General features: G+C 41.0%; 2 protein-coding genes across 2 annotated transcripts; one reads left to right on the top strand and one right to left on the bottom strand.

Moving 5' to 3' along the window:
* Window positions 1-818: 818 nt before the first annotated feature.
* RAB22A (RAB22A, member RAS oncogene family) lies at window positions 819-16,567 on the bottom strand. The gene is made up of 7 exons (XM_009903174.2): window positions 16,456-16,567; window positions 14,601-14,680; window positions 10,511-10,592; window positions 5,876-5,947; window positions 5,659-5,765; window positions 3,774-3,883; window positions 819-2,382 (listed from the first exon to the last, which is right to left on the bottom strand). The coding sequence occupies exons 1-7, from the start codon at window positions 16,489-16,491 to the stop codon at window positions 2,285-2,287; spliced, it is 585 nt and encodes a 194-aa protein (XP_009901476.1). The 5' UTR covers window positions 16,492-16,567; the 3' UTR covers window positions 819-2,284.
* A 243-nt stretch (window positions 16,568-16,810) lies between these two features.
* LOC104302644 (serine/threonine-protein phosphatase 4 regulatory subunit 1) lies at window positions 16,811-39,604 on the top strand. The gene is made up of 20 exons (XM_009903175.2): window positions 16,811-16,898; window positions 17,024-17,068; window positions 24,191-24,323; window positions 25,521-25,627; window positions 26,071-26,213; window positions 26,696-26,842; window positions 28,286-28,393; window positions 29,490-29,555; window positions 30,130-30,288; window positions 30,789-30,982; window positions 31,304-31,740; window positions 32,338-32,570; window positions 33,552-33,644; window positions 34,151-34,336; window positions 34,596-34,757; window positions 35,338-35,438; window positions 36,596-36,716; window positions 37,371-37,505; window positions 38,229-38,370; window positions 39,298-39,604. Exons 1-20 carry the CDS (start codon window positions 16,892-16,894, stop codon window positions 39,450-39,452), a joined length of 2,874 nt encoding a protein of 957 aa, XP_009901477.2. The 5' UTR covers window positions 16,811-16,891; the 3' UTR covers window positions 39,453-39,604.
* Window positions 39,605-60,948: the final 21,344 nt, after the last annotated feature.

Genomic DNA, 60,948 nt, shown 5'->3' with positions numbered 1-60,948 from the left:
AAGGCAGTATTTTCTGCATCATAGTTAAGATACTAAAGCACCTGGTATAGAACAGGCTTCTGAAACACTGAACACAAAATGTTTTAAAAACCTAGTTGGATTAGACAACTACACAATTCATCTTTCAAAAATTTGCTAGGAGTAAGACTTGAGATACTTCAAAGAAGCTGGAATTTCCATGACTGGCACTGTGAAAGTTCTACATTTATTGCTGACCTTTTTGTTTTAAGTAATTAAAGATACACCCAAGAGCAAGCTTACTCTATTCTTTCTTTACTAATTATATAGCACTGCTATAAAATACTTGATGGAAATATGTTTCTGTTTGCAGTCTATTTGCTTTGAGTGACAGGGAAAAAAAATAGTTAAAAACAGTCATACTTCAGGCTGAACACCAAACACAAGTCCACCTCTACTACGTGATGCCTTCCTAAGGACCAGTGTTACAAAGGGACTTCAAACAGCCTTTGTTTGATGAAGATAAAATTCTTGGACACACAAGCACACAGCCTGTACAGCTGTGACAAAGAAGGCATAACTGACAGTGTGGGGTTAAGTAAAAAGCCTGATAAAAATGTAGTCACCAAGTTTCATTAAAACATAGGGACCCTTTCAAAATCTCACTATAACAGTTCACCTGTTTTGCTCCTGAATAGCCTACAAGACTTTTCACTAATAGAGACTGATCTGAAGTACATGTCCTTCCATTTCTTACAAACTTTTCTACATTTCTTTCAGAGAAAATACTTGAGATGATAGAAAAAACATATTACAAGCAAAGAATAAGCATCATCGACATGAGCTCATTTCGGTACTACAACTAAACAGTATATTTTAGTACACACCCAAGTCTAAAAAGCTTTTTTTCTTCAGAAGTATAAAGTTTCTCACTAGTGCTGGTAGGAAACAAAAAGAAAAAATAAATAAAATAGCACAAGTGGGTACGGTCAACCTATAGTTTAATTGAGAGCTTACTAAATCAAATACAGAATAAGCTAAACAATGATTTGGTAAAAACCCTCACAGATGAAAAAGCCCAGGAAGCAGGAGGTAATGATCTACATTACCCCATCTCTTAAAGTTACTTCCTATTTGGATTTTTGTGCCCAAACCAGGAAAAGCTGGGTGCACCAAAGGTGAAAACTTGTTCAACAGAGAGACCTCACGCTGCGCCAACAGCATTCCCTCTTGCCCTTTCAAATGTGATTAAAAGAAAGAATTTCAGTCTGCCTCTAGATGAACTCACAGTGAAAACAGCTAAAATGCAGGAAAGAAAAACCCAATGGAAATTCCCCAGGAGTTTATCCATAGGTGTGGAATGGAAGGAGTGTGTAAGATTGCATTTTTTTAACTGTTTTTACATAATTTATAATACTTTAAACACTGGTCTCATAAATATAATATGAACACTTTACACATGCCAAGCAATTAAAAGCTTTCCCCAAAAACTTTTAGATATTAATCAGAACCACTGGCAGCATCTGTTTACAGCATCTGGTTTTAGTCAGTAACCATTTAAAACACTTTTCTTTGACCATCTGAATATTAAAAAAACTCCAACTTGCAGGAACATAAAGATGCCTATGAGCACATCAGTTTGCCTTAAAGTGATTGAAGTCAGCACGAAAGATTGTCAATGGTTTAAGATCTGTTGCTTGTGTCCCCATCCCTGGTGCATACCATCTTTAAATAAAAAGTGCAAATGGGATCTGGGGACTGGATGGACTCGTTTGCCTATTACTTGTCTTCAGTTGCTTATTCTGTAGCCATCTCACATCAACTGTGCCATCACACTTTGGATTAGCTACAATTACACTTACAATAAGGCTCACTGAAGAAAAGGAAGAACTAACATCTACCTTCCAGACTCCTCCCACCCCTAAAGTCCCACAAAAGTGCTCATTTCCCTTTTTAAAAGAAGCAAAACCAAACAAACCCACAAAACCAACAACCAACCCTCGAATCTGGATTACAAAGCTATTAAACATTTCAGTTCTATCATCCATATAGTCACCTTCCCTTCAAGCAAGGCCAAAAAAGTGATGATGGATTCCCTTTGAATGCAAGAGATACTAGACTTTCTGCAAGTAAACAGGCTGATGTTACGAATGCAGTCTTTTCTGCGAGTGTACAGATGTCAGAAGAGCTGGTCCATTTTTGTGGGACCTCGGGTGTATGAACACCAGCAGATAAAGATCTAAGACTGATAATATAAACCCAATGCAAATTATTAACTTCCAAGACCACCTACTGTATAAACAAGTCTGATTTTCTAAGGGGTCAGTCAACAGCAGCTGCGCTTTGTCACCGATGGCTGTCTTCTAAGTTTGAAGCCCTTACCACTAGACGGAGGGTTGGTGTCAGTTGATGGAATTCTGCGACCTAAAGGAAGGCAGAAGAAAAGTTCGTAGCAAACATTATCCTTTGAACTAACTCTAAGCCTTCAGTGTATGTTTTGTATACAAAAACGAGTCTTCACTTAGTCATAAGTCATTAATGATGACATTGCTTCATAACAGAATGGCAGACAACAGTCCTTATTGTGTCTGTATGAGTTCCACAAAAGAGCAGCGGAGGCAGTTTTAAGGTAGTTTTGCAGCATTTTCCTTTCTAATCTAGACTTGGGAGAGTTAAGCTGTAAGAACACCCAGAGAGTATAATCTGCAGGATGCAATACTATCTGGAATATCTTCATTGAGAACTACCATCTTGACCTGCATTTCTATAGATCACCTGCATTTCCATAGATCACCTGCATTTCCATAGATCACCTGCATCAGGCTTAGCAGAGAAGTGCTTGTAAAGATAGCTCCTTTAGTCATCTAATCAGTCTTTAAAATTGACTACTCCTGGATGAGTATTCTTTTCAGAGAAGGATTTATGATTTTTTTTCCCCATCATTTATTCAAGATCAATTTTAGAGAGTCAGTAAATCAGGAAGCTAATCTACAGCACATACTTCTTACATCAACTTCAATCTATTCCACTGCTTCCAAGGACCCTATTTTTTTCCCCCTCAAGTCTAATGTTTGTAGTTAGTCAAAGCTAAACTGCAGTGCACACGTGGACAAATGGATTGCTGTTTCTCCTCTTTTCACAACCAGGCCTGCACATTGGTGCTGCTGCTTGAAAAAATTCTGCAAATATTGCATGGAATTCACTTTGGAATACTGCCTTTCATTCACACACACACAAAAAAAAGGTCATTGTCATCCCCACCATGAATCAGACATAAGGGATTTGCAATTTAATGAAAAAAAATGCCAAGCTACCACAAATATACTTGTGGAAAAACCTACACACAATGCTTGCTATTTCCCATGCAGTAATTTGGCATTTGTAAGTTCTTATTCTTTTGAGAGTACACTGTTTTAGTCTAAGTACAAACACTAAGAGCAAGAACTTAATTCCTTTTCTCAGCTGTATAAAGTTTGGATTTTTCCATGCCACTTCCTTTCCATAACCTTGGAAGTACAGATTAAAATATTCAGTAACAGATATGGTAAGACAACACTGACTTCTGACACAAGCCCTCCTTGCTATTTATCCAGCAGCATCACAGTAGGCTTATGTCTAGAAGGACTATTTAGAGGTCATTAGATGACCAAAACTTCATACATCTCACTTTGCAGTGTGTATTCATGTCTGATTGGAACAAATTTAAGTCAGTATACTCTGACCTCCATAATTTCACCTCAATAGCACAATACAGCAACCAAATTTCTACTTGAACTGCTCACAGAAGAAAGCACATTAACTGTTTAAATACTTACTGATTTCTATAAAGAGTTCATTAATGTTTATTGCATTTTTTGCACTTGTCTCTACAAATATTGCATGGATGGAATCTGCATAGTCTTTAGCGTCTTTTTCCATGACTTCTCTGGAAAAACAAAGCAAAGAAAAAAATGTGAATACAAACCCCTCATTATTCAAAATCTTGAGGAACTGATTAAGATTTAAAGTGTCTCATGAAATGATTATTTTGCATTTTACCTGTTTGGCATCAGAGTGCTCCCTTATGCTGAAGCTTATGCTCAGCCTCTATTTTGTACTGTCTCCCTACCTTGAGGTAAAAAACCACCAGAATCATGAACTAAACAAGGCCTTAATCCATCTGACAACATTACAGTGGAGTTTGTTTCTTGAGTGCTTCAAATGTAGGTCACAATGATTGAGTGGATGGTGCTTTCTTCACACACACAACAGTTTTAGATACACTGAACAGATCCTAAAGCATTAGTTCCACTAATCCAGTGGATTTCCTACAGCCATTTACAGAGCCAAGCACCCAGAACATTGCACAGACATTAGCAGACCTTTTACTTTACACAAAGTATGAAGATGTAGTTATGAGCAAGAAAGTATTTCGACTGAGTGCACAGAGCCATGAAGTGAGAAAGTTATTTTGCATCCCTAGTAGGCAAGTTACTAATGATGTACGTTTCCTCAACCAGCATGAAAACCAAACCCAAACAGGTAGAAAGGAATGAGTCACTTTACACACAGCTTCTAGAAACTGTAGGCTACTTTCAGTAACAAGGACTCAAGACTATCAAAAGCAGAGAGTTTGGATCAGAGTTAAATACAGTCTCTGACTAAAGAACAAGGAATCTCACCCATTAGCTTGAACAGCAACATTTACATAACTTATGATGCCATCTAATCACTGAAAGATAAGTGTATTTGCCTTCTAAGTAATTTCATGCTGAATTTCGAGAGATGCTACTTCTAACAGAAGTTATTAGAACTAGATAACTGTTAGACATTAACAATTTGTAAAAGTATACTAAGAACCAACTTTGCAGTGGTTCTTAAAACACAACCACCTGCCTCCTTTGAGACACCAGCTGTGGTACCTTTTCCAATGAAATCTAAACCTAAGAAGCTTGCATACACCTCCTTTCTGAGTTTTGGCTTATTTAACCAGGATATCAATAAAAAAGGACTTCTTTTGTTTTTAGTACACGCCTTTTTCAAAGTTTGGCTGTTCATAAAGTTTCTCAAGAACTTTTCCTGCTCCGTGCAAATATTTCAGCCACAGCCAATTCCACCCTGATCTTTAAGCAGAGAGGGAAGGCACCTGAACAAGCAAGTAAGGAAAACTTACACAATACTTTCAAACAGGTTTGATGTTTTTCCTAAAAAAAAAAAAATGAGGTGGCAGTGACTGACAGGGGTACTTCTTATAAAGTGAGGTAAATAGCTTGTATTACACTGTAGTTTTACAGGCAGTTCAGGCTTGTGTAACTTGGCATTGCCACTAGAAAAGGTAATCCTGTCTCCCTGTAAACTGCTCATTCCTTACTCTGCTATCCCACCTCTGCTGTGCCAGCAAGTGTTCATGGTGTGAGAAAGATAAATACATTTGGATCATTTTTCCCTATTTTAAATGTTTAGTTTTAATCAGGATCCATTTTACTGCCTGATTTACTGCCCAGTAACACATGTACTCACACCAGCACTGGGGAGGAAGTGGACAAGACTGTCCAAGGGTGGATTAACCAAATCTGACAGTAGAAACAGCTCAGACCCTTTGTGAAACTACAACGCTAGTGAAGAACAGCTTAAATTACCCTATCACATGCTTTAAAAATCTTAAAGTACTGAGCACTAGGAGCTGAAGTGAAAACCTCTGAACTGTCAACAGTTATTTACCTTACATCATTAAGATCACACTTATTTCCTGCAATAGCTACAACGATGTTTGGAGGCCCATGCTGCCGAAGCTCTTTAACCCAGTTTTTTAATGTTGAGAAAGTTTCCTGATGTGGAAGAAAACAAAACAAAGCAAAAGCAATTAAGAGTCAGAACTAGCACATGACAGCATTACAATTTCTGTGGTTTTTTTCTGAGTCAGGAACAAATTCCTTACCTCTTTTGTGATGTCGTAGACTATAATGGCTGCTGCTGACCCTCTGTAATACATCGGGGCTAAAGCACGAAACTGAAAGACAGACAGCATACCTATGAAGCTGATCTTCCAATTACCTCCATGACTTCATTATTATTGAAGAAAGTGAAAACTAGTTTTAAAGTCCACATTAGTGGCAAAATTCCTTTACCATTACAGAGAGGCAGTGCAACCGAATAGATAAACTTCCATGAAATGAATGTCTTCAGAGAGGTGGGCCCATGACAACCTCATGAGGTTCAACAAGACCAAATGCAAGGTCCTGCATCTGGATCAGGGCAACCCCAAGCACTGATATAGGCTGGGCAGCAACCGGCTTGAGAGCAGCCCTGAAGAAAAGGACCTGGGGGTGCTGGTCAATGAGAAGCTTGACACGAGCCACCAATATCCACTTGCAGCCAGAAAGCCAATCCCATCCTGGGCTGCATCCAGAGGTGGCTAGCCAGCAGGCCAAGGAAGGTGATTCTGCCCCTCTACTCCACTCTGGTAAGACCCCACCTGGAGTACTGCATCCAGTTCTGGAGCCCCTATTACAAGAAGGATCTGGATGTGCTAAAACATGTCCAGGGAAGGGCCATGAGGATGAGCAGAGGGCTGGTGCACCTCTCCTATGAGGACAGACTGAGAGAGTTGGGACTATTCAGTCTGGATAAGAGAAGGCACTGAGGAGACCTTATTGTGGCCTTGCAGTATCTTAAGGGGGCCTACAAGAAAGCTGGGGAGGGACATTTTAGGGTGTCAGGTAATGATAGGACTAGGGGGAATGGAACAAAAATAGAAATGGGTAGGTTCACATGGGACGTTAGGAAGCAATTCTTCCCCATGATGGTGGTGAGACACTACAACAGGTTGCCCAGGGAAGTGGTAGAAGCCTCATCCCTGGAGGTTTCTAAGGCCAGGCTAGATGTGGCTCTGGGCAACCTTATCTAATGTGAGATGTCCCTGCCCATGGCAGGGTGGTTGCAACTGGATGATCCTTGAGGTCCCTTCCAACCCTAACAATTCTACAATTCTATGATTCTAAATGCCAACCAATAAATAATTCAAGAATCATCAGCACACCTACTGAAAAAAGCAGGAAGCCAAACTTGACCTTATTCTGACCAGATTAGAATCTCTCAATTCAAAGCGTGTAGATTACTCACAGGTATGAACCCACAGGATATGTGCTCAACTTCAGACATCAAGCAAGGGGAAAACTGTCAAAACTGAACTGGCTTCTTCTTTGAGACACTCATGCTTTTGGACAAAGAGCAATCTCAAGACGACTAACATGTATTACTGATGACCTGAAATGTTTAGAAGCCTCTAGCATCACAAATCAGACACTTATCAGGAAACCAGCAGTTTTAGCATTAATCTAATTTATGGCTATAGGGATTTTGCTTCAGTTTTTCTGTAGAAGTATGTTTACAACTAAAACCAGCAAAAGCCCTCAACTACAAGACCTATTGCAAAAAGAGCTGTAAAGAAACCCATGAGATAGTAAAAAGCTACAGTAGTTTAATTGCAATTTTCAGAATTAAATCTGTATCAGGCATATTCAGTTGGTGCCACATTTGCAGGGTATAAACCAGGCCTCTACCTTTGCACAGACAGTGTTTTATGAATCCAGAACTGAAGAAAGTGAGAGCACATGATTATTGCATCAAAAATATCAGTCAAGCATTCTTAGAAGCAGTGTGATATCCTGCCAATTTAAAAAGAACCAAACAAGCAATCTAGCAACCAAAGCTCTCAGTCAAAGCACAGTGCAAACTCTGCAGGTACTGCTTTGATGGGAGCGTGTGTGATTTAGAACTTTTCTGCATCTTATTACTCAGGGTAAAAAAAAACAACAACAAACCCAAAACCCCCCAAAAAATCACACACAGAATGCAGTTTTTCATAAAGGCTTGTTTAGTTCTAATAAAATACCAATTTCCTTTTGCTTAGTACAGTTCGACTAAGAGCAATATTGTAAATCAAAAATCTTACTATAAAGCAGACTTCCAGACCATCTACATTTGTCTCTCAAATTCTGTTTTGAAAACATGATTTTGAACACAAAAATCAGGATATAAAAATATTTATTAGTGGCAAAGGAAAGCATGGGCAGGCATGTTGGGACATAATCCCTCTCATCCTCTTAAGTACTGAAATGTAAAGGGAAATATATTTGGTGAACCACCACTTGGACTGGTTGTGACCTGGCTTTTTGATTATTTGACTATTTACATTGGGAATAAACCAACTTTCAGTTGCTCATTCTGTATTACTCTCATTTCCTGCCTGCTAACACTTAGATACTTTTTTCCACCCAAGAGCAGTCGGCAGATAAAATACATTAACAAAACAGATGTTACCAGAAACACTGAATTTTCCTTTTGCTATTTTTCCAAAGACTCCAGTTTGCCTGCCAGCCTCCAGTTTGTGTTTTGACAGAATTATTAAGATGACAATGTAATAATCCAGAGAAGCTGTCAAAAGTGTTAGGTAAGAAGGCAAAAATTGTAATTGCTGTAAGTAATTTCCTATCAGCTTTATTCAGGGTAGAAGAAGTGAGAGGAGAAATAAGGCTTGTGTGTGTAGGGAAATGTGCTGTGTGAAGGGAATTAGCGCACATTTCCACCTTTGGAGCTAAGCTGGCCAGCCACTACCTGAAGCCACTTAGAAGAAAGGGGCTGCCCAGTATAGTAGAAGTATTTGCTGCTGGGCTTTGAAGTGGAAAATAGCAAATGCTCCTCAGGAAGCCAGGATTACTAATTCTGGGCATTACACATCATAGCTCAGCAGAAACATTTTAGTTCCAAGAATGGCGTGGATAATTCTGGTATTCCAGATCACCACAGAGGGGATCCCTTCCACAGTTCTTGGCCAGATGTGTTGTACAACCAGAAAACTGTGCTATAGACTTCAGGGTAAGGCAGGTACACAGGCTATTTGTGCCTTGCAGTAAATGATAGTGCTGTTCTGGCTTGAAGAGGGAAACATGTATGAAGGTATTGGCAGCATTTCAAAGTAAATATCCTTGCTCCCATTTTACTGGTTTCCTGGCATGTATTGGGACTTCACAGTGACTTCTCTCGTGTGGAACAGAAGTGTCACATGTATCACAGCTCTTGGGTCAAACCTCTGGTGAGACATCTTTCCTTTTTTGATTTCAGTAAAAGATTATCACACAACTGAATGGAAGAAAAGTAATCAAAGTATCAAAGTCTAACCAAAAAGAAAAGAAGACAAAGAACATGCCAATCATATACAGACATGCTTCCTCAGATTGCAGTGCGCTGAATCCAAATCACAGCATTCTCCTATTGCTCACAAACACAGTTAAAATTAACAGGATGGAATGCTAATGTAATGGATGTTTCCTGCCAAGTTGTAGCAGGCATGTTTATAAAGCTTTCTGTTTAAGAGTACCAGCCTCTCAAAAGATTCACATTCCAGCATTAACATCCTAGCACGGGCTAGGATGTTCACTTAAACCAAACTATTAACAGCAAATGCTTACTGGCTAACTGCTAGAAATGGAAGGGCTTGGTATTTCTGATAACATAAATACTGTTGGATATATCCCTGTGGCACATTCCTGGCAATGTTAAATTTGCTTTAAATAGGGCTGCTGGAAGGAAGTAAATTGTCTTTCAAAATCTAGAGCACTGAAATGCAATACTTGAGTTACTTCCTAGCCATTCAGACTCTTATCAAGCTAAAAACCTAGCAAGTTAATTCCACCAGGACTTCACAATTTCAAGAGATGACTGAGCCTTTACAAGGGTTGTGTTTATTTGGTTTTGTTTGGCTGGGATTCTTTTTGCCAGGGCTCTGTTTCTTGAACCAATCCTGCATTTGCCTGAAGTAATAACCCAACCTGATAAAGCTAACTCTCACTGGGGACAGCTCTGGTATCTACCTTTGCTGCAGTTGCCTCACATCCTCACAAATAAAAACACTCATGAGTAATTGACAGTTGACAGTAGTTAACAGCCAAGAAACTGCAAGAATAAGCACAGTTACTGTAATTTCCACTACTGTTACAAATACTCCATGAACAAGCAAGTTAACTAGCAAAGTCTTCCTGAAAAAGTTTAAGTTAAAATCATGCAAATTAACTGATTTGGCTACTCATTTTCTTGAAAGCTTGTTGCCTCCCCTCAGAACTCCACACACTGAAGAGATCAAACCCCCAAACTACCTGTATTTTTGCAGCACCAGGGCCTTACCTGTACTATGCAATGCAATCATACATTTCACTTCGATTCCCATGTTACCAGCTGGTGGAAATGGTACTAGAGACAGCTGCTGGCTCCTTCCCACCCCCTGGTCTTGTTTTCTTTTCAAATGGTATTCTCTTCAGTGAATCTAAATCCAGTCTTTTGTTTTATAAGCTACTCTTCTTAAGCAATCATCCTGAAATTTGTACTTCAACCATGACAACAAAGAGTAACAAAAACATATTTACGGTACCCATATCTTGATAGAAATCTGCATAGATACAAACTTTCAAATACATACAGATCATAAAACCAGAACATATTGTGGCTGTCAGGGGCAGGGTTGAAAAGAACCCAAACTCTGTGGACAGCTATCACTACAGATACTGCCTCTACTCACCCGCTCCTGTCCAGCTGTATCCCAGATTAAGAATTTATGCAGCTCATTCTGATACTGTACAGTCTTGGTCATAAATGAAGCTCTGGAAAAAAAGGATAGTTTAAGCTTTTAATAACATAAATATGTTGTCAGAACATTACCACCATGAGCTTTAAAAAAATTTACATGCCAATAAAAGTGCTTTGCCCTCACCCCCCCAAAAAGATGGGAATTTTCATACATAAAGGCTGAACCTGAGCTTGGAGGATGAAATTTCCTTTCAGAAAATGAAATTCAATTTATCCAAACAGAAGGAATACTATCCATATTATAAGCTTTTATTGTTCATAAGCTTTTTATAAAAATAAAGGTTGAGCAAAAGTCAGAAAAGTCAGGCTTTTTAGCAACATTCTTCCTAAACAGAAGAATCACAGCAAATCACTTCAGTGTACACTGGAGATTCCTGGGAGAAAGAGATCAAATCCTTTGTAGCGGCTTTTTCTATGTCTGTATTAAGATAAAGGCTGCTAAATCCATGCTTGGGAATAAATTATGGGAGATTCATATCACTATTGGTAGGTGTTAGAAGGATAGAGAAATCAATAGTGAGTAACTTGCTTTTTTTCTGTACTCTGTACAGCTCCCAAATCTCTCTATCATATATTACTTCAGTCTGCAGAGGCTCTCGCACTTCCAGAAGAAGAGCAAATAAAAATCTCTTCCTATACCCTGGCTGCCTCCCACCAACTTCTAGATGCATTACAGTAAAATATTGTGAGGGACTTGTGTTTGATCTGCATTACATGAATCAGTATTTCCAACAAGAACAGGAACTTGGAGACCTAATATTTTAGAAGGGAGAGTTCTTTGCTGTATTTATTACCTGTAAGCACATTTTTAAATAGAACAGCCACACGCTGAATTCAAGTTCTTGTAGAATAGGAACTGTAGAGGCCATAATTATTTTAAGCATATGAGATCCTATGTTATAATTGTGAACACCTTTTGTATGCTTAATACCCATCAACTGAAAACACTGCAGATCTCCAAACTTTTTCTCTTGCTAGTTTTGGGCAAGATGCAGGATAGGAAGATGCTGGAGGTGGCCTGTACTGGAGTTTCTTACAGTACACTAAGCTGCCTGCATATTGAGAGTCAGAGAGCAAGAATTTAAATACCTGAAATCAAGACTACAGTTTATCTTGGATCTTAAGTACTATGAGATTTTAATAATGTCCATGGCCCTTTTGTCATAACTTTTGGACATGCTTCAATGTTATAGGAGGACAAAATAGCTATCTACATCTTAAAAAAACAGAAAAAAAGAAGAAAAAGGAATGACACAATGCTTTCAATTGTTAAGAGGTAACCTCATTCCTTAAGCTCAGATGACTTGCCAAATAGTATGCCAATCTCCAAAGCTGATCATTCTCTTAAGAAGCCAGCGTTCTTAAAAAGAAATGGTCTAACTGCAATGTATTTGAACTGTTAGCTAGATAATGTATTCTAGCAATGGCTAACAGAAAATAAAGTGATATTAATATCTGTAGCCTCCCAACATCTGTAAGACTATTGCAAATTATGCATCAGTTCTAAAATCACTGCCCAACATGGAAACAATTTGCTAACTCTGATTCTCACTGAAAATTTATCTTATTTGGTTCTGTAAACCAAAATATTCCTTTACTATCAAGTTGCACTGAACAGCTGTGCAGCTGTAATTCACATCTCAACTAAACATTCCAAATGGTAGCTGATAATAGAGGCTGAATGCTTCTTGAAATTCCTTGACAAGTGGAAGCTCTCATTCTGACAGATGTCAATAAAAAACCCCCAACCAACCAAACCCCCAGACAAAACCCAAACAGTTCAAAGACAAATCACTTTTGGGTGAAAAGGTTCAAAAGCAGGGTTGTCCTCAAGGACTTCTAGTAAGAAAAATGCATAATCTCTATTAAATTTCACTATCTGCCTCTCCCAGCTAAGTAAGCGCTGTAACCATGCAAACAAGATGCACCTGAAAGTAGTTCCATACTCATTCACGATTCCTTCTCAGTGCTATAATGAAAGATTAGATGTTCTGCAGTACCCGAAGTTAGATACATGCTGGTCAAGGAAGGCAGAATGAGTTCTCAGCATCCTGAGAGGACATTCTGACAGTTTCTACAGCTGCCCAAATTTGAACCTGAATGACAAACATTCATGACGACAAACTACAATTGCTGAGATAGTTTTAAGATGAATGGAAACAGGACAGGAAACATACGACTATCTCGCGAGCTCAAAACCCCAGGAGCAAATGAAGACATATTCTCAGCTTTAGCTTTGCAAGATCCTTAAAACTTCTCTCAAATCCTTACTTTGTTCTTCCTACTTCCTAGTCAGAATTAGAAACAAAACCCAAGATTTAGGAAAAAAAAAAAAAAAAAAGCTTAAAATGTTGTGACTGTATCTTACTGGAACTTCAGACACAACTTTTGGGCAGGTTTTGATTAATTTATACTACTATAGCCACCTACCATGATACCAAGTCCTCTGGCCATTTTTTGTGAGACCATGATTTTGTAATGACTGCTGAAAGCTAGATTTTTATTGTGTCAGTTCAAGAAAGTGCACTAATCCCAGTACTGTCATTGAGGCCATGAAGACAAATTCTGTCCTGTTAGCCTCATCCCCACAATGGCTAGCCTCTTCTAAAAGCACCTTAAATTACTACATGCATTACAGACATTCCTCTGTGAAGGCACATGCAGGTGATCTCTTTGGTTTCCTGCCTTCAAATAAGTAGGTGTTGCATCAAGCAAAGAAGACAAAAAAAAAAAGAAAAGATCAAGCTACACACCACACAGCCAGAAAACTATCAGATTAACAGAAAATGGCTTTGGAAGAATGAAAAAGATTCACAAAACCTAAGTCTCGAGTTACCATACCTGGTCACCTACTAGTTAAGCACTTACCTTTCCACCTCCACCTCCCAGGAACTGCATGTGTGAACACAATGGCTGAATTTGGGCCACTGTAGATACCACCCATATTAGCTGAACAATTAGCAAACTGTTGTTAAAGTATCTGGAGGATCAGGCATGATGATGGATAATCGATTTCTCAAACACCTCAGGTAATAAGAAAACCAACTGGATCTTTCAATAGTGTCCATCTCAAGTTTTTCTCACAGTTAATATCACCATGGGCAGCGGGTCTGAACTTTAATACACAGCTGGAACTTATACATTTAAGACAGCCTGCTCCCCTACTTAAGTGAATAACAACTACTATCCACATAGCAGTTTCGTGGTCCTCCAAAAAAGAACCTGTAGCTAGCTTGACATTAACTAAACATGTACAGCCCTTCAAGATCCAAGAAAACTATTTTGCAATCTATTTCAAAGGCCACCTTTCTTAAGTATTTACACCAAAAGAGAGAGGTGGGAGGTGGGGAGAAAGAGAGGTATCACATAGGAACCCCATTTTTTTAGGGCATGATGAGACACAGCTGATCTTTATCAGCACACTCTTTTTTGGTCAAAGCTGTAGTGAAGCCTGTGTGACAGCTGAGAGAGGAAGTTGCTTTGACATCCCCCCCACATACATGCTTTTCAGCAGCAAGGGAAGTCATGATCTCTTGTAAGTAAAGAATTGATTCTGAGCAAAGAAGCTCCTAAGACACTTACAAAATATAAAAGGCAGAAAAAAAATGTTAAAAAATTCAACCACTACAAGAATTCCTGATTCTTGCCCTCCCTTCTGTCCAGTTGAAGATTTGAGCTCAGTAATATTGCTACTATGAGGCTCAGCTTCCAAATAATCTTACCCATGAAACCGATCACATTAATTATGTGTGTAGTTCTAGTGTGTACTTCTAATGTTGTATATCTATATGCAACAATCTATGAAGAGAACTACAGCCTGAATTATTAGATTAACTACCTTCAAAAACCTGTGAGACTTTTTAGTGTACTTGACTCTTAAAAAAACCAAACCTTAGAAAAACCAACATGTAGATGCATAGTAATTACACTTTGAAATTGGAGAGTGGTGCGTGAGAAAAGGGTATTTTTCCCTTAATGGAAGCATCTATGGCATAATTTATTCATACAATTTAGCTTCTTACCCTATTGTTGGGTTGATGTTGGGATCAAAGCTATCTTCTACAAATCTCCACACAATACTTGATTTGCCCACACCAGTGTCCTAAAGAAAGAATAAAAACAGTTGAAAGAGGCATTAGTTATAAACAGACGATGCTTTTTGTTCTCAAGTCTTGCAGTGCGCTGTGCATAAATAGCAAGTTCCTGCAGAAGATCTGACACAAGTTAGACTGTGAAATACTTCAGGCATTAGAATCATTTTGTAGAAAAGTGAAAAGCCTCTGATAAGTTACAGTATTCTAAACAAAATTCTAAAATTCTGCAGTCATGATTATTATCAGTTCTTCCAACTTGTTTTTTTTTTCCCCTCCCAAAGCTACGACCTGCATTTGAACAGGAAGAGGGAAGGACCAGCTATCACTTCTGGTAAAGTAGACAGCAATTGTGTGTGGTACTCCATATTTGCAAGCCAATGGTGCACAGCAAATTACACAAGTGTGACACACGCATTTCAAACTCTGACTAATGCCATCCCACCCTGCTTAATGAAAGACTTGAAGATTCTTCTGTGACACACCTGAAACATGTTTCTAATGCAACTCCACAGAGCTATACATGGTAAAAGAGGAAATGTAACATGACAATTCCGGGTCATGTATGTCTTCACACCACTGACTGCATAGTTACAAAAAAAGGAGAAAGATATATAGAAGGCCTGTTTAAGAATGAAACAACAAACTATTAGCCATAAACTGTTCTCAGTAGCAGCTGGACATTTTAAATGATCATTTAAGACAGACAGGCGATGACAGACTTTTTGCTTTACATCTCTAGGGTCATAAAATTTTAAGGAAAAAAAAAAAACCACTGAGAAATTGCTTTATTGAAAATGAAGTTTTACTCCCCTCATGCTTTTTATTGGATCTTCTGAATAATGTAGCAAGTTTGGGTACAGCATGTATGCTTGTATTTTTATTTGTCTAGTGGTTTTCCTCTCAAGGAAAAAATGTTATCTCAGTTCTGTATTTTATCATGCTTGCAGCTTCAATAAGGAGAGCAAATGTTGAAAACAGAAACACAGACATAGTTCCTGGCTCTGAGAGCTCAAGGACCAACAAAAGGTTTCTCAGGTCAGGTAAACACAGTTACCCCAAATACCTTCATAATGCAAAGAGCATAAAAGCACATAATTTTTCCCTCTGAAGGACAACGTGGCCATTTAGATGCAGAAAACTGTGCCTGTCACACTCTGTACAACATAGGATTTAGACACAGGTGGAGAAAACACCAACTCAACACGAGGCTCTCCAGTGAAGCCCTCACACCACACCAAGTCAAACCAACACACAGCTTTATAGCCTTAGTTCCTAATGAAGTTCTACATTACTTCGCTTGATAGCTCATTCCACCACACTTAGAACGCTTTGAAAGCCTACTATGTTACAAAAAGTTCAGGCCCCTCCCCTGCGAGTTTGAGTTCAGGTGCTTTTATTTATTTATTTAGTCAACTCAAGCCCGACACCGCTTGCGAGAAAGAGGAAAACATACACCCCTGCTTCCTCTCTTCTTTTTTAAGGAGAATACCGACAAGAGGTGCGATACTCCCCCTGGAAAACGCCTCCCCCAGCGGAGGGGAAGGCCCTTCCGGCTGCCAGGTCTCCTCCGGGCTGGACAGCCGGGGCGGACCGGCAGCTCCTCCGGGGTGAGGCCCACCCTTCACCCAGACAGAGAACCCTCACACCCAGACCTTCTCCAGGGTTTAGGCAGCGTCTCTCCACCCCTAGAGAGAACCTTTCAGGCTTGCCCCTTAGCAGGCTCCCTCCCATCGTCCCAGGCCCACGCCAGGGCCCCGCGGAGAGCTGGCCGCGGAGCACTTACCCCCAGAAGGCAAACTTTCAGCTCCCTCAGAGCCATGGCCGGGCAGACTGCGCTTTTAACGAGCGCCTGAGACGCCGCGCAGAACGATCATAGCCCTTGCTGAGGCACACGTAGAGCCGAGGCCTGCGGGGGTAGCCCCCCACCTCCCCTATACCGTGGTTACCAGTAAACCTTGCTCCTCAGGCTCCGCGGCCGCGACGCCATCTTGGGCGGCCCGCCGGAGTCACCTGACTGCACCCCCCGCCCGCCGCGGTTCTCTTCCCTCTCCGGAGACGACGGCGGGTGCTGAAGGGACGATTTGTCCCCCGGTAGTGGCTGTTTATTAAACCGGTCGCGTTTCGGCTGTGCGGGGACTGACCCGGGGGCAGGAAGTACAGACGGCTCCTCCCTTTGCCCTCCCGCTTCCCTCCTCCTCCTCGCTCATGTCCATTCCAAGATGGCCGGTAAGTGGGGCCGGCAGGCAGGCGGGAGGGGGGCGCTGGGGCGGCTCACCCGGGGCTGCTGCTGTCCTTGCCGTAGTCTTCCGTAAACCAACCCCCCGGTATCTCTCTTCTGTTTTTGTTTGTAGGGATCCCTTTGTATTTTGTGGATTTGCAGGATGACTTAGATGATTGTGAGTAACTGTTTTTTATTTTTCTGTTCCCCGTTTAGGCCCTCCCCCAGTCTCCCACCCCGGGGTCATTCTTGCGTTCTCTTTCCCCGGTGTTTTTCTAGGTTAGGGTGAGGGGAGGATTTCCCGGCTGTTAGTTTTGTAGGTGCAAGCTATTAGGGCGTTAGGGCTGCCGAGTTAAGAGCTATTTGTGTGTCTGCTGGAGCGCGGTGCTGACAGGGGAAGGGGCTCGCTCCCTCTCTCAGCTGCGGGCCTTCGCCTCACCTGGTCTCTTTCACAAGCCTGTAAGCGCTGGCTGTGAGGGGTCGAGCCGCCGGGCAGCTTCTGGCCGCTGTCCGGCCAGAGAAGGAGGACCCCCGGGTTTGGGGCAGGCCAGGGGTGGTCATCTGGAGACCGGCCTTCCCGGAGACCGTCCTCGGTGTTTCAAATGGCCGCTGACCTGCTGGAGTTAGTGTAAACAGCATCTCCAGCAGTGGGCCGCGATGAATCTCTCGGAAAGGAAAACGGCTCCTGCCGGCGGTGGTTTAGGGGATTAGCTCGGCTGTTGGTGGTGGTGAAATTAGCCTGGAGTAGCCGAGGGATTTCCTAGCTGCCGTAGCTCAAACGGGTGAGAGTTGTAAATACTGTAGAGGCTGCTAAGCATGCCGCGTTTGGCTGTGCCTCCCTCCGGTGGCACAGGCTCTCGGCAGGCCGTTGCTGTGGTGGGTGTGTGTTCCTCGGAAGTCGGAATAAAAGAAAACCTGCTGTTGTAGATACTATGGTTGGCTAACTCGGACTCGTGGTTTAGGTTAAGTGCCGTGTCCGTGAGTCATAGACCGGGCAACAGCAACACCTCTACCGCTGTCTGAACACCTATCAGCCAGCTTGGTAAGAGCTGCTACTTTAAGGACACAATTTTTTTGACTGTCATAATGATATGACATTGTATTACTTTAGGAAGCAGTAGTTTATGTGGGGTCGTTTATTCGGCACTTTAGATGCTGCATTGACTGTTCGATGGAAAACAAAAAAGAAAACCGATGCTTGAATTTGTTTCACGTGAGAGATTCTGTTTACCACAAGACCATTATTGTTTAATGGTACTTGCAAACCTGTAACAGATGGCATCTCCTCTTCCCCAGTCTAGCATGAATAACCTAATTGAGGGAGAAGGTGATCTTCAGGAACATCAAGGGAAATGTTATAATACAACTGAGACCTAAAGTATTCCGTTGTGTGGTTCAAAGTTAATGCTGGGAGGGAAACTTCAACCCACCACACGTTGAAAAGATGCTCTTGCAGGTGCTTTGATAGTTGCTGCTCTTAAATGTTGTTGCTCTCCGAGGTTCCTGCATTTCACTAGTAGATAGCACACCGAAAAGATGTGCTGTTTGCATTTTGATCATGTTCTAGGAAGAAAAGTGGGGGATCTTCTGTGATGTGATGTATAAATGGTGAGATTTTTCATGTTGGAGTTCTTAATTCATACTGTGTTTGGGTTTCTTGCGTACTATTTGCTATTTCTCTCACACAGATAAGTTGTAATGCTGTGAGTTTCTTACTGCAATTTCCTATTTGAAAAGCTGGAAATCGAAAAAAGTATAATTATAGATAATAGCACTTAAAATGTGCATATTTAGTATATAGGGATTTTAAAGGTTGGTAACATTGTAAGAAGTTGCTTAAAAAACAGTATTAAAGGTTATTGCTTGCTTCAGTAAGTAGATAGGAAGGATGTTGACTTGCTGGAACAAGTCCAGAGAAGAGCAACAAAGTTGGTGAGGGGTTTGGAACACAAGCCCTACGAGGAGAGGCTGAGGGAGCTGGGGTTGCTTAGCCTGGAGAAGAGGAGACTCAGGGGTGACCTTATTACTCTCTACAACTACCTGAAGGGAGGTTGTAGACAGACGGATGTTGGTCTCTTCTCCCAGGCAGCCAGTACCAGAACAAGAGGACACAGTCTCAGGCTGCGCCAGGGGAGGTTCAGGCTAGATGTTAGGAAAAGGTTCTATACAGAAAGAGTGATTGCACATTGGAATGGGCTGCCTGGGGAGGTGGTGGAGTCGCCATCCCTGGAGGTTTTCAGGAGGAGACTTGATGGGGTGCTTGGTGCCATGGGTTAGTTGTTTGGGTGGTGTTTGATTGGTTGATGGGTTGGACGCGGTGATCTTGAAGGTCTCTTCCAACCTGGTTTATTCTATGTATGTATTCTATATAAGACATTTGTGTAAAATGTCTTAGATGACAAAAACAAAAGCATGTGTTGAACAAAATTTAAGAGAAACATTAACTGTGAGGCACTTTAATCTGCTTGTGCTGATTTAAAGACTTTTGTGTGAAGTTCTGTCAGACAAGCTCCAACAGTTGTTGCTGTAGTGCCTCATTTAAAAGCTGAAATCAAATTTCTCTTCTACCCTAATTAAAAAAAAACAAACAACCAAACAGAAAAACCAAACCCAAACAAAATCCAACAACAAACACAAAGCAACAAAACCACAACCCTCCAAATGAAACTCTTGATACTGCTAATGAATGCTTAGCTACATGAATTTATTGGGTCTTTCTGAATTGCCCTCAGCTCCCTTTCAAATTATCTTCTCTCAGTGGTGGGGAAAAAACAACCAAAATAACAAATCACAAACCAAACTAGGGTGTCATTTGTGTTCTGACTGTGTATGGTGTAAGCAATGGAAATAAACGTGAGCTTCCTGCAGCCTGTGGTCTTCTGTTATGGGTCTTGGCCTTGAACCAGGCACGACCATGACTAGGAGTAAGGTGTTTGTTCTCCATTAGCGTTCAGTCTCTGGCTGTTCTGTTGAGACTGGGGAGTTGATTAAGAAGTTTGATGCTTGTGGGCAAAACTCTGGTTTGAGTCATGAAGTTCATAAAAATGCTCAGAAAGAGGGTTTTGCTGTAAGCAGTAATTATTAAGCTTTTTATATAGGTCACTTGATTGGTAAAAAACAGTGTCAGGATAAGCATATAAATGAATGTGCATTTTAGAGCATTATTGAAATCTTACTTTCTTATTTTAAAATATTCTCTGATGCACTTAGCATTCTGGCATTGAAGTCTTTTCTTTGTGTTACAGCAGAATACAGATGTCCTGCTTAGCCTGAGATACTGTTGTGCTAATCCAGTGACTAGCCTAGCAAAGAGTTGATAATGCATTTTAGGGAAATCTTGGTGAAATGATCACTGGAACTGGATTTTCACTTCTGTAGCTAAATTGGTGAAATAGTGCTATGCATGTTGAAGATCAGTTCTGGTTTGAAACAAATGAAGAGTCTGGGGCATTCATCTGAATATAGGAAAAAGCTGTATTAAAATCTACCAAAAGTCATTGAGTACAGTGTGAAATATGTTAAATGAGTTATTGGATCAGCTGAAAAATAATTACCTTCATTAAGCTAATTGGGCCCTTTGTACAAAAAAGAAAATTATTTTTCCTTCTGAAAACAGTGGGAGAGAAAATTATCTCCTTGAGCTCATGAAATCATTGCACTATTCACTGTTTTGTAGTTGTAAGAGCGAATATTGGTACTAGCTAGTGATGTTGAGTTGCACAGTCAAATCCTGTGAGCCTACAGGTGTTCCTTGTGGGCTTTAAGCAGCTTTTGAGTCTTAAGTCAAACTAAGGCATGGTGAAGTCAAGTTCAGCTGTGAGTAGTGTTATATTTATTCTTGTTTATAGATGAACAGGTTTCAAGCTTACTTGTTTGATATTATTAGGGGGAAAACACTGAATGCTTGACTCTCCTTTGAAAGAATATTAGATAAGAAATGCTCATTCTTTCACAGTATCACCAAGGTTGGAAGAGACCTCAAAGATCATCAAGTCCAACCCATCACCACAGACCTCATGACCAGACCATGGCAGCAAGTGCCACATCCAATCCCCTCTTGAACACTTTATTGTTCTGTAATGTATTCTGAACCTTTTAAGTGCCTATGGGTTCTTATTTTATGGAAAAAGGAAGATTAAAGTTCTTGAGAGAAGAAAAAGTGGATTCTGCCACAAGTATTACTTATGTGTATTGAGAATGTGTGGAAAAAATTTGAGGTATTTAACTTTCATGATCCTGAGCATTAGTAGTTTGCTCTGTCTTCTCTCTAGTCCTAGAAAAACTGGTATGAGCTTAGCTAGTTTAAATGAATAACAGAACTACTCCAAGTAGTAAAATTAAGCATGTTCATCATATTTACAAAATTAGTCCCAGGTGTAGTATTATAGTCAAACTTAGAATTGAGATTTACTTAACTGTCATTTGAATTGGTAGGAATTCAGAAGTATTTGAAGTGAACCAATAAAAGCCTTCAGTTTTAAGTCATATCTTAATTCAAAAACATGTAGGCTCTACATAAAGTTGATAGCAAATACACTGATTTTTATTTCTTAAGCCTAAATAAATCTTTCTTTGTATACAAAAGTGCTAGCCTCAAAAATTAGGTAGTGAGAGTGTCTAACCTGTGTGGATTTCAAATGTGTATATATTAAAATTGCATGGAGATAAGGGTGGTCAGAGTTGGCTGCTCGTGGAGAGTCTTTTAAAACATCAGGAAAGAAATCCACAATCCTACATGTGAGCTTTCAGGGATAGAGCAGGTTGCTTTTGAAGCAATAAATACTGCATGCTGCCTCTTCAGATACTAGCCTTGTTGAGAAAGCTGGCCTGGGGCATGTGGATGGATCAAACCTGGACAGATCTGTGCCGTGTCAGTTATGGACACTTGTGCAGATAAACGTTTTGAACCTGACAGAACTTGCAGACACGTTGTGAGCAGCCACTAGAAATAATGACCAGTTGAATGGAAACAAGGGTGTTGGTATAATGTGTAGTCATAAAAAGCCAGGAATAATGACCATATGTTTCTGGTCATGTAGCTGTTGATTCACTTGTAGTATTTGTCTATACATTTGAAATGTGAGTGTTTATTCTAATCCCACAGTTTTCTTCTGTTTGAATCCCACTGGACTTGTTGGTCAGTGAATTGTCTGCAAGAGAAGCAGAATTCAGGCTCTAGTCTTTTAATTTAGCTGACTTCCTCAGAGGCTTGCATTCTTAAAACAATGTACTCTTTTTTTTAATTCTCTCTCCTGAAGATCCAGGTATGACTTTTGCACCAAATATATTCAGACCATTTCTACTTTAAATAAGCTGTGTTTCTGAGGATGTTTTAGCACATAGCTGAAAAGTGGAGTTCTGGTAACAGAGGAGTTTATGTAGATATATATATAAACATGCATATGTTTGTGTATGTATATGTGAAGTGATTTATAATGGGTATTAATGTAGTTTAAAGCTGGGTGTGCCAGGTCTCAGATAAAGAATTCTTTAGGGAAATAGTGTTGATAATATAAAATGAGTAAAATAAGAGTGAAGGTAGAGCTGAAGCTTAGTTATCCTGATTAAGTTACGGCCATTTCAACCTCAAAAATAGCATTATATCAGATCATGGAATTACAAAGGGCCATAATTTAGCACACTGGCTCTTTCAGAGTGCATTATGAAATAATACAGACTAGCCTTTAGGATGTGCAAGAGCTTTGTACTGGTTGGGATGGTGCATTGGGAAGGACTGTTTTATCTCAGATGTTGAAGATGGGGATTATATAGTACTTGAGGTACACATTTCTTAACCTTCAGTGTGTGTCAATGGGAGAGAGTATTGCTGTTCTTCACATTGCACATGTGGGAAAGTGGTGCTATAAAAGAAACTACTCCTGGTTTGCTTTTAGTTATTTAGCCAAAGCTCTTCTGATCTTTAACATGGAGGCACTATGTAAGTTTGACTGCTAGAATACAGGAGGTCTTTACCTGTAGAGGCATCACCGAGATGGCCTATATTACAGTCTCAGAGGCACAATTTCAAATACAGTATATTTGGCTTGTCAATGTGCTTTCAAGTTCAGTTTTGTGCTTTCTTTGCTGATTTAAATATCTTAATACTGTATCCTGCCAAGTCAGAAATTGGCTTGTTGTGTTCAGTGGTTGTCACTCTCAGCACATATGCTAGTTTGAGAGACTACTTCTTGCACAGGAGAAGCCATATTGGAATAATTTGCATGTACTTAACTATGATCACAGTTGCTATATTTATGTGAATGAAGTGTATGTAATTCTTGGAGTGCTTGGTAGGGAAAGTTGTAAACCCAGTGCAGGAATATCAGCTACTCTAGTGCAACTCTTTCTGTAGATTTGTTTGCTGTATGTGTTCCTCTATCTGTTGCTGAAATGAGAGAATTTGTATGAAAGGTTTCTGTTGCAGGCATGTTATTTCACTGTCTCTGAAGGATTAAAAAAACCCCACAATTTGCAGCAAAGTTATTCTGTTTCCTTATCACCTCATAGTCTTACTTTTTATCTGTAATCAAGTGCACATTACTGGATTATGTGACTGCAAGATTTGGTGATGGAAACTTCAACAGTTGGTCTGATAATAGGTGGTTAAATATCTGAAGCTGCAAATACATAACATTTGAGTAAAGTGTAGGCTTACATGGCAAAGTCTGTAGCTGAAAGGCCTGTACCTGAAAGATCTGTGGTAGAAAGCTCCCAGTATGTTTGCAAGTAAGGTAAAGTTGATTTTTTTTTCCCTCAAAGCTGCCAGTCTGACTTTGATGTATTGGACCCAGTGACTACAGTGAGAAAAATGTGTGCTAACTTTGAAACAGACCGAGAATTTGCTGTTCTAAGACAGTATAATTTGGGATTTCCCATCACAGTTGACATTTCAGTTTCTTTTAATGGAACTTAGTTTCCTTTTGAATGTGTTGGTAAGTTTCTAGCATGCAATTTTGTTAGCTGAGCCCCCTTAACACATAGTCCACGAGGTTAGTCCATTCATATTGCAAAACAAAATATGCTTAAAGCCAAGGATTTTCTGTCAGCTAAAATTAAATTTCAAAGCTTGAATTTACAGATTTGTATGCAATTTCTGCTTATGACTTCATTAAGTATAACTCCAAATTATTATTTTTGCTGTAAGCTATTTCCAGTGGTGTACAGATACCATTCCTTTGAAGACTAGCTCTTAAAAGCAATAGTTATTACTACAGTGTACTTTACATTGTAACATCTCTTGTTGACTCATGGATTTTTAATTTTTATTTACTTATTTGGGTTATTCTTCTTGTCTTTCAAGTTGGTTTTGAAGATTATGGACCAGACTGTGATAGCATGAGGATAACGGCGTTCTTGGATATTCCTGGACAGGATAACTTAACTCCCCTGGCTCGCCTAGAAAAATATGCCTTCAGTGATAACATATTTAACAGGTAAGAAAACAACAGCCACACTTGATGATAACTGAATATGATAGCATTGTGGATAGTAAGGCATCACCACTTCTGTTGCTATTCTTCTAAGTGCATGCCTAATATTATTTCTGTTGGTGTAACTTTATAATATTTCCATAAAAAGGTGTTTTGAGTCTTCATTATCCAAATAAGGTCTCTCAAGTCCATCTTTGTTGGCATGTTGAGTGCACCCTCAGCAAGTTTGCTGATGACACCAAGCTGTGTGTGGCAGCAGACATGCTGGAGGGAAGGGATGCCATCTGTAGGGACCTTGACAGGCTGGAGAGGTGAGGTTCAACATGACTGGGTTCGGGGCAATCCCAGTCATGGATATAGGCTGGGCAGGGACTGGCTTGAGAGCAGCCCTGAAGAAAAGGACCTGGGGGTGCTGGTTGATGAGAAGCTTGACACGAGCCACTGATGTGCACTTGCAGCCCAGGATGTGATTGGCTTTCCGGGCTGCATCCAGAGAAGCATAGCCAGCAGGTTGAGGGGGATGATTCTGCCCCTCTACTCTGCTCTAGTAAGACCCCACCTGGAGTACTGTGTCCAGTCCTGGAGCCCCTATTACAAGAAGGATCTGGACGTGCTGGAACATGTCCAGAAAAGGGCCACAAGTATGGAACACCTCTCCTATGATGCCAGACCAAGAGAGTTGGGACTATGCAGTCTGGAGAAGAGAAGGCACCAAGGAGACCTTATTGTGGCTTTCCAGTATCTTAAGGGGGCCTACAAGGAAGCTGGTGAAGGACTTTTTAGGGTGTCAGGTAATGATAGTGGGAATAGAACAAAAATAGAAGTGGGTAGATTCAGATTGGATGTTAGGAAGAAGCTCTTCCCCATGAGGGTGGTGAGACACTGGAACAGATTGCCCAGGAAGGTGGTAGAAGCCCCATCCCTGAAGGTATCTAAAGCCAGGGCAACCTGATCTAGTGTGAGGTGTCCCTGCCCATGGCAGGAGTGTTGGAACTGGATGATCCTTGAGGTCCCTTCCAACCCTAACAATTCTACGATTCTATGTGGAGAAACTGCATACCTGATATGGCTGAATATGCTGAGAAAAGCTTAAGCTTTTTTTAAGGTGCTCTTTAACACTTGATAAGATTTTCCCTTTACATCTCATCTACATGTTGTTGGCAGGATATTAAGGCAATTAATATGTTGTTTACTCCACAGGCAAATTATTGCCAGAGGTCTTTTGGATGTCTTTCGGGATTTCAGTAATAATGAGGAAGACTTTCTGACTGTAATGGAAATAGTGGTCAGGCTCTCTGAAGATGCAGGTTTGGATTTTTTTTGTTTTGGAGGGAAAAGACTCAACACACTATTTTGTGTGAAAGGTGTATAGATGAAAGGCTTTTCGAACAGTAGCTGAAGTAGTATTTGTTTCAAGGAATTCAGTGTATCTGAACATGTGTGTGTGACAGAACTGTTGGTTTTTTTAATATCTCATGTACTCATGGTGATTGAGATTTCTAGCTTGTGCTCTCACCTGATTTATTTAGGAACTGTTGCCAAGTTGCTGGACTATGATGGTATATGCAAGGCTGATGTATTTTATTCAGCTTCCTTTCAGAACAGGCAATCTCAGTGGTGATGTTTCTTCGTTTCGAATATTTGCATTTTCCTCTGTTATGAAAACAGTAAACAAAAAATAGTAGCTAATTTCTCAAGATACTTGCTCTCACTTTTACTGATGTAGCTTTGACTTTCTGTTCGTTACCAGAACCAACCGTGCGCACTGAACTGATGGAACAAATACCTCCTATTGCCATTTTTCTGCAAGAAAGTCGACCAAAATTCCCAACAGCATTCTTTGAATACCTTATGCCCATAGTAGTGAGATACCTCACAGATGTTAACAATCAGGTAGGAAAACCAGACAATGTGAGTTGAATCGTTGGAAAATCCTGTGTGCTCCTGTGAATTTCAGCTATGAGGAAGAGATAATAGGAAATTCCACGATGACTGATACCCAGCTTTTAGGTAGTGTTTTGTGCTTGTTGCTTTCAGCTGTTTTGTTGGGGAAGTAGATAAGAAAAACTTAACAGGATTTCCTTAGTGCCTAATGACAGAGTCTGTTACAGGAGTCACAACTTACCTGTCTTCTGCTGCATCTTTTGTCTTCTCAGAAGTTGATGAAATGTCATCACACAATGATACTATATTTTAGTATTTATTACTACTTTCTTATGAAGTCAAAAATGAGTGGGTTTTTCTGGGTTGTTTATTTTATTGGTTGGTTCAGTTTTTCTAACTTGTGTTCATCAAAAGCATGCCTTTTGTGGTACACTTACCTTTAAATGTTGGTGCTTTAGTGATAGGCTTTTCTTTGGTTGGTTTGTTTATAGGTTAGAAAGGCAGGTCAAGAAGCACTGCTTATACTGCTAGAACAAGATCTCGTTTCACAGAGTGACATTGAAAATAAGGTGTGTCCAATTCTGTTGGATCTCTCTGCTCCAGACAGTGACGATGAATACAAGGTGGAAGCTGTGAATGTAAGTCAATTAGGAAGAAACCTTACACTTTTTCACTTCCCCCCCCCCCCCTTTTTTTTTAATACCTCTTGTTCTTTTAGCAGTACTACTATAAAGGTCTTCTGGAGTGCACACAGAGCTGTTACAATTCTCATGGGCATAGCCCCTACATTTTGTACATTTACTCTACCAGGTTTCACAGTGATATTATAAAAGTATGAATGATGACCTGATCTTAATTCTTCAGTGCTTTGCAAAAACATTCCCTGCTCACTTTCAAGAAACCAGTTGACTCCACAGAAAAGTGCTGGTGTGTAATTACATTTCAGCATGGATATGTGACACTTGACCTGTAAAATAGTTTTACCAGCTAGATTTTCCTCTTTGTTGTTTGCGAGTTTGGTGTTGCTTAGGCAATTTTCCAGGCTGACATCTGATCACCAGATGCCTTTTAAGAGTTAGAAAATTTGTAGGAAAGGCCTTGAATTGTCGTCTTAGTTCTTGTATAGCATTCTATCAAACATTTATACAAATAAAGCTTATTTTTGTGGAGGTAGAAAGCTTCAATAACTTTGGAAAAATAGAAACAGCTAGGTGAGTACTTTGACAACATTCATGTAAGCATTAAACTCCTAGTGCTGCAGGCAGAGAAGTCAACTAGAAAGGGAGGTGGGAGCCCCTTCATTTTTAATGTTGCAAACATAAGAATTATAGCAGGCTATCCTCCAAAGTCGAATCTGAAAGAAAACGTACAATCCTAAGAACTTTGTTTTCACAGCAGAAGCATGGTTTGCAATGGTGGTTGAAATATCTGTTTTCTCAGAGAAAGCTAGATTAAAGAGCATGTTGCTAAATTTCTTTAATTAGGCTGTGATGTTAACTCAGTTTCTGAGGATTTCTGCAGTGTGTGCAATTTGCTCACATACAACTAGTTTCTCTCTTTTCTGTTGCACAGTATGTTGGCTGGGCCTATAAAGAGCTGAGGCTGTTCCTGTTAAGTATCTGAACAGCCCTATTGAAATCAAGGGGCTTATTTGCATGGTTCAGCTTGAAATAGTTCTAATATGCTTAAAGACTGTGATTTTTGTGTGCTGGTGAGTGCAATAAAACTTCCACCTTCTCTATACAGAGAGTCAGTGTATGCCACGCTAAAACACGTTGCAAATTTGTCAACTACATTAACAAATATATAACCATATATAATATATTAATAACATTTAACTGGATAAAATAGCCCAAGCAATTATGTGCAGAAATGTTATGTTCAGGCACAGTGGCAAAGAATGATGTTAAATACAAACTGTAGTTGTTTCACATAGAACAGGCGAGTGAGAAGACAATGGGTAGCTGTTAAAGCTATTTGATAGTAGTTGCTCTTTTGCTCTTGGAGAATAGAAGGAATATTTGTGCTTACAAGCTTTATAATTTTCTTTTCTTTACACATATCCCCTTCCTGATTTTTAGATAATCTGTAAAATGGCTTCAATGTTGAGCAGAGCAACAGTTGAACACATGCTACTTCCTCGTTTCTGTGAGCTGTGCAGTGATGGGAAATTATTTCAAGTCCGAAAGGTTGGTGTGTTTTCAACCCTAAACCACTCAAAAGTGAATTTACACAGTGCTGTTTGAATGCTTTCCTGAGCTAATGAACTCTGAAAGAGTATGGAAAAGTGGTGTTAATTTATTGATGGTTATAGTTTCTGTAGATGAAGCTATTGTGTTAGCGAATAGCTTTGCTGTAGAAGTTAAACAGATCTTGCTTGTTTACTTGTTTTGCACAGCCTTTTACTAAAACACTGTGCTTGGCTATAGGATGCAAAAAGTTACCTGATTTCTGCCACTTTATTTCAAAACCAATAGATATTTGAGACAGCCTTTGGTTTTAAAAATAAAAACTTCTGGTATTCTTGAGAGGGTAAATCCTGAAAATGTAACACTTATTTTAATTCATCTTTGAGTGCAAAGGCAACCTTGCAACATAAGAAGTCATGAAATATTTGAGTAGACTAAATGATCATGGAGAGCTTTAGTTTGCATAATGTAAGGTGCACCTGTTGGAATTTGAGCTGCATTGTAGCCTTATAAGTAAGCAGAATGAAAATACACAGAGTGAATACATCTTACATTAACATGGTCTTACTTAATAGTCCAAAATCCATGATGTCATTCCAACACAAGGGAAGGACCCTTTGCCTTAACTACAGCATTTGTTGTGTATTGTAAATGGTACTGAGTTGAGACCTTGATTAAACTTTACTTCAGTGAAGTACTTAAGCCAGTCTCGGCCTTAGCAAAGACAGTTCTGTCAGTACACCTAAGTCCTGAGCCTGGTATCATATTTTAGTCTGCTTCAGTTTTGACAGCTGCTGTTCAGAGTAATTTAAACTTTCAAGTAGGCTTATTGGTCCCTTTTAATGATTGCTGAAGTAGGTGGTACTCTTCATGCAGAAACATTTATTACTATTGATTTCAGTGGCATGTGGAAGCTTGCTCTAATGAGTCTTTGTTCAGAATGAGTTAGTGTTGCAGGATGTAGTTACATGGCTGAAATTTGAATAGTCAAACATGCAGTTGTTAGATGGGCTAAATAATGCATGGTTAATTGACAATAAAACTAATGCACTTTAGAGAGCCAGAACATTATTCATGACTTTTTTGTATTTCTTAGATTTGTGCAGCTAATTTTGGGGACATTTGTAATGCAGTTGGGCAAGAAGCCACAGAAAGACTGCTGGTATGTAAAAATCAAAATCCATTCACAAGACTTGTATTTCTCAGTTCAAAAGGTTTAGTAATGAGTTCTTTCATTGTATTCTCTGTAAGTTAATCAGTGTGCATGCTTTATTAAAACTGATTTGGCTAAGGCTTTGTTGCAATTGTATGACAAAACTGGGAATAAACAGAAATGGGAAGTTGTTGGCTTGCAAAACACTTTCAGTGAATGCAGTTAAAAGACAGATATATGGACACACACACACTTTAGAACTCTAGAATTACTCACTGGTTGGTATTTTTCTTTTTTTTTTTTTTTTCCCTCTGAACTAGATGATCAGGAGAAAAAAGGCCATTATTAATTCTATTTTTTCCTAGTTCATGCAGTTAAACTTAAAATCCTAAGGAAGTAAATGGCAGAAAGTTTCTTTTTTTCCAACTTATTCAATTAATACATGGTTTTAACCTGTCTCTATTTTATTCTTCACTCTGTCTCTTGAGTTGTTGTCTCCAGTTTCCAAACAAATACCTTAATACTAAGTGCTGAAGTCTTTGTTTAGTCTTTAATTAGTCTTGGTGTTGCTTATTTCTGGCAGATTCCCAAGTTCTTTGAACTTTGTTCCGATAGTGTTTGGGGAATGAGAAAAGCTTGTGCTGAGTGCTTTATGGCAGTGTCTTACACCACATCCCCGGAAGTTCGCAGAAGCAAACTGTCCCCACTGTTTATAAGTCTTATTAGTGACACTTGCAGATGGGTAAGTAACACTGTAATTAATGCCTCTTCCCATGCAGATCATGCACTAATAATGGGCAAATCACAAGTGTGTGGAAAAGGTTCTCTAAATTTGCAGGGATTAGTCTAGTCTACTAAAGTATATTGTTAAGATAGTATCTTATTTTTCCTCTCTCTTGATACTTAAAAAGTACTTGATAGAAGCATAAACATTCTTCTGAGAATAGGTTGCTTGTGCTGAAAGTATTAGTTGAAGTAGACAGTCATGTCCTTCAAATCTGGAACTTCTGACAAATGTCCTGACTAGGACTGTAAATAAATGTTTAATACTCTTAACACCCTTTGCTTAGGTGTTGCTTATTTTGCAACTGACAACTGATTACCTTTGGTATTAAATGAAGCTGGTATAGTGAGAATAAATGGGTTCTAACTGGGGGAAAAAAAATGGACTGAGACTTATTTTTCAGCATTAGCTCTGCAGGAGGTGCCTGAATCCTGCTGTTTGTTTTTATCCCATTATAGGTTCGTCAGGCTGCTTTTCAGTCTCTTGGCCCATTTATTTCTACCTTTGCAAACCCTTCGAGCGCTGGTCTTTACATTCAAGAGGATGGGACACTGAGTATCCGGCCATCAATGCAAGATGTGAATTCCAATTCCTGTCAGCCAAGCAACAATATAACTTTAATCTCCTCCAGTACAAATGCTACATTGTCCTGGTAAAATCATAGGAAAGATCTGATGTAATTCTTTGAATTGCTGTTTAGGGATAAAAATCCCTCTCTGAGACTACAGTTCCAGTAAAGGCCTGAAGAGTGAGGTCACACCTATGTCTGACTGCAGCCACATTACTGGAAAATTCACTTTGATGGTTCCGCAGGAGGGTAGAGGGGAAACTGGTGAAGTAAACATAGATCGTCTTTCTGCAGAGAAAAATAAGCTTCTGTAGTTGATGCTGTCTTTTCTGAAGTATTTAATTGGAAAGTATTGTTACAGAGTACTTTAAGTTTTATTTGGATGATATGTCTGTCTGTTTCCAGTTCAGAACAACCAATGGGAATCAAACCAGAGTCATCAACTGAGGAAACTTCAGCTGAAGTTAATGCAAACCTGTTAGTTGAGAACCTAAATAAAGATAGAGGGGAAGAAAGTACAGATTGCTGTATCAGTCCTGGAGAAGATACATCTCAGTTGTCTCAGGGTGACAAAGTTGCTGCTGGTGTCACAGAACTCCCTAAGGACAGCAGTTTTTCTGGAACAAACTCAAGGCTACAGCCTGCAGAGGACTTATTTAATACTTTTCTGTACTGGCGCCCTCCTCTGCCTGACATAAGTCAGGATCTGGAGTTGCTTCAGTTCAAGACTGAAAAGCACAAAGACGGCTGCTCTGTGCCATGCACTAACTGCGTTGCCAGTAGTGAAATAAAAAAAGTTCTAGAAAGCTTACAAGAGCACATAGATGATCCAGATGTTCAAGGTGAGACTGTAACAGTAAAATCCTGGTTTTTCTGAGCAGGTTTTCTCCTGGCCTTTACAAAACCCTTGAGTGTGTTTTAAGTGACTTGGTGTTCATAAGGAGATGAAACTTCCTTGAGTAATAAATTATACTGTAAAGTTATTCACCAGCCTTGTTCAGATGATCTGAATTATTTCTAGAACAGCTGGGGAAGTGTCCTAGCTCCTGTTTGCATGAGAAATAAATGAGATCTGACTACAAGGGGGAAAGAGCTTGCTGAAATTTAAAACTGTCTTTAATTATAGGTAAATGTGAAGTATTTTTTATGACAGTTACCCGTTTTCAGTTAAGTTCATCTAATATTCAGCTGAGTGAGAATGACCATTATTTCAAGTCATCTTTCCTTAGCCTCCACATATTGGTAGAATGCTTCTGCTGAGAATGTTAATATATCTGGTTTGTTGTTCTAGTTTTGTGGGAGAATAGTAGAAAGTCTCTGTAGCTCAGGACTGAAAAAAGCCCTGGGCTGCTTTTCATCTCCGTAGGTGAACTACTACCAAGTTTAATGCTTTCCAAGTGCAGAAAAGAGACTTAAATAGTCTTTTTTGCTTTATGCAGCTCAGGTCCAAGTGTTGTCTGCTGCTCTCAGAGCTGCTCAGTTTGATTCTGTTGGTGACTGTGGGACTAAAAAGCTGGAAGAAAGCAGTGGCAAACTTCAGAATGAAACTACTTCAGATGAAGGAGCTGTGTCAGATGCTACTTGCGAACAGGTAGAGGATGAAAATCATTCGTCCCCTGCATCCCAGGATAACATCAGTGACCAGTCTACCACCAGTACACAGAAAAGCACAGTAAGTATGCATTGTGCTTCATGCCTTAAGTGAATTCTTGCCACTTGAGTACTGTGTGTTCACGTAGTCCCTGGCATAATTGACCCACTATTGATCTAAAGCCTTTGGACATCACTGCACTGTAACTATCATATGCTACTTGCTTTAATTTAGAAAGAAAAGCTGTGAAGGTTATTATTTCTGCTTGCACGTTAATTATCTAAGAGTTAACATTTTGCAGTCATCTTTTAGTTTTTTTGAGATGAAGTGTACCACCTCTTCCTGTAGCAAATCTAATTTTAGTCTTTTATCTCCAGACAGGAGGCTGAATTGGGTGGTGACACATGCACAGTTCCTGGTTACTATTTCTTGATTGCAATGTGCAGATAAGAGTAAAAGAATTACTTGCATGATATTTAATGTTGCTGGAACGAACTGAAACATAAAGAAAAGCTCTCTTTGTCTGTGAACACCAATTGCATGTGAAACCTGATCAAAACTGTAAAATACTGTGAGCTTTTGAATGTGTGTCTTTGGTATTTTAAATCCTTTCACATTTTTTTAAGTCTTCTGTTGGTATTTGGGTAGAGATGTGGGCTTGGGAGTTCCCAGCAGTATGTTCTAAAATGAATAAAGGTTCTTGTCATGGTAGTGACTGACTGGGAGCAACTGCCAAACTGTCTTATTAAATACTTAAATTCCTGCCAAGGAAAAAAAACCATATAGGAGTATAGTAAAAGTAACACTAAAATCTATAGGAATGTTTGGGTTATTGTGTTAAATTGCCTTTTTTAAAGAAGTAAATCCACCTACTGTTCCTTTTCTTTCTACTGAGGTCTTAATAATGTTTGTCTCAGCATACAACTCTGTCTTTTTGTCCTTGTGTAAACGCTCTGAATAAGGCATTGCCTGCACAAGGCTATTTTGTGTCTGAATTGCATTGTTCTGCAGTGTGATAATGAAATGAGTTAGACTTTAATTAGCTACTGTTTCCTTCTGCAGGACTCGGAGGAGCCACACAGAGGAACCAATGTGTTTTTAAAGAAGGAACAAGAAAATAATCCATCATTTGAAGATGACAAGTCAAAATTACAGGTTATTACAGTAGCACTTGACTGCTTCAGTGGAGTACTGGATCCAGTTCATCTTATCCTTAATACAGGGATAGCTTTTGCAATTATCAGTTGCAGAATTTGAAGAAATGCTATGGGCAATGTGAGAAGAAATCTGTTAGAAAGCTAGAAAAATTCTCTCACTCTTGGTGCCTTAGAGGCAATCTGTACAACCAAAGCAAGCACTGTCAATACTGTTTTGTCACTGGATTTACTGTGTGCCTTCAAAGAAGAAACTTTTGCGTAATGTAACATCTTGATAACATAATAATTACTGTTCACTGACTGCTCTGTCCTGATGAGAGGTCAAATAACTGGGGGGGGGGAGGTCATTGACCTTTTTTAAAGCTAGCCCATAAAAGGGATGCCTTGCCACTGTGTACTCTTAGCTGCCAGATGGTTTGTAGCAAGAGGATACTGTAGCACAACAGGTGTTTTCTTTCTGATATTGAAGTGTGTGTTGCTTATGTACTGTCTCTCTTGCTGTAGGATATCATACCCCAGCCTTTATTAGACCAGTACCTGTCAATGACCGACCCAGCTCGAGCCCAGACTGTGGACACTGAAATAGCCAAGCACTGTGCCTACAGTCTCCCTGGGGTGGCCCTCACACTGGGCAGGCAGAACTGGCACTGCCTGAAAGACACGTATGAGACACTGGCCTCAGATGTACAGGTGAAAAAAGTCCATTTTTTTAAATGATAAAATATACTTCCTTATAATGATAAATCAAAACATACTTCCTTATAAGGGACTAAATATGTGCTAAATAGTAATCTTATTTACGATTTGAATCTTGACTTGGATACATGCCTCTGCTATTTAACTAGCCCTGTTTGTTCTGCTCTCTCAATCCTCACACAGGTGTAGTCCAAAAGCTGCTTTTTTTGTAGTTGTGGTGCCTAACCTAGTTCCCTTCTTAAACTGTTTGCAGTGGAAGGTACGTCGGACACTGGCTTTCTCCATACATGAGCTAGCTGTTATTCTGGGGGATCAGCTAACAGCTGCTGATCTGGTGCCCATTTTCAATGGATTCTTGAAAGATCTGGATGAAGTGCGTATTGGTGTCCTTAAGCATCTGTATGACTTTCTCAAGGTAGGAAAGTAGAATCGAATTTCTCAAGATAATTCTTTCTGACTCCATTTTAGTAAGAGATTTTCCATTTATTTTAATGAGGAATGCAGTATCTAATTACGTGTCTAGTTTTGTGCAGTGCTGCCATTGTGTGTCTGTGTCTTTAAGGTCCCTCACTTCTGTCTCTTATCCCATTTGTAAGTAGCTTTAAATGCTCCTAATTGTTGTGTTGTAATCAGTATTTTGTATAGTTCAGCTGGAAAGTTGGGCTGTGAGCAATATGTGGTTAGGGCTGGGAGAGAAGAGGGCAGATCCTGGAGGGCTCCTGCATAATAAACACTAATTCATAGTTTTTGGTTGCTCAGACTTAGGTCTAGAGATGGTGCTTTGGCAGGTGTCTCTGCAGAGGTGATAACTTCAATGTACTTTTTTGGATGTCAGTCTTGTGGGTCCAGGCACCAGCTGATCTGTGCAAGTTTTAGTAAGCATCTTGGGAGTGATCATGTGGGAAAATGCACATAGCTGTGAATATACTAATAGACCAGAGAACTGCAAGTAGTGAGTTTTATCACTTTTATGCTAATGACATTATTCCTTTTAGTTACTTCATGCAGACAAAAGGCGGGAATATCTTTACCAGCTTCAAGAATTTGTGGTGACTGATAACAGCAGGAACTGGAGGTTTCGTTACGAGCTGGCAGAGTATGTAGCTTTGTGCACTTCTGATTTTTAATCTGTATTACTCACTTGGAAATACATAATTGCATTCAGAAGTTAGCTCATGCTAATAGGAGCTAAAAGATTACAACCATCCTTTGCTGAGGAACTGAACTTCAAAATCACTGGCTGTTGGGATATTTGTGTGGGTTTTTAGTTGGGGAGTGTGTGTGTGTATAGAGGGGTTGGTTTAGTTTTTTGTTTAGTGTTTTGTTTTTGGGGGGTTTTGTAGTTGTCTTGGGTCTTTTGGTAAGTTGTAATCAAAGGTGACTGAAACCTAAATGTCTGTGATTACACCAAACTGGAGATCTGGTTCACTTTTACCTTATGACAATCTGATAGGTGCTATTCAGTGAAGTTTCAGATGTTACTTGGTTCTAGACTGCCTTACATGAACATCAATGAAATACACATACAAGGTCATTTTTGTAATCTGTGAAATTGACCTTCTTAAGAATTAGTTTGTTTTCTATTTGTATATGATTTGATGCATAATGGAGAAAGGGTAACACCTCACAATTATTTTTCCACATCCTCTGACATTTGAAGCACCCAAAGAATGCTAGTAGGCATAGTTTACAGCCAAAACATGACCTTTGTGTTTCTCTTATGGGCTATTGAGGATTTATTCTTCCTTTGTAGTTTAACACAACAAATTCAATCTTGCTGCAGTGCAAGAATGTTGTACAGCAGTTTCCTGACATCTAGTGGAGAGTTGTCGCTTTGGTGTTGCTTTGGTTTCTCATAACATAATGGCAGTGGTGTGGCTGAAATGAGTTCTTTGCAGTTCCAAAATACAAACCATCCTATGAAATGTAGCTTTTCACACCAAAGTAAATTTTTCAGTTTTACTTTGCAGAGATTTACAGGTGATTGGTCTCAAATTGCAAAGAAACCTCCTGTGCTTCTGCTTTAGCCATTCTTGTTATTTGGGATAATTTGAAACTGTTGGTATATATAGTTTAGGTAAAAGCTTCTTTTGGACTCTGTGACAGATTGAAGTGTGAACCTCTGTAGACTGAAGCAAAAAGCTATCTGTTCAAGTGCTTTGTAATAACAGTGTTGGTTTTGAGCCTCCAATTTGGAGGCTCAATTGGAACAGGTCAATATTGCATTTGCTAATGACTTTCTCTGTATTCCAGGCAGCTGATCCTGATACTGGAGCTCTACAACCCCAATGATGTCTATGACTACTTAAGACACATTGCACTAACTCTCTGCTCTGATAAAGTTTCTGAAGTTCGGTGGATCTCCTTCAAACTGGTAGGGGATTTAGTTCACTTCCTGGCAGGGAAGGAGGAAAATGATCCTTCAGATGGATACCTGAAATCACTTTTCTTTCAGCAAACTAGGGTGAATACAGGATGTTTTGCTAGACATGGTAATAGGGGGAAAAAATAATCTGAGTTGTCAGACTTGCAGAAGTATTAAAAACTTCCTTTGATTGTATGTGAATGATAGATGTATTTTCAGCTGAATGAAAACCAGTATACAGATTTGAGAGACCTGCCCCCAGTTCTAGGGGGGGAAATACATTTAAATTACTGCTCTTTCCTCCAAGTTGATTTAATTTGTCATGAATTTAGTAAGGCCATCATCCCATAGGTGTTCTGAATGAGTCACAAGTTTCCTTCCATTTCTTTTTCTTCATGGCACTATGGAAAGGGAAATTAATGGTGGTTGTAATTTCTTTTAGCATTTTTGTTTCACCTGAACAAACACCTTTTTAAAGCTTATGCTTTCTTTTGTCCAGAATAAACCCAGTAGTTTATTAAACCCTGCAAGTGCAGCTGATTACACTGAATACAGCTTTTATAGGATTAAAATAAAACTGCTTTTTAAAAAAAACTTTCTAAAGGCTACAACTTCAGTCTCATCTCTTCTCTTTTCCTCTTCCCCCTGCACTTGACTTCACAGGTTGTAGCAATACTGCAGAAGTTCTATGCAAACAGTGCAAATGCCCTGGGATTGAATTTCATTAATGAACTTGTAGTGCGGTTTCGTCACTGCTCCAAGTGGGTTGGAAGACAAGCTTTTGCCTTCATTTGTCAGGTTGGAATGTTCTCTCTTTGGTTTTATGTGTACATTTAATTTGGAGCTTTTTTGAAGTGTGGGCAAAACTGAAATTTGCACTTTGAAGTATTCTTGTCATTCTTTGGGTTCTGTCATCCTCTGGGGTGGCAAAAGACAGTGGCAGAGTCGGCATGATCTCAGTACTAGCATGTGGCTGTCCAGTTTTGAAGCTGTGGTCCTTGTTTTGGTGTCTGCCTCCAGCTGAAATACCTGATCCTTGTACTTTCTGGCATTCCAGTGTCAAAGGCAAGAATTAGGCCCTAAATGGAGATGGATTTTGTGCTAACTTTACATCTTTGTATCAAGTTTCACAGGAGCTCTTCAAACTATCAACGGGTGCTAGATCCCATAAACTACTTCCTCTTTGTTCCCACTTACCCACAACCAAAAATGCTTGTTTGAGGAGCAAGGATTGAGCATTGAAAGGCAGGAGGAGGATGATGGGCAAGAGAGCAGTTATTTGATTAAAAAACAGTTGCAAGAAAGTTACCTGGTCTTACTGGGTTGTCTTCAGATGAACTCTAAGAGTAGTAGGATATGTTTCCATAACAGCCTTTCAAAGGTTGTTTGTACTTCACCAGCACAGGGTGTGTCTGTTCAGTTAAACACTTTTGTTTTTTTAATAGGCCAAAGGAAGGACAATATGGAAGGAATGGCTTTTTAACATAAATTTTCTTGTCTTGCATTCTGTTTTCCCTGTAGGCTGTAGTAGAAGAGGAATGTATGCCTGTTGACCAGTTTGTAGAACACTTACTTCCCAGCCTTCTAAGTCTTGCTTCAGATCCTGTGCCAAACGTAAGGGTTCTGCTGGCCAAGGCTCTACGGCAGACCTTACTAGAGAAAGGTGTGGTCATTCACTTCCTTGGAAACTGCTTGTGACTTGGGAATGCTGTCTCTCTGCCAGTGCAGTTCTTTATGAATTGGCTAAACTGGTAAAAGATTCTTTGGCTGTTTATACTGAAAACCAGAGCTGTACATTGTATATCTGGGATACTGCATTTAGATCCAGATTTAGGAAAGTATGTTTAGGAATGTTTGCTGTAGTGGGTTTTTGGCTCAGAATATTTGATCGTCATCCCTGAAGAGCCTCAAACAGGCATCTCGCAAATGCTGTATGTCATCACTAGAGGGCAGTAACGTCCTTGTCTAGAGCAAGAAGCCCTGCAACTGCTGGATGCTGCTGCAGGTGCTTGGAATTTGCCATACCCATTTGTCATGGCTATACATTTTCTTTTTTCCTTAAACGTTACATTATTTTGCTGTATTTCAAGCATGTATGTAAATAAAACAGTTGTCTCTGGGGTCCATCAGGTGAAGCATCAGACTTCTTAGAGGGTTTGCTTTGTCACTTTAGTTTAAGCTACTACCATTCCCTGTATTAGAATTCCTTAAAAACAAACAAACAATCAGCTGATCCCTGGCTACTCAAAGGGAGATGCACAGAAACCTCACCAGTCTTTTTTCAGAATAGTGTGGAGAATGTTTGCAATGCACTGACAATGGCAGCTTCCTGAGCTTGCTTTTACTTGACATTTATATATGGGGATCACAAAAAGAATCTATCTCAGAAATACTGGAATACCTGGTAAGATGAGTAGAGTAGTTTTATTCTGTCAGCTTCTTTAGCTTCCTGTAGTTTCTCTAAGGAGCCTGTGAATTGGATGAGCTACCCCATATGCTTTTAGCATCCTCTGTATTTCTGCACTGCTTGTGCCTTAGGGTTTATTCTTTTAGCTTTGACTAAAATTGTCTTTTTCTCCTTTTATTCTAGCTTATTTTAAAAGCGTTGGCAATCCTCATCTAGAAGCTGCAGAAGAGACCATTCTAGCCCTGCAGTCTGACAGAGATCAAGATGTGTCCTTTTTTGCCACCATAAAACTGAACCAGGGTAACATGGACAATACTGCCATTAACAAACAAAACTAATGTGCACTTGGCAGTCAATGATGACATCAGAAGGGTTATTCACTGTAGGTTTGGAGTTAGTACGAATAATGTGGACAGATAGGGATTTGTTACCTACCTGGCAAAGGTCTGTTGAGAGATGTTAATGATCTTTATTTCAGGACCACATTTCATCTACACTTCATCTACATGATGTGTCTGAGTAATTTCTTTGGGTTTTTCAGTTGCAAATGTGCATGGTAACTCCAGTCTCACATGCAATTAAGTATTGTGTGTAAAGTCTTACACCGTACTCGGTGTTTGTGTAGTTGAAGTTCATATTTCATTTTGTTTTAAAAAAACAACAAACATTTCCAGTAGCAGAACAGTTTGCTGTAAGCTTAAAATGATTTCTAGAACCTAAAATCTGATTATAGCAAACTTGGATTGATATTCTTCCCTCACTTTTATTGCAGTTTTTGTATCGATTCAAGTATTGCATTTTAACTGAAAAACATGTAATTTTGACTTCTAACAACAAAGAACTTAATTCTCTCTCAGTAGCATAAAGCTCAAACCCCATTTCATTTTATAAAGTAGTTTGCTAGAATTAAGATATGGTTCATTTTTAATGTGATGTTTTTCAAAGCACAGAGTGCTCAAGATTCTTTGTATATTGTGACTTCTCTTTAATTTTGCTATTTCTGAGCTGTATCCTCACAGGTGCTCACATGTCTGGTTTTGTTACTGCTGGCTTGCCTAGTGGTAGGTATACTGTAAAGTTCCCAAACTGAAAATTACTCCTCCTGCCCTAGAGAAGCTCACTTCCTTTAAGAGACTGAGTTCCTGCAGCAGGTGCTGTATCTGCAGAAAGGTTCCAAACAGTTTTGTAGACTTGAAGTTTGTATTTTGATTTCTATACATGCCTCATGGAAAAAATACTTTTTAACTGGTCCAACATTCAAATCCCAAGCAAGCCTATTGCTTTGTTCCTAAGAAACAAAGGACCTCTAAACTGTGAAAAATGCTGTTGATTGTATGGTAAGGTTGGGGTCACTGAGATTCTTAAGCAGGATGTCTTCTGTGTTTCAGAAGAAAGAAAGATGTACAGTTAGAACACAGTACTATTAATAGACTCTGATGGCTTCTGATCAGTTTCAAGTCTACACAGCTAATACTTTTTGGTCTTCTGTTGTGTCCTAAATTTGCAGATCATGTGGGGCTTGGGGGACAAAAAAAAGTCTTACTTTTTGAGACTGTGGATTGGAACTTTGTGCTGTTCAAAAACTAATGCTTAAAGAAATGGTTTCAGTAGTAACAGTTACTTCTCTCTGTGCACAGTTCATCATAAATAGCCCTGTGTAAATATTTCCCCTCACTTCACACTGATGCTAGTGAGTAGTTCACATGGGTGAAAGTTTTCACATCAACTTCTTTTTTGTTTTAAATCTGCCTTGTCTGCAATACAGCAAGTGGGTCCCTCAGCTGGGGTCAGTATTTCTGGAGGGCTCAGTTTTGTAGAAGTTCAACTAATCTTGTATTATAATATGTACAGTATTTGTAATAAGTTGTTTTCTTCAGGTCACAATGTTCTTTGTAAATTGCAGGCAGAAATGGGTCACTGCTATCACTCTGAGCAAACAGTATAAACTCTCTCAATTCTGCAACATTCTAGGTTTAATTTTTTACAATTTTTTTATAATTTAAAACAAGTGCTTCAGTACAGACCTTTTTATGATTGCAATTTCTTAACAGAAAGATCCCTCAAGTTAATTTTTTTCTAGTTTTAATATCTTTTTCTAATGCTGGCATTATACTGGTATTTTCTAACACGTCTAGTTTTCTAAGGCCTTTCTGACAAGGTTTTACTTCTGGTTTTTATTATCAGTTCATTAAATTTTTTCAGCACTGAACAAATTTTTTTAAAGGGTGTGTATATGTAAGTATGTTTGAAATCTACTGTATATAAATTAAATACTTTGAGCATTAATCCAACCCAGGCTTCTGTCTGTCAGATAATCTTCAATAGATACCTTTACTTGCAATAATCCACTGGAAAACGCAAGCTTCCCTAAGTGTTAGCAAGTTTGGTTAATGGTCACTACATTTTTAATTAGAATATGTGTAAGCAAACAACCAGCTATAAAAGTTCACTAAAAGGCTAAACAGTTCTTTTTTTAACAGTATTTTGGTACCTCTCTGGCTCCAGAAATCATGTCTGCTTTAAATGATATGATTTCAGGAGAGCGTTGAAGAGCTGTTAAACCTCTACCGCTGCATGCAGTAATGGGGGGCATCATAGCTTGGGGGTGGTTGTTTTGTGTTTGGGTTTTGTTTTTTCCCTTTTTGTGTAGGCAAGGTGCAGGTCTATGAAACAGATTTACCCTCTACCAGGTTTGTGGTTTTGGTTTAGTTTTAAACTAGAAATTACTTCAGCATGACTAAAGACCGCACTTTACGTCTTGTACTAGAGAAATGTATGCAATGATGAGTAAAGCGATGTGTTCACGTACAGTTCTCTGGGTTGTTTAAATTATGCAAAAATAGGTCTTTAAAAAGCCAGGTAGAGCAAAGTCAGGTCATTGATACACTTCACAACAGCAGTAAGAGTATTCCTTTTAAACATTTCTAGCTAAGGAACATGAAGATAACATTAGTGGGTGCAATATTGCTTGGATGTGATAGAAAATTATCAAGCACTTGTAATCTAAAGCCTGTTAGTCATGCTACTTGGCATTCAGACTCGCTGGTATCTCCTGTGTGGTGTACACTTGGCAACGGCCAGGTGCTGCCCTAGTGGGGTTGTGTCTGTACACAGTGGTGTTTAGAACCCGGTTAAGTGGGGACACTCTGGAAGTGTCATTTGTTTGTCAGAACAGAGAATCTATGTAACTTTGTATTTATCTCAATAAATCCTGTAACTGTTTTGTAAACCTAATGGTGCTAACTGAGTTTTGTCGTGGGGGGCATGCGAGTGTGTTCTTTTTTGGTTAACGAAACAGCTCCCTGGTGTGAACACTAATCTGTCAAACCTGGGTGGAGTGTGGAATTCATCATACTGTGTTGTAAGCATCCATTAGATCTCCAGAGATGGAGTAGTACACACACAGTGTGTAAACAGGGCCTTTTTCTTGGTCATCTTCAAATGTCATCAAAAGATTGAGGTTTTCTCTTCTTGGGTATTGCAGCGAGGCTGAGTGACTTGCCTGTTATAAGAATCAGAAGCTCTTACAGACCACTTTGCATTTGCAGTCCTGTCCAGTCTGGTAAGAAAACTTTGATTTTTATAGAACAAACCGTTTCTGTGGTGTTTTGATAGATGGCATGCTGCTTTCTTGATTAAGGACTGAAATATTGTCTCAGCAGAAACACAGGGTACTCTGGCTGATTTGTACTGTAAACCTGCAGGCCTGAACAGATGTGTTCATGAAATATGCTTTGGCACCTTCTGTAAGAACCATTATCTCTGTTACCCTGGCCAAATTCCAACCTGGCTAATCACATTCTGTTTCTCTGTTTCCCCCACTACTGCAAATGGATACTGCAGGGTTCTTCACTTCCTCCCTAAACTGTTTGTAGTGTGTGGTTCATTGGCCAAGCAGCTGCTCTGCCACAAAAGGCTTGTGTCTTTCTACTGGGCAAATTGTTTTGGTTCTCCCCTGTGTTTTAAGTTCTTGATATATTAAAGATTCTTCCTGTGTTGTGTAAAGCAAGATACAGAAGGGCATGCCACAAAGACACAGATGTTGAAATGAAAGGTGTATTGGCATAAGAGCCCCACAGAAAGCCTGCTGACACTGATTTGTGATTGAAACAAAACATTAAGGGTTAAAAAGTAACTGCAGCTGTTCTAATAATGTCCTTCCGCTTACTGTATGAGAAAACTGTGGTGCACTGTGGAAGATGTAGCCCAACATGGAAATGGTTTCTCGGGAAGAACAGCAGCATGAGGCACCTGAAAAAGGTTCCTAAGAGACCTCTCAGCAGCACTTTACAACTAATGTGTTTGGGTTTATTGCTAAAATAAAGCTCCTTCTGGGAAAGAACATGATAGGACTGTTTCCTGAGGCAGCTTAGGTTTATAAGCTACTTGCTAGAATATAGGCCCAAAGTCTCACCTGCCTCCTGAAGAACCTGGGCTCACATGGCTAGGTTCTCTGTCCTCTTTCACCAAAAGCTCAGGTCAGTTTGTGACACATTTGAGAAGAACAAGGCCAATGAAAACTTTTGTGTGTGGTGGGGGGTTTGGTGTGGGGTGGTTTTTTGTTGTTTGGGGGTGTTTTTGTTTGTACTTTTTTTAAGATGATTTTTGTGCCATTTAAAACTACATATGAAAGGAAATCCCCAATTACTGTTCCCTCCAAGGGATGTCTGAATGAGTAGCATTGGATAGTAGAGAATCAAGATGGGGCAGCAGAATAAGAAACAAGCAGGTATGCTTTTAACTGATCTTGGAGTTCTGATGTATATGTGGGGACAAACAACTGCTGTTCTTGCTAAGTATAATGACTTCCACTATGAATTCCTCTAATGCTGAAAAACCAGGATTCTGACATTTTATTTCCCTCTTCATTTATTTTTTTGACACTTTCTTACATATTAAACTCTTCTAAATAATGTTTACCAGCCACTGAAATGCAAGAAGATTGTAAGCATTAGTTCTGTGGCTTTGACATTTGGGCTTTCTTGCTGCTTTGTAGCTCAATAAGCCTTCTTTCCCTAGAAATCTGCATTTTGCACAATGAACAGTCCTTTGGGTTGGCTGAGGTCATTTGATTGTCTAGATGAAAGGGTGATTGTAAATGAAAGGGCATTTGTTAATGAGAGGGTATGCTTTTAAATTGCTTTTGTGACCATGGTGAGTGAGTGCTGAGGAGGAAATCCCACCTTCAATGCAGATTCTTGAGCCTGGTCTCTTCAACATTTGTCTTTGTCAAACAACATTATCCTTTCCCAATAAGTGAGTGCAAGAATCATGGCAGTGCCCAGCTGCAGCCAAAGCTAGTGATGTTCTGTGCAGTGGAACAGAGCACCCCATTGCTGTGTGTGAGCTCAGGAGCATGTGGTCCCTAGGCAGGTTTAGTAATCCGCTGATGAGATGTGACTGAAGCAAACCGCATCTGCATTTGGAAAACAGTTGTGTGCTGTGGCCCGCAGGTGGCATTGCCTGCTCTCCAATGTAACACTCAAGACTCTGCAAGCTTCCTCACAGGTGCAGCTCTGAGTCCTAAAACCCTTCTGGGAAGCAGTGCTGTTCATGTCACTGCTGTCATGGGACAGTGCAACTGCTTGGAGCAGCTCTTTACCTATCGGGCACCAGCTCTTGGCCCAGGCAGTGAGGGATACACCATGGTGAGTGTCGCCTGCCTGTGGGGCCAGAAGCATAGGAAATGTACCATGGTTTGCTTTCAGTGGAAGGAGAGGTTCCCTGGCACTGTGCCACTTTCCAGCACTGTGAATCAAGCCTTGCAACAGACATCTGGTCCCACCTCCTAAAATACACACCGACTAACTTGGTTCTGGCAAGTTTCAAGGGGCAGTCAGTAACTTTCCCAGAGACCAAAACACTTCAAATATAGGTCACTGGGAGGGATTTGTAGGTTTTTTTGTTACGAAATAAGCTCATGTACTGGTGATGCTGCAGCTAAGATGACAACTAGCTTGACAGCACAGCTCTCAAACATGCTTTTAATTTGTAGCTTAAGCATTTCTAACCTTGTTCCCTAGCCAGACTGGCCATTTAGTTAATGCAGTTTGTAGGAGAGCTCAAGCCTGTCTGCAAGTCCTCTTTGGAATGCTTTTTGCTAGGGTAATTTCCTAATAGTTGGCAACAGACCAGGGCAATACAGTTTAATGGGCATTTCAAGGGACTGGAAATCCCCAGATCTTTAATCCAGTTCTGGCCCTGACTGGCTTTATTGCCTCTGGCAGGTCAGTTACGGGTTATTTTATAAGTAGGGCAGTTTGTCTGCCACGGGAGAACACAGGCAAAGTTGATGTGCATGTAAGTGGCTAATTATGATTGCCCAGTTCTTGCTTAGTGTCTCCAATGTTTTAAGCCTTAGGGCTTTGAAGGATGGGGTTTCCTGGAGCCAGTGATGGGTGAAGGAACTTGCTTGCCCATCTACTTCCAAGTTTCTTACTCGCATCAAATTCTTTCAGTGCTTCCTGTTTATGTTCTCTATGGTCAGTAGAAGGAGCTGTGTTTCCTGAGGGCTTATTAAGGACTGGGTGCTCCATCATGAGCAGTTTCCATTGTTTTGCCTAGGGAGTAGCCCTATCTAGAATGATAAAAAGTCAGTGTGCTGTTGTGCAGCATTGTCTGTTATGAACAGGTGAAATGAGGCTGCTGACTTGGTTACCTTAAAGGAAAGATTGCAGCTAAGGATGCAGACCAAGAATTAACTCAAATACTCTGCTCTCAGCTTTGATTTGTGTGCACTGGATGGATGGAGGCAGATTTCATAGACCTAGTTGTGTAGGAAGGGCAACAAAACAGGACGCTGTGGTATGTAAGCACAGGTGCCCTACATTCCAGGGAAGAAAAAAAAGAACCAAAAAAACCCCCAAAACCAACTAGGGATCTGAATAATGTTCCCATGTATGTTTCTTGTCAGCTAGTCCCAGACAGAAATATGGAGTGTTGCTCAGGGTAAGCAAAGTAAGTGTGACATGGCAGGTATCCAGGCATGTGGTTGCCTAGCTCAGAGACAGATAGTTTAGTCTGTCCAGGGAATTGTTTCCCTGTGCTCACAATCCTCAGCTTCCTGGAAGTAAATCCCTAAGCCTAGTTTCCATGTTAGCAATGTTATAATACTAGCATGGAATGCTTTAAAACTCTAGATGCATCCCCTAAGCACTTGTCTACCTTATTCAGGGTGTAGGACTGGCTGGGTGCCTCTCAAAGCAGGGCTTTTCCCCTTTCTCAGATGTTCCCTGTCACCAGGCTCTCTGCTCCTCTGAGAACAGTCTGTGTGAACCAGGAGTGGAGATTGAAACACAAGCTAAGAAAAATGGCCCTTCAGCTTTTTATTTTTGTAAGCTGAAAGAACTTTGGGGTGATTCTTCTACTTCTTTGTAGCTATCTCTTTCCATTCCTGCAGTCTAAAATGTCATAAGTAAAAGGGAACTCACCCTGGTTGCTGGTTTGAATAGTCTGCAGTTACACCAGAGAAGTTGCAGGAGTGAGGAATTGCTGCAGTCAGTGGGAGCAGGGCTCTGTAGCAGTCTGCAGGACACACGTGCCTGCTTGTCCTCAGGTCTGTCCCAAGTCCACCATTATAAGAAATGGCTGTTGGCTTTCCCTGAGCCACTCAAAGGCAGCAGCCCTGTATGTCATCTGAGTTGGTACCTTAGTCTCTCCAATCGAAGCACCTCTTGTATTTCAAATCCTTATTTTTCATCAGGTAATAAAGCAAGGTGCAGAACTGCAGGCTGTGGGCAGTCCCCGTTCTGAAGGCAGTTAGTGTGATCTGGAGGACACGTAGCAATGCTTACATGTGCCAACCTCAGTGTGAGGAAAAGAGTGCAGAATTCCTTCGGTTTGTGGGGACACTTCCATGGTATTGCTTAAGCAAAGTTCACCTGAACAGGTTTTATTCTGATTCTTCATCCTACGTGACTTAAATATATAGTTGTTTAATAACTGCTTAGGAGAACAAGATCATACATTTTATCACAGCAATCAGCAGACAAGATACAGAAATGGTGCTTCTGGCATTTTGCTGAGCAGCTAAATCCTGCAAGCAGGATTATACAGAAAAGTCCTTAAAAACCCTTTATTCTTCTTCCTATTGTCTGTCTAGACTGCCTAATCTGTACCCAAGCTTCTAGAAATGGAGAGAGGATTTGTAGTTGCTTTTAGACATTACACAGCATGCTGCATAGCTCTGGAAAGAACAGCAAATGTCATAGGGAGAGAACTGGGTGACCTCAGGACAAGGATGCCCAGAATGGCAGGAAATTATGTCCTATGTGATTATGTAGTTAGGGACAAATATCAAGTATTTTTTTTGCTGGAAGCTGGAGACTCATCCTTCAGAGTGAACAGAACAGGAGTTGCCAATGTGTGGCAGCTGGAAGATGGATTGGTGTGCACCAACCCAAAATTGTTTTGGGGCAAATTAGAAGAGAATGAATGTCTTTGTGACACAGGCCCTGGAACACTGTGCTCCTCTGGTTAGGTGAGAAAGGTGAACTCAAGCTAGAAGGCACCCTGAAATTAACCAGGGGAGGAAAGGAAAGAATTCCTGTTCCTGAGAGGGCCAGAAGAGTAGGTATAGCTGACAGCCAGGACCGTGCAAGGTTAGCATTGCTCCTTAGATAAAATGATAAATGCCAGGGAGGTAAATAAACTGCTTGCACTGGAAGAAACTGGGAGGTGTGGGGTGCTGTGTATGTGTCAAAAGACCAGAATTTGGAGTATGTTTTGCAGCTCTCACTAGGGAGGAGTGAGGCAGGGAGACCTAACCAAATGTGTGTGCCACTAAGTGTGCTGTTGAGATACAGTGGTCTGGAAAACTGTTCAGTGTATGGCAGTGTTGCTGGGTGCTGGCTGCATTTCCTGTGTTAGGTTTCTACTCCAAAGAATAAAAATCAGAAGTAGATAAAGCAGACAACATTGCCTGTCTTAAAGTGACCTGGTGTGTATCAGGAACAAGATGGATGCAGAGCTCAGAGAAATGTGACTGTTGTAGAAACTGAGGCTCAGGATTCCTGAAGTCCATGCTCAGCTCTGCTGGTGCTTCATTTATGATCTTGAGAACTAGATTTGTGTCTTGTATAGTATCAGGAATTCCTGCAAATATGGTATGCAGAAATCTGTCTCTAGAAGGCAGCTGTAACAACAAGCTTTTCCAAGAAAGGAAACGGGCAAGACAAGGCTTAGTGCATTTTGCATGGCAGCCATTATACTTCCATTATTATCTTCTCTATCCTATAGCACAGTCTCCAGAAGACTTTAGCAAGGACTTGTTAATGAACTTTGGGTCTTCAGATAAAGAAATGGGGAGATCATTGCAAAGGAAGAAAATGCACTAAAACTGCCTTGAGTTGTCTTAACTGTCTCCTAATATTAAGAAATCCAAAGCAATTCTTTTGTAAGGACTGTGGTTCTCCTGGATGCAAAAGGCAGTAACTTAAATAAAGATGACAAGCACAGGAATAATTCATCACACTTTCTTATCATTATCAGCTCACCCCCTTTCTTTGCCTGGGCAGGCTCCCAGTATTGCTCGCAGCCATCATGCTGACTGCTGTTTCCCCAGAGCCTTGAGAAAGCAGAGGCTCAGCAAGCCTGAAACGTGACTGCTGCTTGTTAGAAGCAGTCACCGCAGCCAGGGAGAGCCTCAGATGTCTCTGAACTGTCACCGTTCATACTTTTAAACATTAGCAAATGCTCCCCAAATGTTTCCCCTTTCTCTAGAAATGTTTCTACTCTCACCTGAGTTACACTCCAAACTTGCTTGTGTTTACTTTGCCCCTTCCAGCTCTTCCTGTTTGGATGCTGCAGAACAGAGGGGCTTGGTGCTGCTGCCAAAAGTTGAGATGCTGTGAGGATGTGCTTGGTGGTGAATGGCTGCATCCTCTGTAAAGGAGGAGAAGCATAGCAGTGCTGCAGCGTTATCTTCCAGGCATCTTGCTGCTCTGTGCACCAAGGCTCCAGTTGAATGATTTTTCTCTCTGTGTAATGTGTAGATCCACCTGCGGCACCAAGTGCTGTGCTTTGCTTTAGGCAGCAGGCAAGCCTCTCCCTCTGCTCTCAGTTCATAGCCCTGAAATTTCTTTGGCATTAGTTTCTTTCAATGAATATGATAGAGAATGCTTCTCTTCTAAAATGTGCCACTTACTGTAGAGGGAACTTCGTATCTGTGGGGAAATTGGCCCCTTCAGATTTGAGCAACACCTGAGCAGAGTCTAGTGCTCATGTACTAGAAGCCTATGGAAACTGAGTACCCAAACTCAAGAGCCCTTTTACTTTGGTATTGCACAAATAACTTGTAGCTCAGTGAATTTTAAGTGGAAGAGTGAACTTGTTGTTATACCTGTTCCATATTTATCAATAGACAGCAGTAGTGCAGAACACAGTATCACAGTATCACAGTAACTAAGGTTGGAAGAGACCCCAAGGATCATCAAGTCCAACCTGTTCCAACAGACCTCACAACTAGATCATAGCACCAAGCGCCACGTCCAATCTCCCCTTGAACACCTCCAGGGACGGCGACTCCACCACCTCCCTGGGCAGCCCATTCCAATGACGAATGACTCGCTCAGTGAAGAACTTTTTCCTCACCTCGAGTCTAAACCTCCCCTGACACAACTTGAGACTGTGTCCCCTTGTTCTGGTGCTGGTTGCCTGGGAGAAGAGACCAACCCCCACCTGGCTACAACCACCCTTCAGGTAGTTGTAGAGGGCAATGAGGTCGCCTCTGATCCTTCTCTTCTCCAGGCTAAACAATCCCAGCTCCCTCAGCCTCTCCTCATAGGGCTTGTGCTCAAGGCCTCTCACCAGCCTTGTTGCCCTTCTCTGGACACGTTCAAGTGTCTCGATGTCCTTCCTAAACTGAGGGGCCCAGAACTGGACACAGTACTCAAGGTGTGGCCTAACCAATGCAGAGTACAGGGGCACAATGACCTCCCTGCTCCTGCTGGCCACACTATTCCTAATACAGGCCAGGATGCCATTGGCCTTCTTGGCCACCTGGGCACACTGCTGGCTCATGTTTAGGCGGGTGTCAATCAGCACCCCCAGGTCCCTCTCCGTTTGGCAGCTCTCCAGCCACTCTGACCCCAGCCTGTAGCTCTGCATGGGGTTGCCGTGGCCAAAGTGCAGCACCCGGCACTTAGACTTATTAAATACCATCCCATTGGACTCTGCCCATCTGTCCAGTCGGTCAAGGTCCCTCTGCAGAGCCTTTCTACCCTCTAACTGACTAACATCTGTTCCCAACTTGGTGTCATCTGCAAACTTGCTGATGACTGACTCAACCCCCTCATCCAGATCATCAATGAAGATGTTAAAGAGGATGGGGCCCAGCACTGATCCCTGGGGGACGCCACTGGTGACTGGCTGCCAGCCGGATGTGGCACCATTCACCACCACTCTCTGGGCTCGGCCCTCCAGCCAGTTCCTAACCCAGCACAGAGTGTTGTGGTCCAAACCACGAGCTGACAGCTTAGCCAGCAGTTTACTGTGGGGGACGGTGTCAAAGGCCTTGCTGAAGTCCAGATAGACTACATCCACAGGCCTCCCCACATCCACCACACGGGTCACCTGATCATAGAAGGAGATCAGGTTGGAGAGGCAGGACCTGCCCTTCCTAAATCCATGTTGGCTGGACCTGAGCCCTTGGCCATCCTTCAGGTGCGCAGTTATTGCCGCCAGGATAATCTGCTCCATCACTTTCCCTGGCACTGAGGTCAGGCTGACTGGTCTGTAGTTTCCAGGTTCCTCCATCCGTCCCTTCTTGTGGATGGGGACCACATTGGCCAGTTTCCAGTCACCTGGGACCTCTCCAGTGAGCCAGGACTGGAGGAAAATGATGGAGAGCGGCTTGGCCAGCTCGTCTGCCAGCTCTCTCAGCACCCTAGGATGGATCCCATCCGGTCCCATGGACTTGTGGGTGTCCAAGTGGCTCAGCACAGAACACTGTGGCAATCATTGCATTCATTCCTTAAAGTGAATCAAGTGAACAGAAATTGTTAAATGCCAGAGTACAATATAGCTTATAAATCCCAACAGACATCAGGAAACTTGTACTGATTGGGCTCTCACTGTTTTCCTCTAGCTTAGGAAACAGAATTGTAGTCAGCTTGCAATCTCCCTGACATTGTTCGTGAAGGAAGCAGACAAAAAGTACCAATGAAACAGAAGGGCTGCAATTTAGTTAATTTTATGCAAAACACAATCAGCATTCAAACAGGGAGTTACCAAGCAGAAGTGTGTGTTGATGGGGAAGCCAAAATACTCTCTGTGCATAAATGGCGAAATATTAAATCAAAGAGATTCCTGGAACACATGAAACCATAGGCCAGAGAAGATGGAAGGGTAAAGGCTGACACTACTACACTTGAAGAGTTCACAGAGGCTGTGATTTAATTCCCCACACCCTGTGTGGTATGAACCAGTGCAGCTCTGGTGTGACAGAAGACTGTCACTATGGAAAAGCAGAAACAACTTTTTCAGAAGAGTGATTAGAAGAGAGGGCAATTGCTTATGCAAGATAGTTGCAAAGAATCTGCGCTAGGGGTGGAGTAGGAAGAATAATGAGGTGGTAGCAAAGGACAGAGAAGCAGAACAGAACAGCTGGGGAATGTCATTGTGACGGTGACAACTACACAGGAATCTGCCTTTTAGTCCTGGAGACCCCAAATTGATCGTGGATACTGATGTCCCAGTTAACTAAGCAGGCACAAGATACTTTGGTACAGTTCAGCATGCACTCCCCTTTCCCAGACTTCATGCACCCCACTGAAATGTTCTAATTAGTCTTTGTACCTCACACCCCTGCAGGCTCCAGTCTGTGTAGTCTGTACAGCAGTCTATAGCAAACCCCCACATATGCATTCTTTCTGTCTTTTTGAATTTGCACTGTTCCTTGAGTTGTAACCACCAACCCTGTTCAAAGACAAGCAGAAGTCAGTTGTGAACTGTGTCTGAGGATCACGCTGACCATGAACGTTTAGAAAGGACAGCGGTTTGCAGGGGGAGGCCAAGAGCTATTCACTTTCTCCTATGCTTCCAGCGTCCCGTTTAGGTTGGTTTAGTGCCTAACCTAGGTTGCAATTGAGGTTAGTGCTTTGGTTTTCCTTCATGTTCCAGTTCTCTGTACACTGTTCTGTTTGCAGCTTTTGCTTCATGTGACTGTCTGGTGTTTTGCTAGAATTCCTGTGTGCACAGAAGCTAATAAAGGATCTGTCAACCCAGAAAGCTTATATGAAAATGTGGACCTCTTGGCCTGGGATAAGAAACGCAGACATCCCTTGCCCAAGCCACTGCTGTGGAATGTGTGATGCCATTTCAATTCCTTTGGTTTCCAGTAACCAAATAACTATTGAGGTCAAGCAGAAGTCAAGGTATAAAAAAAATCATGGCTATGAGTCTCCTTACCTATAGGCTGGCTGTATGTTAGAGGAATGATCCGGAGTGTAGCAGCTGTCCTCCGTCTCGATGAGTGTGTGTGTGTGTAATTCAGATGTGTGCGTGTGTTTGAATTCCATCCTGTATTGATTGAATTGGACTCTGCTAATAACCAGTGTCAATAAATCAGATGAGAGTTAAAGCATTGGTGGGCTGGTTGTGGGGTGGGGGGAAAGAAATGCAGTGCACTGACCCTGAGCAGGATGTAATTTCAGAAGTGCCTTAAATATGCTGATGACAAAGAATAAGGCTGAGGAAGTTTGAGGGGTAGGAGGGTAGGGGACAGAGGAATAAAACAAACTCATTCACAATGGTTTGGATTTATCAGGATTACAGGCAGGTAAGTGGCTTATGCAGTTTATTGTAGAGGGAAGCATGAGGTAATGAGGCCAGGGACCAAAAGTAATCAGACTCCAGGTGGAGTGAGAGCAGTCTGGAATACAGATCAGAGCATGGTGAGAAGGGCATGTGCAGCACTGGGGGAAGTCCTGTCTGAGGTGAATAGCTGTCTTGATGCTTCTCTTACAGAGCTCAGCTCCACAGCTGTGCCTGCTGTATGGCTGAGAACTGGCTGGCCCTGCTAAAGGGGTTCCTGTTCAGCACTATCAATCCATGACTGGGCTTGTAAATGAGAGATGGGTTTGAAATGATCTTTCTCTGTGATGCTCTCAAAGAGGAAGAAACCAAGTAAAGCAAATAGGAGGATGGAGGGAATATAGCTATGCTAGCATGAATTAGAGGGACAGTCAGGCCTTATCTACTGGTGTAAAAAACATGCAGGAATCCTTTCATGCCGGTTTGGTGGAGCACAAATCCTTGAGAGGCTGTAAGGGTAAGTCTAGTAGTTGATGATGAATAGAACAGAATCCAGCTTTTGATGTTGCCTGCAACATCTGTAAGTGAGCTGCCAAATAGTCCATATGACTTTAGACTACAAAAACTAACAAATACATTGTTCCAGGGTAATAAGCACCCTGCTGGGGCACAGGAAAGCAAAGAGAAATTGGTGAATCTTTCCAGTTGGCTAATCTGGAGATAGATTCCATGGGTTTGAAAGTACATGTTTTCTTCTGGTTTTCTTTTTTGTTCTGGTGTCCATTTTCATTTTTTAAATGTTGGATTTGTCTCCTAAATTGTAAGCTTGAGATTTTTTTTTCTTGGTTGTGGCCAAGTAGCTTTTGAGACCAAATCAAAGGCAGAAATAATAAAAGGAGAATCCTCTGCTCTGAAGCCTGTTGATGGTCTGGCAGCTGTCAGAGAACACATTAACTGCCATGTTTAAAAGGGCTTTCTTACACTTGACCCCTATTTCTAAAGCTTATTTTTATACTTACTTTTCACATAGCAAATTGGATATTTGTATTCTACATTTTACTGCCCCAATCTTCTTGATTTCTAGAAAAAGTCCCAGTAACTGATAATTTTCAGTTTCTTAATACCTAGGGCATATAAGTAACACACAGACTTTCTTTTTCCTTGAGTCCTTCCTGCTTGGTTCTGCATGAGATGGAAGTTTTATTCACGTCCAGAAGCCATAGCAGCATTTGCCATATTTGAGTAAGGCACTGAAGAGCTACAGAGAAAAATGAACTAGGAAGGACAGAAGCTAAGGTAAATTACAAATGACAGCTTCATCCTACATCTTCTATCAGAACTGAGTCATGAATGGGGAGTGCTGAAAGACTTGTGGGGAAATAAAAGATGCACCTGGAATTTCTCTGTTTTGAGTCTCTTATTGCGGCCTTCCAGTACCTTAAGGGGGCCTACAAGAAAGCTGGTGAGGGACTGTTTAGGGTGGCAGGTAATGTCAGCACTAGGGGGAATGGAACAAAAATAGAAATGGGTAGATTCAGATTGGATGTTAGGAAGAAATTCTTCACCATGAGGGTGGTGAGACACTGGAACAAGTTGGCCAGGGAGGTGGTAGAAGCCCCATCCCTGGAGGTTGTCAAGGCCAGGCTGGATGTGGCTCTGGGCAACCTTATCTAGTGTGAGGTGTCCCTGCCCATGGCAGGGGTTTGGAACTAGATGATTCTTGAGGTCCCTTCCAGCCCTAACAATTCTATGATTTGTAGCCTCTGATGTATAGCCTGCCCAGTTCAGAGTCCAGCCTGGAATACTGGAAGCATGCTGGTTGTGCTCAGAGATGCACTCTATCCCCTACCCAGAGACAGGTGGTTCTGTGATTGCTTTTGTTGTTGTAATGATGACAGAAAGATGACCTCCATATATTAGTACCTCGGTTTTGTTACCCATTGGTTCTCCACAGAAAATGCTCAGTGTTAGTCAGACTCTGCATCCTTGCAGTTCTGTTGTCAGTTTGGGCTGTTGTCACACACTTAGCTAATACCCTCTAGTAATTTTATTTCTTATTCACATACACACTTAATGTCCTTACTCATTAGACTGAAAAATGTTAACCTTGTCATAGTTAGTGACTGGAAGCAGAAAAGTCCATTTAATTCTCAGGGGAAGGAATTCTAATTTTCTGCTTGTCAGAAAGTGACATTTTACATATTTTTCTCTTTTTTCCCCACCAGTTTAGTGCTAAATTTGGATGTGTGTGTCACAAGAACAGACTTTTTATCTGTGCTAAACACCCCAAAAGCCTTGGCGGGTACTCAGTGTATGAGATTCTTGACCAATAGCTGCTGTTGGAGCCCATTTCATGCACTGAAGAGAATGGGAGGTGAGAATGAGAAATTGGAGAGAAGAGGTCATTGCAAAGGGTACATTAGCATTGCACATCAGAATGCATTTTTATTTTCTCCTAGAAAATATGGATGAAAAGCAGCTCATCTGGAATAAAATATCCAAGGAGGATACAAATGATGTTAATCAAGCAAGCTAGTACTAATATTTGTCATTAAGATGTGACACCTTCTATTTAATAGCACAAACTGCTGGGACCCTTTGAAAAATATTGGAAGGCAAGATCTCAAATTTGCTGTTCTATGGAAGGGATTAACTTGTGTTGTGAAAAATAGATGGCAGTTATAGCAAAGAGAAACAATCCTCCCATTGTTGTGCTGGTGGTCCTACCTCATCGGTGGATATTTCACAAGGTTCTTTTTTGATGCATTTCCATCAGGCTGTTCTGAGAACACTGTGTGCTGGGAGCTGGATGTGTTTTGAGGAAGAGAAAGGCACTACAAAGAACTTCTGAGTCTACATTGCAAAGATGGATGAAGTCAAAATGAGGGATGGTTATTTTGTGTTTACAGATGAGAACTGAAGCAGGGAGGAGTCACTGTTGTGGCCAGAGTCACCCTGGGAGTCCATGGAATTGCATCTTCACCTTTGGTGTCCAGTTCCAGTGTCTTTACCATATATTGTCTTTCTGTTTCCTTGCTGCTGAGAGTAGATGTAATATGCACATGTGTAATGAGCCAAACATGTTCTGCATACGTTTAGCCAAATTCTGACCTTAGGGACTGATCTGGTTAGGAGAACTTTCATGGCTGGGCTTAACCCAAGGAGTGCAAAACAGTGTTGGCATTTAGTTTCTGAAATTAAAGCCCCTCCTGGTTTGCAGTTTTGTTCATCTGCTTCTTTGGTGTTTTAATACTCAAGTCTTTCTGGAGATGGCAGGCCAGTGGGTAAGGAACTGCATGGCTGACCTCTTGTACTGTCTGTGCACCAGATGCTGATTAATGATTAGCATGTAACAAATTAATAAATCAATACTACAAACAAATAGACCATCCATTACAGTGGCCTGCCAAGTCTGTATCTCCTCTGGGAGAGGACAGACTTGGAGGCATTGTATTCTTCACTGCAGGTAAATGCCTCTGGCCTATGTGCTACTTTGACACCTTGCAGATAGGACATACAGAGGACATTAATTATACTCCATAGGTCATTTGGTATGCACTGGGGGGGAAAAACGGAACTGTTTTCACTTATTTTTCCTCTATGCAGATAATGTTGAAGGGAAGAGTGAGTGGTCAGTGTAGTAAATGTGGGCTCAGGAGGAACAAGCTTAATGTGCTGTCTTCCTTTATAGCCCTGGTGTCTAGCCTTGAAGGGTTATCCATATTGACTAATTTCAGACAACTGTCTTTGAAGTCTAAACATCGTCTGAGCTCCTTCTGTAGCTTTATGGAGGAAGCAACAATGCTGTAGTGTATCATTTACAAGTTTGAATTTACACTCCAGTCTGTTCTCTGTAGTTTGGACAGATGTGATCCTGCTTTTCATGGCATATTGATTAGAGGATCGGGGCGGGGGGCAGCTGAAGAACATTTCTCAGAAGCACCAACCTGGGGAAGTTCAGTGCTGCCATGTAGTAGGTTTGATGTATTTAGATCAGATATTTAGATCAGACCAGATGAACAAAACAACCTTTTGGAACCTGAGAAACAGGACAACCTGTACAACCTGGCAGTTACCTGGCTTCATGGAGTAGGCAACAGTGTGCATTTGTCTGCATTTTCCACATTGAAAAATGTGAACATTATCAGCACAAAGCCCTTCTTCAAAACAGAAAGACTGGCTCACTAGATTTGAAGACACTTTCTCATACTTGGATGCTTTTATCACATCCATGACTACTATATATATATATGTGCATTATTTAGTGACACTGCCAAAAGCATGCATGAAATGAATATTAAAATACATTTTGAATAACTGCAGTATTTATGTAATTTGGTGTCTTCTGTGTTCCACAGAACCTCAACAGATGTTAACTCCAGCAGAGCCAGTAAGCTACTAGGTGCACAGAGTAGTAAGTCTGGCACCCCACCAGAAAATAGTATGAGCAGAACCAGCCTGTTACTGTTGACAATTAATGACTGATTTGCAAGGACTCCAACAGTGCAAATGAAAGGAGAATTGAAAGCAGCCAATTATTTCTCCTTCTTGAGTCCTTTAAGTGTCAAATACTGCACAAATGCACGAGAGGCATTTTAACAGTGATTTGCTGAGTATGAAGAAGATTGTTCCCTCTCAAGTTAAATAGCACTGACCCGAGGTGAAAGAGTTGGTCTTGAGCTGTCCGTTGCTGGTGCCTATCCCACTAAAATACTTTTCTCAGCACTTCTACCTTAAACAAATAGAAGGACAATCCTGTTTTGGTCAGAACTAGGGTGAGAGCTGGTGTAGCTCTTTCTCATTGCCATAAAAGTAACTCAAATTATTAAGGAGACAGCTTCTAGGAGAACAAAACCCTCAGCAGTGCTCTTTGAGAGCCAAGTTAATTGTCTGTTTTGCTCTTTAGTGTGCTCCTCCTACCCTGGTATTATGCCCTGCTCAGAGCTGGCTCAAACATGCCACCCCCCCTCCAACCTCACCCCACCCTCCTCCGGGAGTATAGGCTAAAGTGAACTTTTCTGCCCTAAATATTCAGAGCCCATCTCCTGTGCTCTGTGCTGCATTGCTCATACACCCTCATTTTTCCCATGATAGAAGCTGCCTAGCCAGCCTGACTACCTGCACTTATGCCTAAGCAAGAGCTATTTTGTGGCTCCTAAGGATGGGTTGCCACAGAGAACTGTGAACTTGGCCTGTGGCTACAGCCAGGAAGGACATGAGGTGGGGGACAGCATCTCTCTGCCCAAGTGAAACAATAAACAGGGTCCCTTCATCCTTTTTCTCTGGACTGTCACCTGTATCTTGGCTTCTGCTAAAAGACTCCAAATATGTCAGGTTTGTTCACTAAGCAAGTGTAATGCTAAGGTGGAAGCTGTAACACACATGATGGGGAGCACAAGAAATGACTACAGCTTTCTTTTAAACAAAGGACATGGCTGTGCTCTGTCATTAAGTGTGTAATGGCTGCTTAATTTTTTCCAGACAGGGACTGTAGCTCACTGGGTTTTTTGGGCTCTTGTTTTGTTTTTGCTCCAGCTTTTAAGGATGAGAATGTTGTGTCTGACGCATGTCAGCAAGCAAAGGAGATTCATTAGTCTAGCTGGGTTCATCTTGCTCCCCAGTGAGGAATAAAAGCATTAACCGTCTCTCACTTCAGGAAGAGAAGGGGGGGCTGTTTTCAGCCTAGGAGAAGTGAGAAGGCATTGTCAGGTTCAGGTCAGGCTGGAGCAGGGGGCTGTGTGGCACTCTCAGCAGGACAGATTAGCTGGGTGTCACACGGCAGCCTGGAGGCATCGTTCGGAAGAAGCAAGAGACAGAAGTGTGTGTGTGTGCGGGGTGTGGAGGGGGTGAAGGCTGCCATGTCTTGTTTTGGCACAAGGCTGTTCTTTACAACAATGATCTTTCTGGAAAACAGACTCAGAAAAAACAGATCCTATAAAGAGCCTTTATTGAGAAAGCAGAGAGAAAAAAATGGCCACTTCTAGGCTCCCTGTGTTAGAACTCTAGCTAACACTGCTATTTGGGCTGTTAAGAGCATCACTGAACAAGAGTCCTGTCCAGTCACACTTACCCTGCTCTGGTACCTGCAAGGCCTCATCTTGCAGTCAGCTGTACACAGTGAAGCTGGTATCAGCAGAGCTGTCCAACTGAAAAGGATGGGGGGGGTGTGGAAATGAAGATTCCTTTCTGTTTATTTCTTCATGATTGCATCTGCTTTTGTTCTTTGAGGTTCTTGGGTTTAATTCAGACTTTAGTGAACCTTTAGTGTATTTCACTTTTTTAGTAAGGCAGATAAAGCAGGGGGGCAGAAAATACAAGGCAAAGGGTCAGATTCAAAGTTGAGTCAAGCTTGGGCAACACAGGCAACCTTGTGACCACAAGGTGTAATTTCATAGAATCATAGAAAGACTTAGGTTGGAAGAGACCTTAGAGATCATCTCCTCCAACCCCCCTGCATGGGCAGGGATGCCTCTCATCTAGACTCAGCTGCTCAAGGCCTCATTCAATCTGGCCTTGAACACCTCAAGGGAGGAGGCATCCACAGCCTCCCTGGGCAACCTATTCCAGAGCTTCACCCCCCTCATACTGAAACATTCTTCCTAAGATCCAGTCTAAACCTGCTCTCCCTCAGCTTAAAACCATTCCCCCTTGCCTTATTGCTAGACAGCCTTAAGAAAAGTCCCTCTCCAGCCTTCCTGTAGGATCCCTTCAGGTATCCCTCCAGAGTCTTCTCTAGGCTGAACAACCCCAGATCCCTCAGCCTATCCTCAGAGCAGAGGTGTTCCAGCCCTTGGATTGTCTTTGTGCTGTCTTACCACTTCTAACCTTCAGCCAGGTTTCAACCCAGCTGTGTAAATGCAGTGTGCACCTCAACTGAAGAGGTAAAAAAACAACAGAGTTTGGAACAGAGACCCAGTTAGTTATCTGACAACAAAAATGGGGAAACTGCATCTCCATCTGTCATTCCCTGGACACGAGGTTTACTGATGTAGTCCCTTCACTCCAAAACAATTCAATGAGTAAATAAAAACTTGAAAATCCCCAAACCAGCAGCTTGCCTCATTGTTGCAGTAGGTGTGCAATGGGCATTGATCTAAGGTCCTTTGACTTGGGGTGAATTCAGAGCAAGCCTTAGCAGCTTCAGCTGCTTACGCCTGGCTTTTGCCTGTGTCTGATCTAAGGTTTGGCAAAGTACCCAAGTGTCTGGGTGCCATATGGTTTGTAGTGCAACACTGAAAATGCCTGAAGAATATGTAAGGAATGCTGGGCTGCTGCTGTCTTCTGGGTCTTAGAGAGACATGGGAAGGTAGGACTGGAAGGAATTTTGAGCACGCTTCCATTTTAACCCTCTGCCTGTGGCAGCATCATCTTATGCCTGCAATATCTTTATGTGTATGATTTTTAAAAGGAAACCTAATATTTGAAAATTATATATTATGGTTCATTTTAAATTGTGGAGAAATTAAGCAAAACAACTTGGTCAGAATTTTCTCAGTTTGCTAGCAGGAAATGAAGAACTCAATATTTACTGAAATAAATGCACCGCGCTCGCATGAAAGAGGATTGTCTTCTTCTTAGCTATCATTAAAATCCTGAGCTTTTTGTTACTGACATAAGTCAGGAGTAATAAACTTAAATGATATAAAAGATCTGACAGGTAATTATCCTCAGAGATACTCTCTAAAAAAGATGCTTTAATGTGATGTACTATAATGCACCTAAGCACATCTCCTCCATAAAATGTTAACCTCTATTATGCATTTCCAAAGAGTTGTAAGTGTACTTATTCTAAGCTCCAATTTTTCATCTGTCTCTTAGAAAATAAAATGCACCAAGAAACAACCATTCTTTGATCTGTATTTTCCTGTGCTGTTTGCTAAATACACAGTGAATTTCTGGTACTTTTTGAAGGTTTGCTAAGGCTGTGCAATGTTATTTTGGAGATGGACGTATTAACTGAAGAATAATGAAAGGCTGGAAAAATCTTACCCTGGGGATCTGATATAATGATGTTCTGAAGAATGTGTTGCCTTGTGTCCTGCTAAAACTTTGCATGTTATAGTAAATACAACTGTATTTGCT

Source organism: Dryobates pubescens, chromosome 26 (genome assembly GCF_014839835.1).
Source record: "Dryobates pubescens isolate bDryPub1 chromosome 26, bDryPub1.pri, whole genome shotgun sequence".
NCBI classification, from domain to species: Eukaryota; Metazoa; Chordata; class Aves; order Piciformes; family Picidae; genus Dryobates; species Dryobates pubescens.
This window is presented reverse-complemented; position numbering and strand designations above follow the sequence as displayed.

Coding starts and splice junctions, on each gene's coding strand:
- RAB22A (XM_009903174.2), bottom strand. CDS start 16,491: ATGGCTCTGAGGGAGCTGAAAGTTTGCCTTCTGGGG. Junction 10,593..14,600: donor AACATCAACCCAACAATAGG/GTAAGAAGCTAA, acceptor CTTTTTTTCCAG/AGCTTCATTTATGACCAAGA. Junction 5,948..10,510: donor ATACAGCTGGACAGGAGCGG/GTGAGTAGAGGC, acceptor TCTGTCTTTCAG/TTTCGTGCTTTAGCCCCGAT.
- LOC104302644 (XM_009903175.2), top strand. Junction 26,214..26,695: donor TCACAGATGTTAACAATCAG/GTAGGAAAACCA, acceptor GTTTGTTTATAG/GTTAGAAAGGCAGGTCAAGA. Junction 30,289..30,788: donor TTAGTGACACTTGCAGATGG/GTAAGTAACACT, acceptor ATCCCATTATAG/GTTCGTCAGGCTGCTTTTCA.